General features: G+C 33.2%; 3 protein-coding genes and 1 non-coding gene across 4 annotated transcripts; 3 read left to right on the forward strand and 1 right to left on the reverse strand.

The window, feature by feature from the left end:
- Positions 1-4775: 4775 nt before the first annotated feature.
- Positions 4776-5529, forward strand: LOC115228004 (calpain-2 catalytic subunit-like). The gene is made up of 2 exons (XM_029798684.2): positions 4776-5037; positions 5184-5529. The coding sequence occupies exons 1-2, from the start codon at positions 4913-4915 to the stop codon at positions 5362-5364; spliced, it is 306 nt and encodes a 101-aa protein (XP_029654544.1). The 5' UTR covers positions 4776-4912; the 3' UTR covers positions 5365-5529.
- A 21417-nt stretch (positions 5530-26946) lies between these two features.
- On the forward strand, positions 26947-27621 carry LOC115228006 (RNA-binding protein with serine-rich domain 1-like). The gene has a single exon (XM_036498803.1). It carries the CDS (start codon positions 26962-26964, stop codon positions 27577-27579), a length of 618 nt encoding a protein of 205 aa, XP_036354696.1. The 5' UTR covers positions 26947-26961; the 3' UTR covers positions 27580-27621.
- Positions 27622-28463: 842 nt separating this feature from the next.
- On the forward strand, positions 28464-28535 carry Trnac-gca. The gene has a single exon. It is a non-coding gene; the product is annotated as a tRNA-Cys (tRNA).
- Positions 28536-62577: 34042 nt separating this feature from the next.
- Positions 62578-63102, reverse strand: LOC115228005 (tigger transposable element-derived protein 6-like). Its single transcript, XM_029798685.1, has one exon. It carries the CDS (start codon positions 63100-63102, stop codon positions 62578-62580), a length of 525 nt encoding a protein of 174 aa, XP_029654545.1.
- Positions 63103-72089: the final 8987 nt, after the last annotated feature.

Below are 72089 nucleotides of genomic sequence, written 5' to 3' on the forward strand. Positions count from 1 at the left end.
TTAATCAATTTTTAGCCAAGAAAAACGACGGGAAGTTGCCAAACTATTAAATAAACAGAAAGTTTGTCCCATATATTGCATTCATTATACCACTTCGACTAGACAAATTGTTAAAAAATTCCCAAAGGATACCCTCCAGTAGTTCATCATTCCGAATGTTTTTTTCCGGAGAAATTTCTGATAAATCTGGTGGTCATCACTTTGAGCTAGAAAATTACTGAATGAAGCCCTGAACTTTAAATTAATGTTTTTTCAAACATGCCGTTCTTCCTTAGGGACACATTTGTTATATAAAAGTTAATTTATTTCGGAAAATATTAAATGGTTATTTAAGCAGTGATTAAATCCCAAGACATAATAAAGTGGTAAAGTGTATCACCCATTAAATGAGGAGATCGATTATTTCTAAAAAAACAATTAAAAATAAAATTTTGGGATAGTTTTAGTACATTTTAACTCAAATATACTCGAAATAAAAATTATCTTACTTTGTACGCTGTGAATCATGTCTGTGAATGGTCAGGTGGGGGTCCCATCTTTTGGAGAGAGGTGTTAGTATCACTCAGGAATTTGTGCCATAAATATTTAATAATTCCCAAATATATTGTTGAAAGATATATCAACAAATATAATTAAATTAGTATTATAAATAAAGATGTTTATTTTGTAAAAAATAATAACTCCTTGGCAACACTAACCAAATCAATGTTCTCAGCCAGACGCGGCAACAAATACGACATTCCAGTGGAGCATTTGGACTTTACATACATAGAAAAGTGCTCAAATGTTGGAGAATTGGAAAAAATATATCTCGTCTTAAAGTAGTCAAATTTATAGCTAAAAAATAAGAAATGGAGAAGAAGGTTTTTATGAGGCGTTGGAACAGGCTTGTGTAAATAAAATACGCAAATTAAATCCAAAAAGGTTTTTATGATTACTTTAATTTATTTTTATTAATTAAAATTTATTATTTAGTAAAGTATTAATAAAGGATAACCCAATTGGTAATAAATTTTCACTCGAAAGACCAGAAAGAAACGAAATAGAGGCACAAATTAAGGTTCTAAGCATATATGACTGAAGGAATGGCAAAAAACCACAAATTCTACAACCAGACATGTCAGCAAAGACTACCCAATAAGAGAAAAAGTATAAAAATATACAAAATCCTCAAAAGAGAGATTTTCATGAAAAAAAGTACAACTTGTGTGCCAATTCGATCAAAATTCCAACCAAAACAGACCAACTGGGCCAACAGGAGGCAGTGGCCAGGTCAGAGGGACTCAGGGAGAAGGGCAACGAGGTACTGCCGACTGGAATGACTGCAGGCATTTCGTTGTGGGGAGTTTGTGGAGGCTCTTGAATATTACTCGGCCAGTTTATCCTATTTTGAGAACCATATGGCAGCCAATAACCGCGGATTGACATGTAAGCCCGCCAAAATTGATTCAAAATGGATAGATTTGAAAATATGTAGATTTAAGGAAGCTGTTGATGACTTTGATTTTGTCCTCTTAAAAGATCCTGACAACCTTCGAGCTCTGTTTAGGAAGGGAAAGTGCTTATTAGAGTTGAAAAACTATGAAAAAGCTCAAAAATGTGTTGAAAAATATCTAGAAAGGCAACCTGAGGACACCCAGGGTCAGGTACACCACAAGAATAACTTTATGTAGGATCTTTTGAATAAAATAAAAAATTCAAAAAATACTATCACAAAATCAACTGGAAAAAAACTAAAAATAATCGAAGTGGAGAATACTACTGACATTTCTAATTACAGCGAATTATACGACAGGGTTAATCAGGAAGAAACTGCAAATAACTACGAAGGTGCAGTGGAGATTTTGTCCTGGATTTTTGCCCTTGAAAAAGGGTCTTCGCCCTGCAGAGATCTCCTCTCACGACGGGCCACTTTCTACACTCTTTTGGACAACCATTGGGCTGCCTTGGCAGACCTTTCCTACCTCATCGAGCAAAATATTGAAGACAGTGAAATTTACACACAACGAGCAAAATGTTTTTATAAAATAGAAAAGTATTATTTATTATTAATTTATTTTTAGACATTGTCTAGCCTACAATGATATAAAAAAATCTTTAGAATTTAGTTCTGGTGATGATTTTGGCGGGAAAAGTTTGTTAAAAAATATTTCCCGCGAATTAAACACAATTTATGGCAAGGATTGGGAAAAGATTGCCAATTCAACGACTTTTGGTGAGGAATTGAAGAAAAAAATGCGGGAAAAATTATTCGTTCCAAATCACCCACCAAAAATAATCGAAAAAATTTATTCCGAAATAAAATCGGCGGGAAATGACCTAATTCGTCAAGTTAGGCATAAAACTAACTTCAGGGGAATCCATTAGGGTCAATTCCTCTGTACAAAAAGTGTCTAAACTTAAAAACAGAGGATTTATCAGCAGAACTTAACATTTCTTTAAGCTACCTCCAAACAAAGGAGGTCTGTGAGTCAACTGACTTGTCTAGTTCGAACTGGCAGCCCAGCACTGTTCGAATGTCCTCAGAAGAAGTCCCAGGAATGTGAAGGCTCTCTATCGAAGAGCATTGGCCCTCAAGGTTGTCTTTTTTCTAATCTTTTAGGAACTAAAAAGACCTTTAGAAGCTCTAAAGGACCTGAATATTCTCCTTGAAGTAGACCCACACAATGTTTGGGCCACAACTGAACGGAAGAACATTTTAGAACAATCGAATGTTCTAGAATGTTCTAGAAACAAAGATTGTATAAATGCTGTCTCAAATGGATTCAAAAAAATAGAAATTCGGGATGTTGAGGACTCCGAAGATGAACCCTGGACTTGATCCTTTCTAATTTTTCTTGATTTTTTAATTAGTAGATTAGGTACTTGTTTTTTTAGAAAAATGTTTTTTAATAAATAATTATAAGTTTTGTTTGTTGTGGTGTTAAATGGATTGTCCTTATGATTTACCTAATTTGTCTTCAATATTTGAAGACATCAGCCTACTAACACCTGGTGACATTTTATACAGGAATGGTTAAATATTTAAGTGATAAAAGACTAGCAGTGGAATTGGGATCTAAACATGGCATTAATTTGGTCGATGGTGGACTCACAAAGTTCGAATCTCTCAAATCAAGACTCCAAAAATTAACAAAAAACTCAGAATTTGACGAAATTGTTAGCGAAATAAATTCCAAACTTAGTCAATTTGAAGATAAATTGTCTTCAATTTAGTTCACATTAAATTATTGTTTAATAAATATCCGAATATAATTCCCCAAGTTGGGTTATCTTAACATAAAAAGATTTTACCATTGCCGTTGCTTTTTTGGCTTTTATATCGCTTTTGTAACGAAAATAAGATTTTCTTGGAATGTGTCCTATCCATAATATAGTCGTCTCTCAAACATTCGTATTATTAGTTAAAGACACCAGGCACTGCTTTTGTTGCCCACACTGTTGATTAAAATACGGTAAAATATCCGTTGATTTTTACTTTTTCCTTGTCCCAATTTTATTAAAAAAATAATTTTTTCTAAAAGATTCCAGAAATATTTTTTGCATTTTTGAAATTTTTGGGTTAAATTATTTTTTGATAAAACTTTTAAAACCAGGGAGGACAGTTACGAAAAATATTATTTTGCCATTTTTTTGTTTAAATTATTTTTTTGAGGATAGAAATCAATTTATCAATCAGGAATTTACGGAATTAGATTCTCTGTTTTAATTTTTTGGACAATAAAAGAATATTTCATTAAAAATTAAATAATTAATTATTTATCTATTTAAAATCAAATATCGGCAAACCTCAATGCATATCTCAATTTAAATTAAACAATATCATTCTTGGTTACACTTTAAAAATAAATGCCCAATGACGTATTACGAATCAATATCCTCAAAGGAAACAAAGAGAAGAGAACTTTCCGAGGACCTGCCAGATCAATTTCCTCAATAAAGGACACAGACCTTGCTCGGAAACAGCGTCCAAACTATGCTCAACTCGACCGAGAATATAAAACTGACAAAGAAAACAATTTTATTGAAATTCAAAAACATTGCTTAAAAACTAAAAGCATTTTTGTCGACTACGATTTTCCCGCGGGTCCTCGGTCTCTTGGGAACTTACACACTCAAAGAATTATTTGGAAAAGACCCCAAGTTAGGACTTTTAATTAAAATTAGAATTTTTGTAAAAATCCTGAATTTTTTGTCGACGGTTTTTCCAGATTTGATGTGACCCAAGGAGCAGTGGGTCAGAATTTAAATTCACGATTAGGCGACTGCTGGCTTTTAGCAGCAATCCAATCTCTGTCCCAAAACAAACTCCTTTTCCACCAAGTGGTCCCCGAACAACAAAATTACTACCAAGACTACTGCGGAGCATTTCATTTTAATTTTTGGAGATATGGAAAGTTTTTTTTAATTTAAAAAATATATTAAGATGGACTGAAGTCATCGTGGATGATCTGCTGCCAACAATCAACGACAAACCGGTTTTTATGCACAGCAAAACTCCTAACGAATTTTGGAGTGCTTTACTGGAAAAAGCCTACGCAAAGCATTTTTTGTGTTTTTTTAATTTAGACTGATGGGCGGATATGACTCACTTCAGGGCGGGAATACCATCGAGGCAATGACCGACATGACTGGAGGGATTAGCGAAAATATTCTCTTGAAGTCAGTCGGGAGTGATTTTTTCTATTTTTTGATGGTCGCCAAAGAACGTGGTTCGCTTTGTGGGTGTGCCGTTGATCCGGTTTTTTGTATTTTTTGAGAATAAGAATGTTTATAACTGTCCTGAAGAAAGGCTTCCAACTGGGTTGGTGACTGCCCACGCCTACAGTCTTACGGACGTGAAAGAGGTTGAGGGGTTGGGTAATGGAAGGTCAAAACTAAAAGCGGGAATGTTGTTCAGTTATTGAGGATTATGAATCCTTGGGGGTCTGTGGAGTGGAAGGGTCATTGGAGTGATCATTCGATGGATTGGAATCTTGTGGACAGTTCTGAGCGGAGAAAGCTTGGAATTGAGTTCTCAGAAGATGGAGAATTTTGGTTAGTTTTTTAATTAATTAACTTAATTGCCAATTAGTACATAAACACCACAAAAACAGTCACGTTGATAAATTATATTAATTAAAAATTAGTACATAAAAATCAAAAAAATAGTTATTTTTTAATTGTTAATTTATATTTTTAAGGATGTCTTACAAAGAATGGTTGGCCAATTTTACCCGTGTTCAAATATGCCACTTGGGCCCAGACTCACTGACCATGGAGGACTCGGCCAAGTTCTCGTGGAAGAGTTGGAATGCCACAATCGAACACTCTGCGTGGGTGAGGAGAGTGAATGCCGGAGGATGTCGAAATTATGCCAGTTGAGACACTTTTTTTAGTTTAGACACATTTTGGACAAATCCTCAATATTCTGTGTCTCTCACGGAATCGGACAATTCGTCGGGGGATACTTCCACCATGATAGTCTCCCTTCTTCAAAAACATGATCGGAGTAGCAAAAAATCACTTTTAAGCATCGGATATTCCATTTTTCGGGTAGAAGGTCGGGGAAATTGTAGATTCCTTCAAATATGCTCAACGAAATGCTCCCAAAAGAGTTTTTTGTAAGAAACAAGTCGGTCGGACAGTCGGCCTCTTTCGTCAACCGTCGCGAGATCTCCGAACGACACGTGTTACCCGTAGGTCATTACGTAATCATCCCATCCACTTTTGAGCCATACTATGAAAGTGAATTTGTACTTCGAATTTTTTCTGTCAAAAAAAGCTCGACTCGGTTTTTTAGAAATGTAGTTATTTAAGGGAATTGGACATATCTACGCAGATTAAACCAGAGGTTGGTTAAACACGGTTTTTCTAGCGGCCTCCGAGACCCTTGATTGGCCAGTCGGATGTGCTGAAGAAGGCTTTTTTGTCCTTTGCTGGATCCGATGGGGTGGTCGACGCCTTCGAATTGCAGCAAATAATAAACATTCTTTTTAAAGGTCGTTTATGTGCTGAGTGTAGATTTGAACACATGTGAGGTCAGTTTAGAGGCTGCTCGGGCCATTGTGGCTAGTTGTGATGTTTTATTTGTTTTATTATTTCTAGGAGAATTCGGACGGGACTTTGGGGTTTGAGGAATTTGTAGAAATGTGGACAAAATTGCAAGAATGGAGGGTTTCCAGTGTTAATCTGATTCAAGACTGTGTTTAAAAGACATGACAAGGATAACAGTTATTCTCTCGACAGTTCCGAATTCAGAATTGCTCTGAAAAGTGCTGGATTTAATTTGAGTAATGCACTCATTTCGAACATAATAATTCGCTATTCTAATCGGAATGGAGCCATTAATTTTAGTGATTTTCTTCTCTGCATGTGTCGAATTGTCCGTTTTTATAGTTATACTGAGGTGAGGTCACATTTAGATTTGTTTGAGAAGTTTTATAAAAATGGGGATGCCAGATTTTCGCTTGACGAGGTTTTCTGTTTTGCCAAATGGTCTAGTTCTTGTCACTCAGCACACTTTTCTAATATTCACTTTAATCATAATATTTAACAATCTTAAATAGGCAACAAATTATTTTATTGGATGTTTTTATCTCAAAATAATTTTGAGATTTGATTTTTCTGGTTTTTAAGTTTTAAATTTTTATTTATCACCGGGAAAACCAGCCAAATGGGCATGAAAGCATAAGTATACACACAGTAACGAATTTGGCCTGATTTCCACCATTAACTAACATTTTCCATAAATCAAAAATATGTCAAAAAATCTTCTGTATCCATAAAATCCTCTGTATTCAATTATGCACATTTAATGCTTTCAATTAAAAAATTTTTTTGCTCTTAATCTACCATATTACTTTGGGAAGTGCATTTTCTTTGTGGTTTTATAATTTTATTCCCCAATTGTGGATGGACTGAAAATTTGGCATTTAATGTCACTGGTAAAAGGCGGAACCACTCCAAAGTCGGAACCCGAGTTGTTAATATGAATAAACAATAATTTTTTGATTTAATTTTAATTGGAAAATCATAATTTGTTAATTATTTTGATTATAATTAAATTACACGTTACAATGGTTTTTTTGGACTATCAAAAGAAATGCTTTCAAAAATAAGATTTATAAAGATTCCGCCTGTTTAGACGAAGGACTGTCAAAGATAGAACGCCTTTTCATCAGAAGTTCCTCGAAGATTTTGCAATTTGACGAAGAAAAAGCTTTTATTTATAAAAAAAAGGGAAAATTTTGAGCTTTTTAAAACTGACGAAGCTGAATTAAAGGTGAAAACTATTGAGGTAAACGCATTGATTAGAATTTTAAGGCTGAGCACAATTCTAACCATTTTGGTATTAAAAAAGGATAAGCTTCTTACTTTATTAGCATCTAAAATATATAGAATAAAACGACCAGAAGTTTGTAAAGTAATCGGATTCAACCAATCAATAAAGATATGGATATCATCCACCAGCGAATGAAACAATCACTTCTGACATTATCTTAAAATACTGAAAAAATTAAATCAAGATTTAAATATTCGTTATCAATTAATATCGATTAATCAAAGGGAAGGCCACGTTCCCCTGTAAAAAATTGTTTATGACTATAACATGGCCGTACATGAGACAACTCGACATGTAAACTTTTGAAGTTTTTATGCGAGTTGGACATCATGATTTAAAAAGTCATGACGATGGTTCAAAAAAATCATTATAATTTTGTAGATAAAAACGTTTATAATCGAAAAAATGCAGAGTATGACAAATATTGCAAACCCTATCCTCACAAAACAGAAATTTTCTGCTACATTTAATGTTAATATAATTTTTAAAACGTTGATACGATTAGGGCGAGAATAAAATATTATAGAGGAAGACCATAGTTTCATCTGACTGTTTCGCATTTCTACAGTCTAAATTGGCAGGCCCAAATGAATAAGAATCCTCTTGATTCGAAAACATTTTAAATTATTGCGTTTATTTCTCGATGTCGCGCTGATTTGTTGAAACTCAAATCATTTAGCTTTTTTGGTCGACAAGATCGCCGTTGTGGTTAGGGATTTTAGTACCTTCTTAAAATTGGGGACTACAACTACCCAGTTTTACAGATGTTTCAATCCTCGACATTTCACCTCAAATCTGGCAATAAGTAAACGCATTCATGATCACGTTTTTCCCCAGACTATCAGATCTATTTCTCTTTTTTTCTCTGCAAAACAGATTAGTTTTCTTCACTTGTTTACTCTGGTGGCTGCCTACTTTTGTCAAATTGTGATGACGTGAATGTCTCCAGACAATATCGAATCAATCTTTCAACCTCTAAGCATTGACCTCTAAGCCGTCTCCTATCGTGGGTCTGCAACTTGTGAAGACTCTTCGTTTTAGTTGTTCGCTACCAAGTTCTTGTAAGGCCATTTATCACAAAAATAATGTGAGGTTTACATTTAAATACTCAGAAATGTGATATTGTATGATTAGTTTCTATTCTAGATTTCCGTAGTTTTATGATTTACCCTCCTAATTTAGCACGGAGTATTAAACTATGGAAAAGTATATTTAACTACCTAAAAGTACATAAATTCCACAATTAAAGTAGTACTGTCAATAAATCTCGAGTCGAGAGGTTCCATATGGCTAATGTTACATATATATGAGTGATTGATATACTACTACGACAAATGTTGTATATCTTTGCAGTAATGAGTGCTGTAATGCCTAAAAGTTGTATATTTAAACATATTTAATAAAGAGTGCTTTAATGGAAAGTGTTACACTTATTTCAACAAATTATTGAACTATCATAAAGCAGATGCTGATTGCAAAAAACGTGGTGGCGTATTGGCCGTGGTTGATTCGAAAATTACTTACAAATATATATATGGTAGACACTTCACTGTGATGCCAAGACAATTTTGTTAAAAAGGAAAAAGGACCTTTTTACATTGGACTTAATGACATCAAAAAAGAAGGGAACTATCGAGATTCCTACGGACGAAAACAGGTATTTCCACAACTTTGATCGAGTCATTGTTTTATTGGCTCAAAGGACAACCCAACAGTAAGCAAAATATTGAGGATTGTGTCGCGTGGATTTCATCATCATATTTTTGGAATGACATTGTGTGCCGTCGTCAACTCAAATATTTATGTGAAACAAAAAGTTTATTTATTTTTGTTATTTTCAAGTTCTTCCAACAATACCTCCCGTCTTTGGAAATATGACGAATGTGACAGCCAATGGGGAGAACAACAAAATGCAGTCAATGATTTATTTAGAAAATAGCATCGAATATAACTAATCCTGATTCTACTTCACTAACATCATTCGGTTATACTAATAAACTAATTTTGATTGTTTGAGTTAGGTTTATTGAATAAAGGAAGGAAAACTAGTTTATAGACAAATCGACAACAAGTCTGTCCATGTCTACAATTTCTGAGTACTGATTGAGTAGTGGGACACATCGAATTCCTAAAATTATAACATAAAATACCCTTTCGAATAGAACTAATTAAATATGTAGCTTGTCCCAACAGTTTTTTGGTGTTTGGTTGATGATGTAGTTCAAAGCGAAGAAATGACAGTTCGGGAAATTTAATTTCAAAACGGACAGGATTCCACATGACCACACTTATCAATTTTTCAGATACTTTTTGTGACAAAAAATGAAAACCCGGGAAGGGAATGACTACTTTTTTGCAATCACAGGGACATCCGATTGTCCGGATGACCAAATATATGACCTGACCTCCTCTGAGGAACGTCGGGAGTACTTTCATTGCAAACAGCACCTCAAAAATATCAAAAAATCATACCCTCACAAAAATAGTCATTTTTATATTCAAATTTTCAGTTTTTTGGTTGAGGGAAATTGGTTTGAGGAGATATCCACATCTGAAATAACCAGATACTCTACCTTCCGTTGTCTGAGAAGAGTGCCTGGTTGAGTTGCATGGGTAGGTCCCCGGTCTGGTAATTCAAAGCGACCATTTGGCATCCCAAAAGCCACGGACCGACCGGATCGTAGTTGGAAGAGTCGACTCTGATTCCGCCTGGGTAGACACGAATTAGAATTTTATTGGTCAGTCTACAAGTCAAGGAAAATATGGATTTTTGAAAAATATATTAAAAAAGGATATTCTTTTATTCTTTCTGGGAATTTGAATACTCGATTAGAGGTGAGGGAGTGCATTTCGTTATACTGGTGGTCCGCCTCTGCAGTTTATGACCAATTCACACTTTTTGGGTCGAAACGTTTGGATGAACAATAAATTATCAAATCAGAGAGTTCTTTTGCCAAATACTGAGTTCCTCTTTTTTCTTTTTCTTCAAAAATTTCATTTGAAGTAATTTTTTCCAACCAAAGTGAAGGACATGAATATAATTTTAATTTCAAATACTCTTTCTTCTCCGGTGGGCTGATATTAATAATACTCCCCTCCACTGCCTCATAAAACCCTTTATACTTTGCACATCAGATAGTCTTAAATCCTTCATATACAAATAACGAAATCCCTGCTCTTCGTGATAGAGAGCATCATGTGCTTCCGCTTTCGAATCGACGGGAACGGCATTTTGTCGAGGAAAGTACCCACAGTATTGGCCGAGAGTGTCCCCCAGTTGCCTATAATCTCCCACGTGATTTCTAACCAGCCCGGGAAGACTGTCGAATCCTGTACATTGAGAATATAGCTGTCCTTCCTTAAGTACAACTCCTTAGATTTGCCCCTTGGGTGGTCTTGATTACTTTAAATGCCCTTATCTGAGATTAACCATCTCAAATACTTTTTCGAGTTGATTTATGAATTTTGGGGTCAGGGGGTGGGTTAAACACGTGTTTAAATAAATCGGGGTTCGTTCGAACCTTTTGATGACCATCATCATATTTGGGTACGACCTGGTCCCCACTTTATACACGTGTTTATCCATGGTCACAGACACGTGTTTGAGTGCATTATTAGCCCTGGTCATATAAGTTTTGTAAAACTACCAAAAACTCAATATTAATTTTTTTGGTGTCTTTCCATTACGTAATAAATATGATCCTTCTTTTCGAGTATTTTCAAAAATGAGGACCATTTCGTCCTTGTCCATATAGGGGTAATACCATCTAGAATATAGCCCTGTCCTTACTTGTAGTCAATGTGGTTCTCCACTTGGGGTACTGGCTGAGTCAATTTTATTTGACTGCACTCAAAAGTGGAAATTTTTATTGCATTTTTGGTGTAATATTCGATTAGGAAATACAAATTTGAGAATATTTGGTCATGTTTTTCAAGTTTATATGTAATAGAATCTGTGTTGTGAAGTTGGCTAATTTTTATGTCCTCAACTCGATTGCTCATCCTACGAATGAAAAGAGACGTGGTACAGAACTGACAAATGGAGAGAGTCTTCAAATATGTAAATCAGAAATGCCCCCGTCCCCAAAAAAATATACGACAGCACAATTTCCATTGCAGTCGGGGGACTCAGGACTCCATGAAACCACATTTCCTGTTCGTAAAATTGATATAACTCATCTTCTTGTAGATTGTGAGGACCTTCTAGTTTGGAGTGGAGCCAAATGAGTTTTTGGCGGGAAAGAAAAAAACAGCAGTTCACCCAATCCTTAAATGTTACAAAATCCGAGACCTTGTGTCCTGGGTATCTGATCATGCCACGTGAATCGAGGAGGAGGTTGGACAACTCGTCATCGTCGAGTCCTTCTGAGTGCTGTGTGGTTTGAATTTTTTTATTTTTGATGATTATTTTGCGGTAGAGAGAGTTGGGGGATGGGAGAGTGGACTCCCCCATTTGAATAGGTTTTTTCAGTAGTTTATCTTTAAAAACATCTCTAAACTGTCGAGCCACTACTTTCTGCTGCTCCAAATTGAGATGACACTCAATTGACAAAATAAGCGGAAAATTTGAGTGAATAAATGCATGTTGATCGATTGCTTCAAGTACTTCCAAACACGTGCATTTGGAGGTCAGTGTATGTCCGTGGTATATCAAAGGAAGATTGTCGGGACCATTCCAGAGGTCGACTAACATAAAAAATATATTCAACGTTCAAGACATCGACAGCCCAGTTGAAGACAGCGGACATATGACTCGGCAGTAGATTCGGAGGTCAGTTGGTCCCCAGTTAAATATCTACATTTGCTTACTGAAGGGTCACGTGTTGTGAGATGAAGCAATCCAGTATTCGTTGAGAGGACGATTCATGTTGTGATGGAGAGTTTTTCTTTTGGGATCCATTAATCCATTTTTGTCAGAAAAAAGTGGAATAAGTCCCCCTCCTGAAGAATTCGAGGATTTTTGGACAAGTTTTGATATTTCTTCATTTTGTTCTGAACTGAGATTGCTCTAAAAAATAAGTTGATTTTTTACAAGCAAAGAAAATGACAGATTTTGAATCGAGGACAGGAATTGACTCATTTCGACCTGATTGGTCGGTAAATTTAAAAGAGTCATGAGATTACGTAATTGAAATGTTGCCTCAAACGTGGAACATCGAATACAGTCTCTACTATTAGACCTCATTTTTACATCGGGGATTGCTTAGTAGCTGAGACTATTTGATTGTACAACCACCTTCCGATCATTCTTTTTCCGCAAATATTAATTCGATGTGAGTGTTTTAGACTTGTAGATTTTGCTGTAAGTGTTTCTAGAGCACTCGTAAGTTGGTATAAGTCATATTTTTGACCAGTCAACCAAATATATTTTGTGAGGAAACAGTCCCCGAATATGATGGTCAGTCCATTCTCTTTGGGGACCCCCACCATCTCGTACTTCCGGCCACTAATCCCTCTACGTATTTCCTTGATTTTATTCAACTGAACTACACATAAAATAATCAAATAAACGACTTGTTTGATTTATTGCTAACGAAACATGATCTTTGAATACAACCAGTGCTCCTTTTGGGTCGAAAAACACGACCACATCGACACATGAGGGGACCATTCTAAGTGTAAATCCCTTTAATATAAAAGTAGATATTCTCTATTTTTTGATTTTCATAAAAATACAGTTTTTGTATCTATACAGCGATTTTTTGAAACAAACATTTCTCTATGCAATTAGATTGATTTTGGATAATTTAATTTTAGTAATTTTCATAGCAACATTATCATTACAGTTTTTATAAATTAATCCTGATTGTAAATCGAGCACATCGGAGTACATTAAGGTCGTATAGAAAATCCTAATTTTCTTTAAAAAAAGGAAATGACTCCTCTTTTGATATGTAGTAATCTATTTTATAAATATTATACTTAAAATAAAAATTTTGCGGGTTTTTACGCTGGAAAAGGAAAGGTATAAATACAGAACAATAAAAATGAAAAAATAAATACAAACTTCTATTGCTCGCCACTCCGTGAATTTCTCAAAGAATTTTACGATTTTTAACTTAATTTGATAAAAATATAATAAGCAAATAGAAAACTAGCAATAAAATAACTAATTATTTTTCTTAAATTGATTTTTGATGTTTGAAAATTACTGTTTTATAACCCTTTTTTTGGAGTGCCTTATTCAGGGGTCGGTATTAGAAATACACAGTAAAACTTCGATTGCTCGCTACATTTTAGTAAGTATCTATAAATGGAAATTATAACCTGAATTTACTATTAAACAGGGCAAGGAATGTAATTATACACAAATCTCATAACCCAAGGCCGTGAAATTAATTCTAAAAAATTATTCAGTTTTATAGGATCAAACATTTGGCAAAAGGATAAAAAAGACCACTAACTACCGTTCATAAAATCAGTCAGCTTACTACGTGATAGTCGTTATTAATGAGGAGAAATTGATATATATATATTGAGGAGAAATTGACCATAGAAAATAATAAAAAAGATATAATGGCGTGATTTCTTATCTGTTACTTATGTAGCGTTGTTTTGTAAGAGGAATGGAAAAGTATCGCTTGCTGGAAAAAGTTTTAAATGTACACAATATCGAAAATTACAATTCATAGATATCGGTCGATTAAAGGATCGATCAACATAACTTTCGAAAATGACACTGAGATAAAAAGTGACAATTCGGATGGTTAGTTAATATTCGCAATTGCTTTAATTTTCCGCTCACTGATGTGAAATCTTCATATTTCAAAAAATGAACAGGAAAATGTATTTTGATCAATCAAAACATTCATTTAAAATTGTATAACTGAAATCCTTTCGCATAGTATGGCCAAAGTTCAGATGGACGATAAAACCACGAAGAAGACACTTATAAAAAAAATTTTAAAAATCAAATAACATAAATTGTCTAGATTGTTTGTTAATAAAAAATACCTAATAAACAGAAAAGAATTTATAACTCAGCCATACTATAATTATTTGATGTTTAAAACAATAATGTTGCAGTGAACTTTAAATTTATTTCCAAAATGTACAGATAAACATTCAAGCTGACAGAATTTGCAAAAAATACATTTCTGCCTACAAATTCACGTAAATTTCTGCGTTTTAATGATTGGTGAAGTATTTTGAATTTTCGGTAACGGCCTAGTAACAATGAAACATATAGCCACTGCTTTTTTAATTTTAAGATAAAAAATTTCGTAAAAATCAATCAATAATGCCAGGCTTGAAATTTTATTATCAAAATGAAAATCTGATTAAATAAGATTAGCTAAAAAATAGATAATTAATGAACACAAAACCGACTAAAAAAACTTTAAAAAACACCAAAAAATCTAATATTAAGCATCAGTCACATTAAGAAAGCTACTAACACGGGAAATAATTCCCTTTCCCATCTTCCCCATGCCCCCAATCTTGTTCAACCCAACAGAAGTAAGCGTTAAATTTGCCATTCGATCACGGAATGCCGCCAATCCCCCTCCCAACACGGCGGTCGACTCAGAACTCCTCAATCCCCCCTTCACCACTCCTCTCCGCCTTACCATTGGCCTACAACTCAACGGAGCCTTCAAATCTCCAAAAAACTCATCATAAAATTTGGCAGGAAAATTATTTTCCAAAAAACTAAACTTTGGGTACCCCTCAAGTGCGCGGGGAATCCGAAAATAAATCTCATTTCGGAAATATACGAAGGAAAAGGGACTCCTTCTGACACGCTCTTCCTCCTCACTGAGGAACTGGGAAAAGGACTCGTCGGACATGATCACTTGGAGACACCGGGAGAGACATTTTTCGGTCAATAAAATAATTTTTATTTCCGAAGATGGGTTTATTAGACATTCTTTTATTTTTGAGGTCATTTGAGTGTCGAGGGGGATTGGAATTATTTCAATCTGAGTATGAGTGGTTTATGGTACTTTTATAGTGTTTTGAGTGTTAGAGAGAGTTGTTAGCTTAGTTTTGATTTGCTGGGCTAGGGTGGTGTCCCCTTGGAGGCACATTAGTGATATTATGTGCTGGATTGGCTTCATTTTTAAAGGTTCAAAGTTCTCGGTGGACGAATCCTGCATTCTTGAAGACCACTAGAACAGATTGTAATTAATTATTTAATAAAAAAATTTATTTATAAAACAAGTTATTAAAATATTTAATTCTATTAATAAACGAGAGATTCTCTATTTTAAGCACTAAATTTTTCATTGTATTCTATATTACAGTCCGTCCTATAAAGGAGGCACAGTATCACTCAATAGAAGCTCAGACTGAAGTTTTAGCTATGAATAATAAATCGGACAGTCCTGGGTTCGAATCCGGGGAGGCTAGTTTTTCAGCTGGAGTCAATTATATCGTTCCCCTGCCAGAGAGGCAAGTCCTTCTGGCACGACACAGTTGAAAATGAGGATCTCTTACCCTACGGTCTGTTGGAACTACTAATCGGATATGGAAATGCTCAGAAGTCACTTAATGCCTACCGAAAAAGGACTTCAAGAACTCTGATCGTCGTCCCAGACCGATCACTGTGGGCAGGATTAAACCTTTCAGAAGGATCTCCGTCGCTTGAGGAAGTGAATCGGGGATTATAATAGACTGATTTACTTTGGCCCTTTGGTCAATAAACGTCTAAATATCCTCGAATTGCGGCCAAAATTCGAGGTTTTCCTAAAAATTGAAACATCCGATTATTAATGGTTCTAATTTTTTAATGCTTTTTTGTGCTATATTTACTTATTTGTGAAATAAATGTGCCATTTTTGCATAGGGAAAAATAGAGAATATAACAAATATATGCTCCCTATTAATAATCTTTCCCGTGTGAGGGAGCTCCCGATTTGATCTCCGACTTAAATTGGGAATCACCAAAGAGGAGACGCCTCAAATCAGTCAAAAAACAAAAATCATTCAATCGAAGGAGACCCCCGACTATGTCGCCTTTTCTGATGAGTTTCACTTATTTGGTCAAATTCACATTAATAAAAGAAAATTTTAATGTTTTATTGGAAAGATTTTGCATAAAAATCAATTCATGTTTTCATACCCGGTGAGGACATGTAGTTCCAAGTTGTTCGACTTGTCCCGAGTTTTTATTACCATAAAACTAAAAGATGACAAAAAAACACAACCCCTTTGATCCTAACAACCTAAATTGCCTTGATGGGTCATAAATTCTTTGTATGACTTGATTTTTATAATTTTTTCCAATCACTCCGTGTCTATGCACTGCCAAAATTCCGTTCGAAATGAGCACTAAAATGGTCATTTTTTCAAACCATAGTCATCCACCTCCACTTCGAATGTTAAAATGGTCGAACTAACTCTTAATCCATTAAAGTCATACACAACCCCCCATTCTTGTGATAAAATAACCAAAAAACCTCTAAAACCAACAAAAATCGTGTTATTTGACAACTGCCCCACAAAAATTGCTTCCATTTTGTTATAAATTCCTATTTTTACCACAAAAACGTGACCTGTGACGTCACTTGTCTTATCATGGACGACTCCCCAGCCAGTATGGAGGTTCATGTCGACATAATCAAATTCAACACTCAACTTATCGTCCCTGCTTTGTTAAGAATGAGGCTACTTATTGGTGGGACTGACTCCAAAGCAGAAGAAGGGGTAGGTGGCAGTAGAGGACATCAGAGGTTCCCCAATACGGTTGAGGGACCGGGGGATGGAGGCACAAATGAGCTTGAAATAAGGCCAGGTCCCCACTTTTATGAGCATGTATTTTCGGTATGGAAGATACCACTGCATGAGGACGATTCTGTCGGGCATGGAACACATTAAATAGTCCTCGTTGTTGTTGGGACTTCGGAAGGCTCGGCATATCTCAACGTCCTTCGTTCCCTCTACTTTGGTGTAGACTCGGCTGTGTCTGGATTGATGAGGAGTAATGACCTGATTTTTGATAGGTTAAAAATGTCGCCGCGTTTTGAAGGTTTTGTACGTTCGCGGACTAGTCGAGCCAGGTCTGCCATGTCGATAGTATAAAGTTGGGATCCTGTGGCTAAAAGATTAGTGACATTTCATTATTAACTCGGCGACGTCATAACAAGAATGACATCATACATATTAATATGTAGCCATAGACATGGTTTGTTTAATATCTGGTTATAAGTGATAGTAATACTTTTCGTGGTGTGAATTCGCCCAATATGCTCAGACTGGCTAAATATAGCCCGTCTTGTGTGCCCATTAATAGATTTTGTTCTGTTTATAAAAAAGACACCAACCATGTGTTTCGCAAGTTACCCACAATTCTGTACATAAAATACACAACGAAAGATTCTCGCATATTTTGATGAGTCCAGCCCCCATTTCCACAGGAGGTGTCGTAGGGATCCCCACAGACTTGACCAGCTTGCCAATCATAATAAATATTACTTTAATCTGCTTTCTCCAGTCCCAAAAGTAACAAATCCCACTATCTTTAAGTGGTGGAGGATCCTCAGAGTTGTGCTATCTATTACTACCAATATTTACAATCTGGACAAAGTCAGTATTCCTGATAGTATCAAAAAACTCAGATCGATCCTGTAAATAAAAATACGTGACTTACTGAGATGTTAGGAGACTTGATTGTAGTCGGCTTTGGCATGTCCTTGACAAGTTCCTCTAAAGATAAGCTCATAATATTCTTACTGAGGGCGTCCTATAATCCAAAAGAGTTAGATTAGTAGGGAAAGGATACCTTCTTGAGGAGATCCACTAAAATTAGTCAATAAATGAGTACATAGTCCTTCCTCTTGTTCGCCCATTGTCTACAGGAATCACCACAAATATAAACGTGACGATTCCTTAATTGTCGAGAAAGTTGTGCTTTATAAAGTGCTGCCCCACATTGGATAGACAAGGCAGGGTTTTTTAGGAAGGGATACTTTGATTATATTACGTAATACTTACATTGAGACAGTCCGAGGCTGTTGGGCGGAAACGGACGCTTTTATTGAGTGCTTTTTTGATAAAGGAGTTCATTTCCTGAGACCTAAGAGATCTCTCAATCCTTCGACCATTTTGAAGGTTCGCGGACAGTAGGAGACCTGTAGGAATTCTTAGAGATGAGATGGAGAGCCGCGAAAGGGTGAAGGTCATAATTAGGGGGAACACGGTCTGCCAATTCGATAGTAGTGATCCCCACACTCCAAATATCACATGATTTGCCATATCCCCCCTGTCGGTCTGCCGCGATCACTTCAGGGGCCATCCTGTAGATTTACTCCAAGGACTCACCAATAAGGGGTACCGAGGACTGTCCTTCTCTTGGCTGCAATACTCGATATTCTGGCCGAGACCCCAAAGTCGGCTTTCTTTGATCTACGTAGGCAAACCTAATTTAATTTCCCCAGTACTCGTGAGGAGAATATTTGCTCCCTTGTGTAATAAAAATGACACAACCTTGATGTCCCGATGGATTTGATTGCAGGAGTGCATATATTCCAGTCCCCGAACAGCTTCTCGAATGACATAAGCAATCATCAATTCTGGGAGTGACCCGATGGCTGGAATAGTGAGGACATTCAACCGTAAATGACATCTTCCATGGACCCTCCTTCGCCCAATTCGAGACAAATCCACAGCACAGATCGACTGGAATTAAACAAGGATAATACCACAGAAATGCTTCATAAATACAAATTATGTTTTTATGCTTGCATTTGTCGAGAATATCAATTTCGTTTTTTACTATTTCAAAATCGTCTTCTTTTTCTATTTTTATTGACTTTAAGGCGTATGTTTTTCCTGTATAGTTGTGTCTCACCTACGAATTTGTCGATTTGAAAACTTTGAAGACTTCTCCGAATGTTCCACAGCCTATTTGGCAAATTATGTCGTATTTGGATGTCGGATTAAGATTCTTTATATCCATATTAAAGTGTAACACCAAATTAATAATTTATTTATTATTCGGTCTTCCGGGTTGGAATTTATAATTATTTACTGAAACTATAATTTTTAATTAATATATTATTTTTGTGCTACTTTCTAAGATTCATTGCCAAATATTGTATTAAAAATTAACATTAATTTATTAATATAAAAACTGCAAAATCTATTTTTTATGTTCGTTATCAAAATTTAGAGTTATTTGCTTCTTCAATGGATAACTTATTCATATGACTTTTAAGAAACTTTGAAACAACTCCATCTCATGTCAACACAATTAAAATAATCTTTACTTTTGCGGAATTTATAAAACAGAATTGTTTTATTTCTTTTTTAAACTATCTTGTGAATTTTAAATGATTTAAAATAACCGAAAAAGCATTGCATGCTAGCTATGCTGTAGACGAGACCGCTACCAAAAAGATGAAATAAAACACTCTCAAACTGTTATTTTGGCTCTACGCAAAGTAGTGAAGATAGTGTTTGAAATTGCTGCCGCTTAGTTCGATTGAATTTCTATTTCAAATACTTTTATGAGCAGACGGATCAAGGATTCCAGTTTGGTTCGGCGAATAAAAAACTCTGAATTTTTTGCACTTCAAATGCATGAAAGCTCATGGGAGAAACGCAGGTCTTTTACTATTTGTAGAATATGCGTTCTGTAAGCCAAATAAAATGTCGTTAGGGTGCCGCGCTCTCTAAAAAGTTGGGAACTACGGTTGTAAAGTAATTCCTACTCGGATTAAATTTATTTTTTAATCTTATCATACACAAAAATGTCAGGTTTATTGAATTGGACTTTTGTTTCATTCATGATTGACGTGTCGACTCCGATTTCGACATTTTGAGTCGACATTATTGACATATTCGAATGTCCTTTTAATTTCCTGCTTCGTTTAATTCCATAAATTAGACATAAGTCAAGATGGATACACTTAACCACTTAATTATGTCTTTGAAAATAATCACTTTTACCATCCTATCAAACCGCTAGATAGTCAACAGTCTGCTTGCTTTTTTAGCAATGGATGCAAAGTGATCCCGCGTATGCAAAAACAAATTCTTGCAAAAGACAGTACAATGCTTCGCTCCGTAGACCATTGTTCTTTTTCGATAGCCATTGCGAAGAAGTAGATAGGCCGATATTTGCTTCCTTCATATATTAAACTTCACCAAATGTAGTGATTTGCAGCTGATTCGGCAAAGCAAAAGTTTTCTTTGAGCGTCCTTAAGTGAATCAATGTTTTGATTTCCTCCGCCGACAGCTGTATATTTGGAGGCAAGAAATTCTGCGATTGTGGCTAAGTTCTATTTTTTTGTTTTAATTACTTGCAGAATACCCGACCTCCTCAGACAGATAGTCGACTGTTTTTCTAAACTTTTTAGAAACTTGAAGAGTATTAATTAGCTTTTGAACGAAATTGAGGCAAGTACTCTTCTCTCCTTATTTACAGGCTGGAGATGTAACTTGAAAGTCGTAAGTAATCGCCTTATCTGTTGATCAATTTCATTAAATTCGTGTGGTTCGAGATTATGTCTCGATCCGAGCGGTTACCGATCAATCAAAATCACTCAATGTCAAATTAACTTATTTTATTAATAAATCAAGAACAATTATTATTTCTAACTGTTATCTAACTTCTTGAGTCGTTTTCCATGTAGTTTCATTAGTGATCTATCACTATTTTCCACATTGACAAAATTGTTAAACAATTTTACAACATCGTAAAAAATCGTAAATACCCCTTACAGAATGAAAACGCCGTTATAAGGGGAACAGTTTGGCGATCCGCCAGGCTTTTTGCTAATATTCTATTTTGAAAATCAACATTCTTTTTGAATAAAACTCTTATCGCAAAGAAAAAGAACATGTTACCAAGGAACTAACTAATCTAAACGAAGTCATGTTTCTCTTTTTTTTTAAAGGCAGGTTTTATAATATAAGATAAATACTATGCCTCCAGTGTTTAATTCATATTTTTACACATTCACTCCCATCTTCCTGTTTATTCTCTTATAATACGAAGAATCCAAGTTAACTTTTTGAAGTTGAATTCATCTTTGTGAAATCATTATTTTGTTTCAATAGAACTGAAAATTTATAAATATTGCATTCTTTAACAACTTGGCGAATGATCTCTCTTTTCAATATAAAAAATCTTCGCCTACATATGGGTTTCAAAGCATTATGTCCACAATGATTGGCTTCATTAATTTTATTTCTTCTAAGCTCTTAGAAGCAATTACGAGCTTGTGTAGGCCGTTTACATCATTAAGATATATTTTCCCCTTTTTAATTAGGAAATTTTCTGCTTTCTTGAGTTTGGCAATCCGTCAGGCTGTTTGCTAATATTCTATTTTTAAAATAATCAACCTAATTATTGAGTATAGATCTCAAAAAATTATATTCATCTTGATCTTTTACAAACAAACGCTGAGTCGACATGAAAACTAAAGACAAAGTTATGCTAGCGTGGATAATATTTTATCTCGGTAAGTATGATATGCCTGCAAAAAATTATTTACATTTTTTGAAATAAACAAAATAAATGATAAATGCAAATAACGGCAAGAATAATTCAAATTAAAAAAAAATATGATGCTTTTTGTAGAATATTTATGAATTTGACGTAACTGTTAATTATATTAATAAATTAAAGGGTTGATGCTTTACTGGGCAAGAGACTGACGATATCGAGAAAGAGTTCGAGCGTACGATTGCGAGGGATATCTCGATTCGCGGGCGTCGCCTGTGAGTGTCGACACCCGAGACCCGATCTCCTAAACGAAACTGATAGACAGGTACACTGACAGGTAAATGACAGGTAGATGACAGGTACACAGGTGTCAAAGTCGCTTGCTGGCCTCGGACGCGCGCTCGGCTCGCGACATATTGATTAGTCCGATATAATAACTATAGGGATAATGCATATTTATTATTAAGTCATTCTAAAAAATATGACAACTGTCGACAGTGAAGCTTTTTGCTTAATACATATAAGTCAATTATTTGAGAGAAATGACAATTTAAAATGTCAAATCACGGAAGTCCTATTTTTGAACGAATAGTAATTTTTCGTAACTTTAAGCAGCTAAGTAAATCAACACTTTCGGTACCCCCAACATCATCTGGCCTGCCTTCTCATTGACACTAACAAGTGCCACTTGGCTCTTTAACAGTGTCATTCTACAGGAACTGTATTAATACGGGCCACATATAAGGACATTAACAAGTGCCACTTGGTCTTTAACGATGTCACTTTACTGGAACTGTACTAATACGGGCCACATATAGGGACACCAACAAGTGGCACTTGGCTTATTAACAGTGTCACAGTATTGAAACTGTACTAATACGGGCCGCATATAGGGACTACAAACTCTTCTATGCCAACAGTATACACAACCATGTGTTGTGAACATACATTGGTCTGGATGGTACTACAAACTCCCAAAACTGTGACTTTCTCAAACATAAAGCCTATATCCGTAACCCGGTTCAGCGACTAGTAATAACAGACATAATCGACCAATATCGATCATTACGTAATAAACACGTGAAAATAAATATAAATTGGCCAAATAAAACAATATAAAATGTCTCTATACTTACTACTGCTACATATCACACTGGAACAAGAGATATCTGACTGTAGTCTTAGCTGTAGTAGCACATTATTAAAATGTCGAATGTTGGGGGTTTGTGAATGTTACTATAATGACAAAGTCCCCAGTAAAAAATGCAACATTGAATGCAAAAAATGTCTAGATATGAGATTTGATGACTGTTGTGGTTGTTTGGGTATAAAAATCGAATAAATATAAACTTTAGGAATATGTGAACACACTTTAAAAGACGGGGAAGAGCAGTCGAGGTCAGGATCTTGTATAAATCCATCTCGGGATAGATTTGACGTGTTCTCAATGATGCAAGACAGTCGTTTTATTACAGAATCCTACGACAAATTGTTGGATCTTGACTACTCTCCTGAAATAATCGAAAAAATAAAAAATTCTATGAATATTCCAGTAGAAAAAAGAACATGTAAAGTCATTTATTGGACAAAATGTGTCACTTTTCAAGAGTGTGTTGAACTTTGTCAAAACATTGGGGCCTTCGGGTTTATGGGGTGTTTTTATTGGCAGGTATCGACTCTTCCGGAATGGTTGTTGTGAGTGTTCGGGGAGGTACTGTATTGGGTATGGATCGAAAGTTGTGAGATGTATTGAATGCACAATAAAAAAAGATTCATTTAGTGAACTTTAGTTTTTTTAATAAATTATATATTAAAATATATTTTAAATAATATATTGTTTATTAAATAAGTACATTTGTTTCTTGTGGTACAGATGTATGGAAGAGAATCCAATTTATTTGATTATGACTTTTTAAACGAATTTGAAGATATAAACTCATCAAAAAACAATCCAAAAACTCAAACCCAACCTCCTACAGACCCTGAAATGGACGATTTTCTACTTCCTTACTGCGACTCATATGAACCACCACCAGAAATACCATTTCCCGCCAAAAAATCGTCCCCCACTGTCGAGGTCCCCCCTGAAGAGACCTCAAATCTTATCCCCAAACCAACAGAAGCCCCAATTTTATTTCCAATGGAGGAAAACAAGGGCACTTTCTGTTCAGATGCCTTTGGAGAACGCAAGAAAAAGGGGAGACTTCGAGCCACGGCAATCCCACCAAAAATTTTCCAAAATAGGCGGGAAAATATCGACTTTTCCCGCCAAAATATATTATCGAATGATCGATATTATAGTGTGCCTGTAAAATTGGCAGTTGCCTGTCCAAAGGAGAACACGCCTGACTGTTTTGAAAGGTCATTTGCTGATTACGTAATGTCTCGGGACAGGAAGGGACCGTTTGTGAGATATCCGAGGATATTTCCTAGGACTACTCACCGCATTTGGGGGGTCGAGGATCAGGGGAGGAAGGTCATTAGACTCACTACAAGGATGCCACGTCGTACAATATAGTTGATTATTGTTTTTATTGAATATATGTTGGGTTATTTTTTAGTTTTTTTTTACTTTTTTAATTTATTATATTAAATAAGTATTTAAATTAATCACAGGTTGGATTATTATTTTTGGATTAAAGGAAAATCAGGCTGGTTAAAATACGTCACCACCTCAACTAAAAGATATCACGTTGAATGGTGGATGAATATTTTAATTCTAAAAGTTTATTTAAAATTAATTTTTAAAATAATTTAATTCATTTTGAAATAAATAATAAAATAGTTAAAATATGTATTTATAAGTAAAATTAATAACCAGAATAGTCACTTTTGATTTTATTAAAATAATTCAACTATAAAATTATAAAAAATAATTATCACAAAAATGCGGGAAATTTTTTAATTTGGTTGATCAACCATGCTGTTGTGTGGACATAATTATCTAATTGCAAAATATTAATTTTACGGTTAATAAATAAATTATTTAAATTGAAAATAACGAAAGTTCATGAAATGATGAATTATTTACTAATAATAAGTTAAATTATCCCATAATCTTGTAGTTTTTTCAAATTCTGCCCTTTCTTCAAGCTCTTGTAGTCCCATCCCTAAAACCCTCCAGATTTAGGAAAGATCTACAACTACGAGGGCCATTCCTACCACCTATCAAAAACCCCCGAAAACAGCGACCTAATAAACTGTATTTGTACCTCTGCTGGCTTCTATTGGATCGACATATCCACCAAAGAGGAAAACCAGGCCATATCAAGTACTCTCAGCCTCTATCTCTTAGGCATCCTCACCAACGATATGGGACTTGGTCTCTACCTCTCTAACCCTACAAAAGTCGCCTATCAAACCTACCAGTACGGAAATGACATGGTTAACCAGCCTTTATAATTTTTAGAAATATTCAAATTGGGGTACCAATGAGCCACGTGGAGAGGAACAGGTGGTTATCCAACGAAGATCAGGTCATTGGATTACTGTGGATTATTTAAATAAAAAATATTTCATTTGTGAGTCTGGTGGGTTTATTTTTATTAAAAAATAGATTCAATTTCTTCAATGGGTATAAATATTACAACAAACAAAATTCTTAATCGTATTTTATATAAAATGATTTAAAAATAGTGCCTAGTGATCATATATTATCATTTCGGAAACATACATATTATATATTCTCCTATTTTCGGTCATTTAATACAATAAAACAAATTTGTTCACAACTAAATGGATATCCATTTATACCCAACGACGCTGAGGAAAATTGTGCTATAAATGGTTAACCATTTTTTATAATAAATTATAGATTATATTGGCGGGAAAAGTTTTGTTGGATTAATAAAAAATAAAAATAAATTTGTGAGTGTTAAGAATTATATTACGGATTATTTACCGTGGGAAAATTACGGAAATAACGGAAAGGATTGTGTGGTGGTTAGCCGTGAATATTTCCTCAACCGGGACTGTGGGGAGGAGGCCTTTGTGGTATGTGAAACTGGTTTTTTGGCGGTTAAAAATATTTCAGACCGAATCGAGTCAGGAGCCAACCCCACAGAATGTTCTCGAACAAATAAAATAAGTAAATTTATTTATATATAAATAGATTTTTTTGACCAACAATTAAGACGGGGACCACTAACTTACCACGTGTTTAATTATGGGAGTCAAAGTACTGAGGCGATTGACATTTGTCGACTCAGAAATGAGGAATTGTACTCCCCAGAGAACAGAGATGAGGATTGTGCAATTATGGGTTTATTAATTTATATATATTAAATTAGAAAATGTTAATTTTCCTGTTTTTTTAAACATTAATGGAAATTTGAATAATTTGGTTGGTTCTTGTGGGTATTTTAGGTGTATACAAACTGGGAGGCGGGGTACCCGAATAGTGACCCCTCTTTTGGCTGTTCCTACAGCCATTTTGACCTACAAAAATGGCAAAATTCAAAATGTGGATATTCCAGTTTTATTTGTGTGGGAAAAAATCTAAACCGCGGGAAATATATTCAGTGTAGCAACAGGCTCACCAGGATCCATAATTCCGGGACTTTTGCGGTTTCCGTGAACAACGTGACGTTATATGAGGCCAACTTGGGGTACTATGATTCACGGAGACTTTGTTCTTCCCGCGGAAAAACGTTATTTAATATTTCTTCACCAGAATTCCTCACCAAATTTAGTTCAAGTAAATTTTCCCTCCATTTTTTAAAGTAATGAATAAAAGCGCGAATATTTTGAATCAATTTATGTGGAATGGGAGTGTGTTGACGTGGGTCGATGTGGCCCCCGAGGGAGTCCCAAATTGGGGACCAGGTGAGCCCAGGGTGTTGGACGACAAAATCACGTGTGTGGTCATCGATGCCAATGGAGAGTGGAGGACCGACTACTGCACTGCGGACTACACAACAACGTGTATATACGAGGATATGTCACTGAGGAGGGAGAACAAAAAGACTGTAAAAACGTACTTTTTTGGACTTTTGGGATTGTTGCTGGCATTGTTGGCCATAATGCTCTTTATTATTAAGAGTGGGAATTTATTTTTATATTTTAGAAAAAAATCAGACTAAAAAATATGTCCCGTTCAAAAAAGATTCCAAAAAATCTCGCTATTTAACCGTTAGACTTTAGATATTAATTTATTAATCTAATCTATTATTAATTAAATAAATATAATATTAATTAAATAAATTTATAAAGCAGTTGTTTTCTTGTGGTACCTAGTGGTCGTTTTTTATGGTCGTTAAAAATTCACAAAGACGTGACAGTTCAAGCAGATCATGTTCTCGAAGCTCATCTCCTAGTTCTGGGAGTTCTATCTCTTCATCTTCTGGTTCAAGTCGCAGTAGTTCTCCAGGAGCTAAGGCGGCAATTGCTGCTGTTAAAAACTCTCCCAGACAACCCACTAAAACCGAGAGAAAAGCCCGCCAATCTCCAATCAAGAGGGAAAGGACCCCTCCAATGAGACCCTTGAAGGTCTACGTCTCAGGACTGACCCAAAATGTGAACAAACTACATATTGGGGAGATATTTGGAACATGTGGAGCCATATTGAGCACAGTAATGCCAGTGGATCCAATTCACCCTGAATTTTCCCGCGGATATGCATATGTGACATTCGAGACCCCTGAGAGTGCAGAGGCAGCTGTAAAGATGCTGAACAGAGGACAAATTGATGGGCAGAACATAAGTGTGTCCCTCATGCAGAATACGAGGACTGCTAGGAGGTCTCCTGTCCATTATAGAAGGCCAATGTCCCCTGTGAGGAGGTATCGGTCTCCTGCAAGAAGGCGTTATTCTCCCCATAGGAGAAATAGGGCTCGTGTTGGTGGAAGTCGTTCTTCTTCTCGATGATTTGGTATTAATTAATTTTTGTTCCTTGTTTCTATTTTTTGAATTTTGTTTGACCCACTAGAATTTTATTTTTAAATGTATTTATTTAATTTATTTTGTTGTGGTGATAACTGTTGGGGTCATTAGTCAGGTCGTTTAATTTGATTAAACTTTTCGCGCTTAATTAATTTTGTTTAGCACGTGGTTTTTTAATTGACGTTATTGATGACGTTCTGACTCCAATTATTAAAAAGTTTTTTTATTTTTAATAAATAAAATAAATAAATGCCAGTGTAGGTCTTTGAGTAAGGCTCCATAAGGATTGAAGAGAGGGAGGAAGGAATGCTGTGTGGTGGGAAATATTAGATTTTATTATTTAAAAAATTGATACGGAGTTTAAGTAGGGCTATTGGGGAAACCTGAGGGTGGTAATGAGACTGTTGAATAAATTAGGAACCGACCATATAAAACTATTGAGAAGAAGTTCTATAACTTCAAACAATAATAAATTAATAGTTAATCAGAAACTAAGCAGATCTCACTCCAGCTCGCTGATATCCACTCTCATTCTCTTGGAAGAAGAGTCTACTTCCAGCTCCCTCTTACTCCCCATTAGCACATCTGATTCAACCATTGCAACTTCTTTAGCATTCATTGGGTCGTCTTCATCTTTGCATGCCATCTCCACATATCGGTTGGAAGCAGAAGCGTATTCTTCACCAGATACCTTCATTCCGTGCTTCAGCGTAAACTATCGAGAATAACTAGTCTTTAATTTTGACATAAAGTGAGAGGCCTTAATAAGTTTTGCTTTTGAAATTGATTGTTTTCTTCTGTAGGTTTTAATTTGTTTTGTAGCTCTTTAGTTATTCTTACTACTCTCAATATTATAAAGTTCTATAAAAGGGCATTTAGCTCAGTGGTAGAGCGTTCGACTGCAGATCGAATGGTCGGGGGTTCGATTCCCTCTGTGCCCTTTTTGTTTTTTAAGAAATAATGAATTTCATAGTTTTTTTATTTAAAAAGGAAAAACAGTAAAATAGATATTAATTTCTTTTACTGGGTTATTAAACATAATTTTTTAATAACAAATATGGATTTAATCAAAAAGGCTAATTCTTTACTGGGCGAGAGGCTGACCCGATAGAGAGAGTTAGAGCTTACTATCGCGACATATATCCACTCAAAAAACCATCTCGATTTGCAGGTGTCGCCTGTGAGTGTGGAAATCCAAGACCCGATCTCCTGAACAAAGCTGATTGTCTTTCCCCCAATGAACCGGACGTTTCAACTACAAATAAAAGGACTTGGTACATCTCCACAAATGAAGAGTACTTCCGTATCTTTTTGATTCAGCAGTTGTGACGATTGATCCAGGGGCGGATGCCGACATCATCAGGTTCTTTTTCTTGTAAGTATTTGTTATTCGAAAATAACAAGCTCTTGAGACACTTTGGTGCATGGTAGGTCCTCTTCCAGACAGAACCCATTTAGCACGTAACTAATCTCCTAGAATGTTTAACAGATATTCGAATTAATGATTAGTTTAAAACTAAATTAATTAGTCAATACTGACAATTCTAAGCATGTCTTATTCTATGTCGATGTTTGTTTTTACGCCGATATTTTTACGAATCTGACAAATTGTGCATTAAGTTTTTAATTTTTATATTCAATTATTAACCTATTCATTATTTTGTCGCACTTTGTGCCTTTCTTTACTTCATTTTAAGATTAGAGTAAAATTAAAAAAAATAAACTTGTAAAAATCATTATTTCATCAGAAAATAATAAAAAGAAGAATTCTAATTTTACGAGTTTTTTCAAGCAATCAAAACAAATCGTTCAATACCTCATGTAAACCAATTCTGACATTTTTGATAGTTTACTAATAAAAAGAGTCCACAGCAGTCGATAACAGCTGTGAGTACATAAGATAACCCTTAAATGCCAGGATAATATGCTCAGCCGTTTTCAAGTCGCCGAATTGCGGCATGCTATATTAACTGGGGAAATCTTACAAAGCAGTTTTGCAATATAAATTTATTCAAATCATTAAATTTCCGAAGAGTTAAAGCAGACGGAATACCTTTGTATTTCGGACTCTTTCGAGTTTGCCCAAAATACCAATCTTCTTCTAAGCACAATCAAACTATTTGTATATGTAATTTCTATTCCTGTTTTGTATGAGTCAGTATTCTTTTCCATTATTTATACCTTTTCCAACGAGACATGCCCCATGTAAACTTTTACATTCAGCATCATCCAAGATTCCTATTTTGCGACACACTTATACCACCTTTTTACAAATATTTTGGTATACAAAATTCAATCCCAAAAAGACCAATTTGTAGTAATGTTTTTAATATCATTAATTAAGAAAAGTGAGTAAAAACATATTTGTGATTTGTACTGAATTTTTCTTTCTCTGTATTTTTCTTTCCACTAAAAAGTAGTTTCATAAATTTTTCAAGGATAAAAGTACTGTTCAGTCGTGCTGACGCCCTCATTTTTAATGACATATTCATAAACATAATAAACGAGCCTGCCTCCACATCCACAATGCTCACAGCAATCAAACACGTTTTGTTAACTAAAACTAGCCTTGCTTGATTGCATGTTGACTTTCCAGACCTTTTAATCCAAAAGTTCGAAATTATTGTAATTCGCAAAATCATTTTATTAGGACTGAAAGTTGCATCTACAATCTTACTTCAAAATTTTGAAACTTCAAACCAGGGTTGTTTGATTTAAATCAGTGATTCTCAAGTGCAAAATATTTTATTTTTTAATTTATATTATTAAATTTTATAAATAAAAAATTATCGGTTTTTTATATGTTGTGGTGATGTCGAATTCAAAACGTTTTCGAAAAATTTCCGAGGAAAATAGGATTTTTCAACACATCTAGGAAGAAAAATATTTCTTTATTGAGGTCAATGGAAAGGCTCTTTGCCTAATATGCAATTCTATTATTGTAACTTTAAAAACGTATACCATCGAACGGCACTATTCTTTATGGCTATTTAAAGCGGTCATCTACTTTCAAAAGTGGCACATATTCGTCTAATATTAACCTGACATAATACAAAATTAGTTACCTATTAGCTAAAAATATGAAGCTTTATTCTGATGGCAAATTATATAAAACGGCAAACTGGTTTTTGTGGACTTATGAATAAATGGAGGTGTGATAGTAACTGGACTCCAGTATTATGGCATCATTGCATTATTCATCAGGAAAACCTAATTTTCAAAAATATTAAAATGCAAAATGTTTCTCAAGTAGTGATAAAAATTGTCAATTGAATTCGGGCGAACGCTTTGAATCACCGAAAATTTAAAACATTTTTAACTGAAATTTTTTCAAAATTATTTGCGCCCCCTGTAATTTTTTTAATTTGCGGCCACTGAGTAAAGAAGCTTGAGAATCACTGATTTAAATCATAAAAAATCAAAAAATCATATAAAATTGTTTAAAGTGATTAAATGTCTAATAGAAAGCATAATTTCTTGTTGGTTCACTTCGATAAACATTATTCCTGAAAGACTGCCAGTCGAGCCAGATGCCGTAATTGCGGGAAGGAGGTATAAGCTCTTGTATTTCGGATGAGGAAGTATTATTTGTTATTCCGAACTAATTTTGATATCTTTGAAAATTCGTCGAAAGTTGAAAGTTTTTTAATCCGCGATTTGTCTCTGAGAATGAGGGACTAATCATTAATCAATTTCATTACTACGATGACGTTATCGAAAAAAAATTAATAGATATTAAACTCGCTAAATACTTATATTCTACTAACACTCCTTTTGCTGTAGAACATCTCGAATTTGTTCAATTTATCAAAATGCTTCTTCTTGGCTATCTTTAACCTTCTTGTCATCAAATTGGTGGTTTATTGCTTGATCGAGTGTACGACCAACTACATGAAAACTGTCGACAAAGACTCCAGGAGAAAACACTGTTTATGATCCTGGATATGTGGAGAAACATTCATAAAGAACCTGTTATTTGTGTTTCGGTTGTAACATCGGATGGAGAGAACCATCTAATTTACACTGTGGATACCTCTGGACATAGATTAGATTCTGCCAAGTCTGCAGAGCAACGGTTTGGATGTAAAATCGGGAGTCTTGTGCTGCCAATATGCTAAAATGAGGCGGATAATGATGAAAATTATTATATATGGTAGCTCGCCACATTATCTCAACCTTCTTGCTAAAGATGTAGACATAGCTGACGTTAAAGAAACCATCTTAAAAATAAATAATTTCGAAATGTTTATCTTTCAGCAGCCCGATACACATCTGCTGGAGAAAAAAAACTTGTTCTTTCGATTTATGTTCGCTGGAATACTATCAGATTGTTTTGGACCTTATCTGGATGATAGGTCTATAATTTTGAAAATTTTTTGAAGAATACAGATCCGATATTGATAGAGATATTGCTCTTAAAGTTCAAAATATTTGCCTAAAACGCCGTATGGGAGAATATTTGCGGCTGATTAAACCAATTGCTGTCGCTTTAGACAAAATGCAAAATGATTTTACGAAAATTAGTCATACTGTAGAAATTTGGAAAGAACTTGAACAGACTTATTTGGTCTATAAATGTACGGCTATTTTAGAAAAGGTGAAATTTTGAGTTGATCAAGCATTAACACCTTTCAACTTACTTGTGATTCTTAGACCAGCCACTTCAACAGGTGCAATAGAACGAATTTTTTCGACTTTTAGATTCATACATTCAAATGTTCGAAATAGCCTTAGAATTAAATTAAATCAAAAAATCCTGTTTAAATCAAAAAATCATAATTTTTAACAACCTTGTTTTAAACGGATGGTTACAAAATTTTCCAAAAATGCATGGATGACTGAAGATGCGTTTAGATATTGGCTTCATATGATTAATGATTATTTTTATCACAAAATTGGAAAATTATTCTCTACTAGACAATGCTAGGCGTCATAATAATCTGGAATTTTAAACATAGAATTATTTTTTCTACCTAAAAATACAACTCCTATACTAAAGCAACTGGATTGTGGAATTATCAAATCTTTCAAAGACCATTATTCCACATCTTTAATAAATTTTATGTTTCACTGACAATCAAGAATTTTTTATTGAGTCTTGAAGAATATAAATTTACGTCAAGTTGTATTAGTGATTTCTGATTCATAGACGGAGGTTCCATCAGAAACTACTGTTGGGATAAAGTTTCTGTAAACACAAATCCGAGGATTTTAATGGTCATTTCATTAATGAAAAAAATGAAAAGCTATCTTTTTGATACTGAACTGATGCAACTATAAGAACAGCCATTGATAACAAAACAAAGTTAAGTAATAACTTTAACTTTGTCTCCGGATTGTTTCAAAAATTTTTGTAATTTTATAAAATAATTAATGTGCAATTTAGTGGGTGTTTTAGTAGCCAAGAACTGCAAAAACAATGTATTTTAAGGCAAAAAAATTGTTATTGAATATCCGCTGGAGTTTTTATTCCGAGAGAATGGCGAGTTGCAATGTCAACTTTGCTTATGCACAGTCAGGTGTGAGAAAAGCATTTTGTGAATTCTCACCGAGAATCGAAGAAGCACTCAAATTTATTAAGTTTTTACAAATTAATATATTTTTTTAGAGAATAATTTCTATCACAGCCTTGTTTGGACGAGTTACCCAATGATGACTGGTCAATGCAAGTCACTAAAGCATTTATTCAATGCGATATACCCTTGCATAAATTGACTATGCCTCCTCTAAAGAATTATTCAAGAATACTTCTTTGCCTCTTCCTTCCCCAATACAAAGCAAGAATGTGCGTTAAACAATTGAAAACTGAATATATTGTATTATTTCAAGAAAGTTTAGGTTCATGAAAATATTAATTTTTTAGAAATCAACTTGTATTCGCCATAAGTGACGAGGTCACTATTCGTAGTCAAAAATTTGTTGCAGTTTTAATGGGGATACTTAAAAATCCCGATAAAACTTATTTGATTTCTTTCGTAAAATTGATAAAACTTCTACCAAAGAAACAATTATTCAAATTGTTGACGATACGATTAAATGCGTTTTAATTGAAAGACAAAATTTCCTTCTCCTAATAACAGATTCCGCTAAATATGCTAGCAGGTTTTAATTTAACATATAATTATAGCTGGAAAAGTTCTTAAGCTTTTATATCCAAGGTTATTTCACGTAACTTGTGCTGCTCATCTGATGCATAATTGTTCAATGAAAATCAGGACTATTTATCCTGAAATTGATTCTCTTATTGCATCAATTCAAGCGGCAATAACAAAAAATAACAAGAGAAAACGACTATTTAATGAAATTGGAATTCCCCCTCATGTAGTTTTAACTAGATGGGGTACTTGGCTAACTGCTGCATTTTATTATGCAAAAAATTTAATACATGTGATAAACATTTCAAAACAATTCCTGATGATGGAATCATTGTTCAGGCTGCAAAATAGCCTAAGAGATGAATCTCTAGTAAAAGCTTAAGTTCTATTGTTAGAAATTATTCGACAATTCCAGGTAAACTAGTTTAATAATAGCAGAATTATTGTGCAAATTTGAAAGTTCTCACCCTCAATAGAGTTAGCTTACAAGAGCTAAAGAATTTAAAATTTGACGACGAATCAGATATAATTGAAAAATATTTGAATGAACGATTACAAAAAAATGATTTATGTCAAATTATAAGAATGACAAATTCATCAATTTCTCCTGAAGAATATTGTATGCTTTTAAAGTGTCAGCCTTCATCCTCTTCCATAGAACGATGCTTCTCTCAAATTAAAAACTTTATGAGGGATAACAGAAATTTTAATATTGAAAATATAGAGAATTATGTTATATGTTTGTATAATAAGATTCTTAAGTTAAAATTTGTTAGGTTAAAATTTTTGTTTTATAGGTTAAAATTTGGTTATTTTTAGGTTAAAAAGTTAAAATTTTTAGGTTAAAAAAATCGAAGTTTTTAGGTTAAAAAAAAATTGCCCTATTTATAATCAACAAAGATAGTTTTATGTCACGAGCCTAGGTCGTTACCGAGCCTAGGTCGTTACACTTATGGACTTAGAAAAAATTCAAAAAAATAAAAAAAAATTTGAATCAATTTCAAAATCGACTTTGTCAAAATAAATATTATAAAATGACAATACTTAAAAATGGATTGGATGCCAATTTTTCGATGATAGAATTTAAAAATAATGCCAACTAGACCGTGCTTTAAAAAACGATTCCCGAACTAAAAATAAATTTTAATTATGAATTGCTATTTTTTTCAAATAAGAAAAATTTCAAAATGCTTTAAATTAGAAAAATACGCAGAAATGTATTTTTATTCGAAAATTTGTCTATTGAATGTTCGGTCATGAATGTTTCTCTGCTAATTAGGTTTTGAATTTTTTTATTAACAAAACAATCAATTATGTTATTTAAATTTTTTTATTCTTTTCATGAATGTCTTCTTAGTAGTTCCATCATCCATTTGAACTCTGACCATATTATGCGGCAGGATTTCAGTTTTGTACAAACTTCTCCGTATGGACTTTCCAATTTTTTGAGTGCAGTGAAGGATTGGTACCATAATCCTTTTGAATCCTTATCTACAATTTAAATAATTTGAGTTTACCTTATCTCCAATTTTAAATGAATATTTTGACCGATGAACACCCATTCTCCTGTTCATTTTTGGAAATATGGAGATGTCACATCGGTGGCGGAAAGTTGAAAGAAAATTCTATGTTTTTCGAATCTATTCTATATATTGCGAATTTTTAACTAACCATCTGAATTGTCACTCTTCATCTCAGTGTCTTTTCAGGAATAAGTTGTTCGATCCTCTAATCCCACGATATCTATGAAATGGGAATCCTCCTAAAAATGAATAATTTTAAGAAAACCAGTAGAAGAATGTTTACTTAAATTATAAAAATAAACAGCTTCATCTATATACTTCGTCGTCCAACACTTATCTTCATCATTAGCCATCATTTAGATAGCGACCTTGTAACCGTTTGGTTAAAACGCTCGATGATCCCTTGACTTCTGGGATTTTTGGCCTACTGTGTATCTGTTGAATGTTGAAGATTCACACAAGGCAGCACATGTGGATTTTTGAATTCAGTTCCATTATCCGATTGCAAATATTGACACGGTCCAAAACGTAGAAAAATTTTTTTGAGATTTTCAGCAACGTCAATTCCGCTTTTTATGTTTTAGGTTTCGAGTGAATGCGAACTTCGAGTAGACGTCAAAACCGTTAAAAGCCATGCTATAGTTTCATTTGTTTGTTTAAATCTTTAATTATATAATACAAAAAATTGATACCTCTTCAGATCAATAAGTCCATCTGGAATTTTTCATTGGGACGATTGGCAATCACATGATTTTCTTCATCCCCTACTTTCAAGGGAGTTGAAAATTGCAAATTTCACAATCGGCAACAATTTTTCGGATTATTTGGTCGTTTTAACAGTGAAATATTTTCATGGCACATGTTCTCAAGAGTGTTATTTCCACAATGCGAAACGAGATGAATTTGGCTAGCCACCAATTTCATAGAAAAATAAGCGAAATGTCACGACCTAGGCTCGGTAACGACCTAGGCTCTGACAAGTTATGTACACAATAATAGCAAATTTTTATACGATTTTTGGGACAACCTCTATTTTTAGAACAGCCACTTGATGTTCCAAACGGAGATTCGACTCTAAATGGGATAACAAAGAAAATTCTTTTTTTAATATTTAATGTCACAGTCCAGACATGAGCCACGCCGGACATGAGTCACTTTTCAAAAATTTATAAAAATAAATAAATAATTATTAAATAGATATACCTTACTCCAACTATACCATATTAGTGTTTTTTATGTCTTTTTTGGATTAAAGTTCATATTATTTACCCCCAAATAACAAACATAACGCATTTTTGACCCGACATAACGTTTTATCGGTACTGTTGCATTTCATCCTGCACGAAAATAGCCTCTAAATGAATTAATGCAAATTTTTATGAATACTAGATCGAAAATTTAAAAAATTGAACTATGCCGAATTTGTAAATTTTATTCTAATTTTTTTGAAAAAAATTTGAATTTTTTACCGGCTTGTGGAGATGAATGATACAGTTGTCATGCGAAAATTTGCAAAACTGAAGGACTAAGAACTTCCCCGTTCTGAAATGGAGTCAGTTGCTTTTCTTCAAGAGGTTGGAATCTTTCCCAAAGAAAACAAATGTCAAAAACAGAATTTATGACTCTTCTCCAACAGCAGGAAAAACAACATGGGTGTGCTATAAAATGGGTGTCGAACATATATAGTTCTATTAGAAACAGTAAAGAGAACCTTACAGTTAATCACAAGTTGCCATAATTCGTTATAAATTGCAGGACGAAAATTTTGTAGATCGAGCACAGGTGCACATACACAGAATGTTGAGAGGTTCAGATAATAATTATATATGAAAAATAAGACTGTTGGGGTGCGCAAAATGACGCAAAAGAGACAAAGTGGGACCCCGCGTCACTTCATGGGTGATATTTTGCAGGTATCAAACTCCTAATACATTTATAGAATTTTATGGAGAAGGCAAGGAGCCATTTAGAAACTCCTTCGATGAGCTAATAGATGCCTCGTCAAATGTTTATCGATTAACTTGAATTTTTTTATTAGAAACAATTTTAAAATATTAAAAATTATTTTTTTTAATTTCCTTAGCCGACTAAAATTTCCCCCTCTTCATTTTCTAAATATAATGTGCCTCTGTCCTGTTTTATCACTCTGTATGCATATGTATCTATCTGGTCATACAGAGGATATTTTCTTGTGTTTTCATTTATATCTTGATCCATCCGTAAAAGTGCGTAATCTCCAACTGATATTCCCTTTTCATCAAATCTCCATCTTCTCCTTTTTTTCATTTTTTCCCCGCACTTTCAAAATTGTTAAGTACGTCTTCTTGCATTTTATTTACTTTTTCGCTTTCTTGATACCCAAAATCTACTTCTTCGTATTCATTTTCTCCTTATCGTAAAATAATTTCATAATTACCAGTTCCTTGTCCCCAAGTTCCCGATGGAAGGGAGAGGAAGAGCCTTTAACCAGACACCGCTGCCTTCACAGCGATCTTCACGGAGGCAAGCGACACAGTGTTGATTGGAGACATGAAGGAGGCCTTCGAAAATTGCCTGACAAGAGATTTCGTCCCATTGACGCTGGACAGATTAAGAATTGGGCAGCTTCGAGGCAAACCGAGCCTCCACCGACCACAGGCGGCAGAGTAATTTTCAGACAATTTCCGTTCGGAGAGGTTTCTAAGAACGATGTCTGAGAGAGTACGAGAAGCATAGTGAGCGGATAGGAATGCAGGGAGGGCAAGATCGGAATAGGGATGCAGTCAAAGCCATCAGATGATCACGAAGGTTTCTTTTTCCGTAAACTTTACGTATTTGAGATTTAAGAAGCATCTACAAGAGAAGCACCGTCCTTGCAAAAATTGGAAAAGTGGCAAGTTTTGAAGTCTTTTAACAGAAGCAAAATTTGTATCACATTTCATATATTCCCATAAACAGCTGTCGGAATGTTTTTATTTGAATATTGTAATATTTCTAAAATCCTATTCGTTTGAAGTTTTTGGACTATATTCACTAATTTTGCAAGGATCTGAATTGAAACGAATGCGTATTTTTTGATTTCAGCTTTTTTAAGGATTTCAAAAAATTAGAAAGAAAATTTTAAACATAGAAAGAATTTTTTATTGAAAAATTCTTTTTTTTATTTACAAGGACAGTTTTTGTTTGAAATTGTCTACTTGAGTTTAAAAGGACTTTTCTAAGTTTATTTGAGAATTTCGCAACAATTAATATTAGCCACAACCACAATAAATTATAATTTGAGAACATTCTTCCCCCTTCAAGAGTATATGACAGTTGTACAAGACAGAATGAGACGGAAAGAAAACCTGGTCAACCCCAGGAATGTCTCTAAAATTGAATTCCAGAAATCATCAAACGACTGTTTGCCAAGTTTCGATAAGATTCTGTTTAATGAGAACAGAAATAAATAACTTTTCCAAATGAATAACTAATTCTCTGATTTATTAGACGAATTCTTTTATTTTTTAATTTTTGGTATTTTTTGAGAACCAGTGTTTCTTAATTAATTTATCTTAAATTAACTATGGATGGTTTTGAAGTAATAAAGAACATAAGTCCTGATAATGTTAGGTTTTATTCTAGAGTTTTGCAGGGACAACTTTACTGTGGTTGCTGCTGATACTAAAGTGGACGCCGAGTTCAGTTTATTAAATATGGCAAGTCCTCTTCTCACAATTACTACAGATAATCTGAAAATAATAAATCTGAGTAACTACTTGTTTTTAGCTGAAAATGGCCAGACTGAGGACGTCAGTTACTTTTGTGACCATATCTTAAAGAATATTTTTTAATGGACACTAATTCTTTTAATATTACTGTCCAGGGACTGAGATGAGTGTTTACTTTACAGTCAACTTTATCAGAAGAAAGATTGCGGACACACTTTTCGTATTTGCGTTTATAAAGTAAAAAAAGAATAATAAACACGTTTTTAGTAACAAAAATTTGTTCAGTCTTATATAAGTTTAAATAAAAAATAGCACAAATTTTGACGTCTAGTTACCCTAATAATGATAAATTCAGAAATCAATGATGAAAAAATTATTGAAATTGTAGATTTGAAACAGTTTTATTTATGAGTCAAATATTACCAATAAATTCTTCAATCCGCCATTTTCTCAAAATTTTTCGAATCGGACAAATTCTCGAATCTGCCAGATTTTTGTTAGCGAATCCACCATATTTCTCAATTTTAAATAATTTTTTAAATTAATTTTACAGGTAAATAATTAATTTTTTAACACGTTTTCATTGTTTATTGCTGTTTTCATGAAACGTAACTGTACACGATTAAAAAATAAACAAAAAATTGTCATTTTCAAGTTCATTGAATCGAATATTGAATTACCTTCCATAAAAATTTCTGAAATTTTTCTGAAATATATAATGTACTTATTTCTGTAGATCTATTGATGATCTGAGAGAGCAAATGTGTTGAATAACTTAAGATCTGAAATTTATCGTAAAGAATATTTAAAGTTTAGTGAAATTAACAATAATACAAATTTTTGGATTAATTCAATGGATGCTAAAGTAGCCATTTTGATCGATGAAATTATTACTGAGAATTAAACTTTAAAGATGCAATATTATATATATTGATTCGAAAAATTATATTGGTTCGAAAAATTATTATATGATTCGAAAAGTTATTATATTGGTTCGAAAAATTATTATATTGATCCGAAAACCCTATATTCAAACATTATGATGCATGGAACAAGATTGATTGTTTTTTAAAATTCAAATGCTTTACATATGCAAACTGGATTCAAGACATTAAAGTATAAATTATGAAAACCCTGCTGTAATTGAAAAAGACTAATATATTCTAGAAAAATGAACATAAGTGATCCTTTAGAAGAAAGGCTTTATATTGAAATTGACTACAATGAAAATTAAGAATTTGATTTGAATGATTTTGAGACAATAGAACAAGAAATTGATGGTGAAAAACACCTTGTAGAAAGTCAGAAAGGAGTAGTTTTCACGTGGCTTTTTAAGCTTTAAATAAATCAAAAAATTCTATAATCAGTAAGAAATAAAAAAAAGTAAAAATTCTTCGATGTCGAAAATCCCGAATCCATTGAAAAGCTTGGATCATCAATGATCCGAACTCTAAAAAATCAAAAATTACTGATTTTTTTGTTATAAATAATTTTTTGCTTTACATTATCAATAGACGAATGAATCAATAAGTCTCTCGAATCCCCCAGATTTTGCCGATCCCCGAAATTGGCAGATTTGAGAGAGCTTACTGTATTTTTAATTTATTGGTTATTATTGTGATTATATTCGTTGTTAGATCTAAACAAATGAAGGCCAAAATGTGCATTTAGTCACTTCAAACTATAATTTCGACTTGTTCCGTAAATAGTTGATTCTTATCTCATCTGCCATGTCTGTAATTGATAAATGTCTTATTTTTTTCAAAAAAACTATTTAATAAACGAAAATAATTAAAAGAAAATAGACTAAAGTAGTTTAGGTCTAAAACTGTTACTGATCGAGAAGACGTTGCCCCTCAGGATCGCAATGGAAATTCTTTGAAACAACCATTGCTTCACCCGAGGCTCTCGTTGTCTTCTGGCAATCAGTTGTCCGATTTTTCCAACGAGATCCTGGGGTTTGTTGGTCATTGCTCCGGACGTTTCAAAGAAGATCGGATCAGTGGCTAACTTTAGAGAAGAATCGAGCGATTGAAGCATGCCAGATTTTATGGAGCAGTTTGATGTTCGCAGCAAATATAGAATTCTTGGAAACATAAGGTTTATTCTGAGCATGAAAAATCCAAAGTAAGTATCAAGCAGGATGAGTTTATTTGTAAAATCAGTGACCCATTTGGATTTCTCATATAGCCTTCTTGAGTTGGCTTTGGCCATCTTCTTTTTTATATCTCGTAATGATTTTAACTTATGATATACAAAAAAATAAAGTCAGCAATTAATAGAAATATTATTTATTTAATAAAGAGTTTTTTAATTATTTTTTCAACAAATAACGAATAACTTTAATGGTTTTAGCGTGTTGTTCTTGTTGTCTTTGTATGTGGCTATCCTTTTTTTGTTGCTTTCGTATAAAATATATTTTGTAAATTTTTTTATTGATATTCCTTTGATCTTACAAGTTTTGTAATTTACTGATTTTGAATAGCGATGTGATTTTTTAAATCCTGTTATTTTAAATTTATTAATCTTGTATAACTACAAAATTTGTATTTATCGTTTGGAAGTATTGTTTTTACACTTATTGTATTATTTTTATTCACATCGAAGCGATTTCTACATTTTTTCAATTTATATTATGTCACGAGCTGGACGCGTTACCGAGCCGGACGCGTTACACTTGTGGACTTAGAAAAAAAAATTTTTTTAATTGTTTTAATTTATTGTAAAAAAGAAAACAAAGAGAAACGAGAGTTAACAAGAGGACTTCTGATTGAGAAACAGTAAACAGATATTGGTGTACTTTGAAATCTTTAATTCTTCTGCTCTGCGAGAAGCAGGGCCAGCTGCGACAGCTGAAGGAGGAAGATTTTGTTCGGAAAAGTGTCTGAGCAAGTTGCATCCCATATCAGCGATTTTCTAAACTCGAATGGGAAGGTGGATAGAAAAAAATTGAACATAAAATTCAACTTTAATTTCTCAGGTGATTTTGTCAATAAAAAATTAATAAATTGACAAATACCGAAGACATAGCAAATCTTCTGGTCTTTTCCAACTTTTTCACAAAAATGCTACTTTCTTTGGACCTATACCATCCTTGATAGCCATATATCAAGAATGGCTCAATACATGTAGAATACACAAAAAGGAAAGTTCGAGTCTTTAATTATGTCTTCGAGTCTAGAGTTCATCTGTGGTCCTAAATTTACTGATTTATTTCTTAACCAGGCATTGTGTTCCTGTTTTGTCCTGTTACACAGATACTTGTTGATCGCATTGTAGTATGAAGGACTAATTTCCTCTATCGGATATAAATAAGTATATCTATCATATATTATATTTCGTTCGAACCAGTCTTTGAAGTGTTCGATTTCATTCCCGATCGGTTTTCCTCGGTACCGGACAATTGATCTATCAAAACAATTGAGGGCAGCGTCTCCTTTATTAATTTCGTCTTTCTCGTCAATTGTATGTGTTTGCCGGTAAAGACGAGTCATGTCATCTTGATAAGAACTATCCTTCGGATTAAAGACTACAGTCATGTCGCTGTAGTCTGCTTCTTCAAACAAATATTGGACAGCATTTCCATATTGTTTAGACAATATAGAAGTAGCCCTGCCAATAATGTAGTTGTCCTTTCCCTTGGCAATTTCTTTTCAAAATTTCTCTTTTCTCTTGATCACTCAAGTTGGCATGAAGAACTTTTTTTGAAGAGCTTGTTTAGCGCGTTGATCGCTTTGATCTGCTCAATGGATTTTTCTTCTATTTGTATTTCGTTTTTATCTTTATTTCTCTCATTTTATCGTCAGATGAAAATAAAAATCTTATGTATCGTATTTACCTCTTTAAACAAATACCGAATTGAATTGTTTATTTTCTATGTAACAAACTCGTCACTAGATTAAAAGGGGGAGAGAAGAGCCAAACGAAACCAAGGAGACGGAAGAACCAAGTTTGTCTGCTGATTGGGGTCAACTCTAATGGGACACCAGATGTCCCTTCTATAAAAATAACGACCCCTGCACCACTATTTATTTAAGTGATGCAACAGTTTTTCAATGGATCGTACCGATCCCTCCAGCTCTGGGGTTAGTTTGGATTTTAAGTTAAGCCATGTGCCAGTTTAATGGCATAATCTCCGCGTTTTCTCCAAACTTCGCAGCTTCCGAACCATCCTTGAGATCCATAGATCAGGAAGGGTTCTATACACGCAGAGTATACGTATAAACGTTTCCGGTTTCAGCTGGAATCGCATCAGAGCTTTCAACATTTGGGTAGCCTTGTTCTTTATCTTCCTTATATACATCTTGAATGAACCAGTTGCATCCACAACTATCCGAGGTATTTAAGATCATCAACAAATACCGAACGAACGAACAGATTTTATTAACTTAGCAACCAAAGAGAAGAGTTATATGAAAAGGTTTTATTAAAATCGAGACACCGAAAGCCTCCTCCTTGCTTTCCTTTTCACTTCTCATGCCCTTTGCAATGAGCAGAGGACTTGCCGAATGTTTTGAGTTTGTTCGTCTAGCTCTCTGGGGCGATCCTGATCAAGCCGTAGCTTATATGCCAGTTTAATCGCAAAGCGCCTTGTTTTCTCCAGTTTGGTGATTATGCGATTTCTCTCGTCTGTAGGGTACCAACCTTCATGTCCATAGATAAGGACTGGTTCTACTATGAAATGGAATATCACCTAAACAGTTTGAAAATGTGACAATTTAACCTGTAGAAGAATGTTTGGTTAAATTGTAGAAATATACTGCCTCTTTAATATGCTTTGTCCAACATTTTTCTGAAGATTCCGACATCATTTTAGATAAGCTTCTCGTAATTGTTTGATTTAACCGTTCAACAATTTCCTGACTCCTGGGGTTATTTGGCCGGCTATGTATTTGCTGAATTTGGAATTTTTGACAAATCTCCTGTATGTAAGAATTTTTAAACTCTGGTCCGTTTTCAAAAAATAAATCTTAAGTTGTTCCGCAACTTCTTTCCCACTCTATTCCGCAAATTCCTGGTGTAGGCATACTTAGAATAAACGTCGATAATTGTGAGTAACCATGAATATAACTCATTACTTTGTTTGAATCTGATAAAAATAAATTTTAAAATTTTCTACCTCCTTAGATCTATCAAATCTATCTGATATCTTTCATTTGGAAGATTTGTAACAATATGATTTTGCTCATCGCCAACTTTTAATGGTGTGGAAAAACGGCACACTTCACAATCTGACACTACTTTCCGAATAATTTCCCTTTTTATTCCGAAGTAACTGCGCATGCAATGGTATTCCAAGCTATTGTGTCCACAATGGATCTGCTTCGCGACCAAATCCATCTCTTGAGTGTTGTCTGTGGAAATAACCAGCTTATGATCTCCACACGGTTGTCTCAGTAAAGTCGTCCATTAATAAGAATAAATTTTTCCGCCTTCTTTCTCAACCGGTAAATACGATGTCTAGATTTATGAGAACAGGTTTCAGAATCCAAAATTCGACACAAAATGTCGTATTCTTCGGAATTTTTGATGAATGAACGAGACATTAACAAGATAAATATTAACTGCCAAATTTATTCTCTGAAGCAGTTGTTGATGAAATCCACCTTTTTATTGATTGATTGAATCTTAATGTCAAATTACCTTGTATCTACCTTTCAACTTGACCTTGTATCCAAGGGGCACGAGGTCTACCAAATATCTGTTTAGTGCCGAACTCGAGGCACGTCGCATGCATTTTAGAATTTTTAAATTCTCTACCATTGTCGGTATGCAGAATTGTTGGTGGTTGATATGAATAAAAAATTTTCCGAAACAATTCAGTAATCTCTTCTCCATTTTTTGTCTTTGCAATATCAACAATTCCAAATTTGGAGAATGAGTCAATGACCACAAGAATCTATTCATTAATTTATTGATTCTTACCCAAGAATAACCATCATTTTTTGAAGAATACCGCCTAAGATCTATTAGATCCGCGATATATCTATCGCGCGGATTTTTAGCAATGATTGGAGTGACTGTAGGTTTAGTAGCCATTGTTTTTTTGAAAAACAATAGCTACACCGACGAATGATTGCAGAAATTTGGTCTCTAGTGCAATTGTAAAAAGTTCTTCTTAAAATACTGAATAGTCGGTTTCGTCCAAAATGATATTTGTTATGTTCAGCCTAAAAATAATGATGTAGACACGTTTTTTTATTAAATTTATTTAATAAATAAAAATATTAATTATTTATAAAAATTATATAGATTTTTCATTTAATCTTCATAACTTTATGATTTGTATATTTTTCTGACATGTATTAAAAAAATTAACGCGTCAATTAAAAAAATATAAAAAAAAGATGTTTTTCTTTTTTGATAAATAGTCTATATTTTCAGTTTGGCTTGATTTGGTTAGAGTCGATCCACTCCTGTCGCCCAGGCTCACGTACCGACCGTGACATATTATTTTATTTAACCCAGGAATCACCAACAGTCAATTAGAGTAATTAATTAGGTGATTTCAACAATCCTCAAGATCTTTCTCAGTGTTTCCCGATGTTGGATTCTGGACCCAACGCAAGTGCGGAACGGACGAAGAACAGTTCTCGTAACGAATTGAATCGGGGTAATGTTCTTCTGATTGCTAATTGACATATAATGGTTTTTTGACAGTTGGTCCTGTTTAATGGTCAAGAAGCCCTTTTCATCTTTCTTGATTAGGAGGTCAAGCGGACTTGGAAAAATATTGTTCAAATTGGAAATTTGCATTATGCTATTTTGTATTACACGTACAAGAAAATAGATTTCACTTTTTGTTTTTATTTTCTTTCACAAAATTTATCAACGATTTGTATTTTGTGATATATGTGTGGCCAGGTCGCCATGGGCAGGAACTTTAAAAATTAATTAATTGACATTTATTGTCATTTTTTGGACGAGACTTCAACACCGACATTTATGAGTGAATCGGACGAAATTGTAACTATTTCTTGTCAAAAAATAAAATAATCAATTTTTTCAAATCAAGGATTATTTTTAATTTCAAAGGAAGGCCGCATATTCGTTATTCTTATTTATTTTTTTTAAAAGAAGGAATCAAGAAAATGAGAAGTTAACTAAATTAGATGAGTCGCCGAGCGGATGGACAGGCAATTTCCACGTGACGATATCCGCTGAAAAAGTCAGCTCGTTTCACAACTGTCGTGACTCCTCCTCGAGATGATTAAACCAATCTCTGAGAGGAGTTTGAGAGCTTTTTGGCCAATTACCCCACTGGTTTTGAAAGCCAGGGGGACGAAGCAACAAGGCGAATATCTTCAGTTATGTGCGAACAATATAATATTATCTCAGTTCCTTTGAGCAGATGGAATGTCCGGGACTTTAAGCCTCCGAGAAATCCACACGTTGACACCAGCCGTATATTCCAACAACTCGCACTGTTCAGAAGAGGGAAAAAGAACAGAGTTGACGAAATTAGTGGAAGCGGACAACGAAGATAGGTAACACGGAAGAGATAAATCACGGCAAGAGCGAATACCGATGCCCTCATAACGAATGGGCAAATTAACACGCAGCGTATCACCGGATTTGAATTTTATGTTTACCAGTAGCTCAAGGGCTTTTGAAACCAGATTATCGAGGCGAGATAAGTATTCTTGTTCGAGGGATTTGAATAATCTTATTTATTATCTATGAATTTGAATAATTTTATATTTTTGACAATTTTTTGATATGATGTTTTTATAAGGCTAATGATCCATAAAGTTTTTTTTCTAATTTTCTGACCTTTTTTTCCCTACTTTTGTGCAGTGGTTTCATATTTTGAATATATGTTTACTACACACAATTATTATTAATAGCACTTTTACGGACCAAAGATGTTGTGCTGATCAAGGTCGTTTGTACCAGTCATAAAATTTTTTTAACATGAGAAAGAGAACAAATAAGTGATAGGAAAATACACATACTGCAACTTCGGCTGCCGGGGCTGATAAGGGATATTTATAAGCTCACACTTGCTGGCGTTTACTTCCAGTCCAATTTCAAAAAGGGTGGGAATTATGTTGAAAATATTTTCAATCACAGTATCAGCAGTTGCATGATCGAGATACCACAGTTTGAAAGTAGAATCGTTTGGCGTACGGCAGAGTCAATACTGAGGCTAAAAACTGCTTTACCCTTACGGAAGACGTAACTCGTCGATATACATCGTGCGTACTCTCCTCTTTTACTTTTACATACAACCTGGGACGTAAATTGTATCACCACGTCGAATCTTCTTGCGCTGTTATTCGCAAAGTAATTTTCATTACTATATTATTTACAAGTCAATTTTGCAGCTGAGAACATCATTAGTACGACGGTAGTCTCGATAGTGTCAATTCTATCATTCCTTGGAATTGTATGGTTATCACTACACAAAAACGCTTTATGTAGGGTAGATCTAAAATTCGGGAGATTAGTTGTTGATTCATCCCAAAAGAATTCGTTGAAAGCACAACTGTGATTTGAGGGAATTTCGTCTGTATATAAACGTCATGAGCTCGGTCTTCATACTGTCCAAGACCTTCTTTCCAATCAATAAATTGATCAGGAATCGGAAGGCTGTGTATTTCAAGCGACTCATATGCGTTTATGAGATACGAGATTCCGCCACTGTTATCCCAATTGAAAGAATAAATGCATGCGAGGATCTCCTTTATAAGTACTTTCACATCCAGTAAGGATTTTATGAAGTGGAATGGCCGCATATTCGTCGAGGCCGGCAGGTGCTCGCGCTTGAGTAGATCCAAGATCTCAGGTGTCGTAGGCAGTATTGTGCCGTTGTTGGAAATAGCGCAGAAAACTCCCATTATTTTTTTAATTTGACATGTTTTATAGTAATTATTTTTTGATAGTTTTATAACTTTTATAATAAAATCGTGTGTTTTTTTACCAATTTTCTATGAATTATATTTATGAATTTCAAATAAATATGATTGAAAATGGTCTTTGATTAAAAATGTCAAATTTGATATGGAAAAAAGTGATGAGACTATCAAAAAATATGAATTTTTTTCTGCAATAGATATAAATAATTATCTTCTGGTAGCTTTTTTTGAACTGGTTGATTAGTCTTGATTTTAATAAAATTGATTAATAAATTCTGATTAGTATCATTAAAATTATCAGGTCGTTAAGAATATAATCAGGCGTATAACACTAGGGAGAAGTATCATAATGAGATGCTGTTTTTCATCAAAAGGCTTCGGTGAACTATTTGTAATAGATATAATTCGCACAAATATTGCGAAATCCTGAAAAAATGTCTGTTACGTTCGGCACTAAATTAAATTTGACACAAAAATGGACATTCAACAATGGAAAAAAACTAATTATTCTAACTAATTCAGAATTGGAACGTCCATTATCTTCTTTTGTTTTATAATTTTTCTTTTTATTGTAATGCAGATGATTAAACCGCTAAAAGCTAGACATCTCATTCGAAAATCAAAGGCCAGGCTATACAATTAGGAAAAACGTTATGTCACATTCAGGGAGGAATATAACTAGTGATTACTGTCTTAAAATCGGATTAAAATTGATAAGTCTATTCATAACACGTCCCTATTGTACTAGAAAAGTTTAAAAATGCCCCTTAGTAATATAACTGGACATGAATAGCTTTGCTTAAGGACTAGACTAGTCCACAACTGGTTTGTGTGGTGAAAGAGAAAATTTTCGAATATTTTTGATAATTTTACTAATTATAAGTAGAATATAATTAAGAAATGTATTTGGCAAGAACTACGGCATGAGGAAACATACCGCGTAGAAACCAAAATTTTTTGTCTCCGTTTTATAACATCATTTAAGAAAACGATACAAAAACGGAACATGTAACAAGAAAAACAATCACGTGAAACATTTATAAATTTTATTTATTTAATTAATACAAATTGTAGTAAAAATATATAATAATTAAATGAAAAATATTATTTATCTAGATAATTCTTTTGTTTTCATTTATAAATAAGATTATCTCATAATCAAAATTACTAAATATAAATTAGATTTATTTAAAAATAATTAAAAATAATAATAAAATATTAATAAAATTAATTTCGTAATAAACATTACATAATTTAAATGATAACAGTAAATTCAGTGAGTTTTGGCAACAATGAAAGGTACCCGAAACTAGTCCCCTAATCACTCCCAGTGTACTCTCATTGGGGACAACCTTCGGATACAGGACATTCACCTTCAAAAGTCATCGTCCCCTCGTCCAATTCCACTCAGAAACAATTAATGACATTGTTTTATTTGAACAAATTACTTCACAAAATTTCGCGCTCTTTGTTGCTCAAAATAATCGGCGCCTTGTGGTATGTTTATCACTCGAGACCCACATGATCCTCAACTCATTTATTTTCCCCACAACCGTCCATTCAATTCGCGCCAATTCTACTGTACCTTTTATTTAAATATTTAGATTTTCGCGGTTAAATTTGGAGCAAAAATCGATATTTTTTCAACAAAAAAAATATGTCAAATCACATCTTTTTCTGTCGATCCTGAATCAGGTGAGGATGCCGTGGCGATTTGTTCTTCTTGGATTGCCTTTTCGGGGACCAAGGGTCACCTCACTGTCCTCCAAGTGGGCAAGAATGACCCCCAAGAACTCGTCTGTTTTGAAGAAAGTATTGGAATTGTCAATTTTTCCCACTCCCGTGATTATTTGGCAGTTTCTACCACCACGGTGATTTCTCCGTGATTGACCCGACAGGGGGTTGTTATCAAAGTTTATGATCCGGCCAAGAATACACTTCTTTTTCAGTTTGTAAGAGGACTATTCAGGCATGGCGGGAAAATTTAAGTAATAGAAATGTAAAAATGACTTCTTTGACATTTTGCGGAAAATATTTGGTAGCGTCGTCCGAAACGGAGTCCGTTCATGTTTTTGACTTGTCGGAAGAGAAGAGAGATGAGTCTGTCTGGTGGACATTGGCAAAGACTTCTTTGAGTTTTCTCCCCTTCGAGACAGCCAAAATGGTCACATGGACTCGAGCTGTGGCCACAATTCACCTTCCCTGTGAGGCAGGACGGGTTACAAGGACTCGTGCTTTTGAGTTGTTTTTGTGTGGTTTGTATGTGTAGACATAATGGGGAAATGTTTTTGTATGTTTTTTCTGGATTGGGGTGGTTTTATTGCTTTGTTGTGGATGATTGTTATTCGGTTAGACAAATTGAGTCACATTTTTTGTTGTATCACATTTTTGATTATTTTTTTTGTAGAAATAAAAAATACTGGGTTAGTGGGGGAGACACCTTGTGATTTTTTTGACCATATTCTCATATCTTTTTGTAAACTTCATAAATTTTTGTATTTGAGTAATAATCTATTTTTTATAAACTCTTTTTATGAAATTAGTTAGTTTAAGGATGTGCCTGAATATTGTGTATTTTTACTTAAGGTTGAACATTCACTAATAATAGAAATCCGGAATAAAAATATTTTTTAGTAATAAGTTTTATTCATTACAAATACCAAATATGTCAGCCAGATAATATACTTTAAGCATGAAAATATCGCTATTAAATAAATTGGCAAATTCGGTCGACCTAATATTTCGTAAAAATAAACTAATATCATTTCACAGCTCGGAAACCCGTGATAGTTCTTTACTTCTTTATAACCAGCGTACTTCAGTATCAAATAAAACCACTAGTAAAGCAAATATGTTTTAAATTCTTTGCAGAGTATTTAAAAAGTCTAATTTGTAGCCTTACCTTGAATTAAATTCACAATTTTGACTGTTGAATCAAATACAATTTTTTAGCTTAAATGGGAAAGTTTTGTAGCAACTGAATATTTTCAAATGATGCAGTGTTTCATAATTACATGTGGTGCTATTTCTTTCACCAATCTGACAAAACTAAAACGCTATTTTATCATAGCTGGTGACCAATCTCTACAAATATATTCAACTTTATCCCAGTGAATACAATTGTTACGTAAAAAGCCAAAAAAATCAAGAATATCATTAGCCGTTGATCTCGCAGTTAATTCCAAACAAAATAAAGTCGTCATGAATTAATTCTCTGTCGACAAAACGAACAAATGCAACAAAATCATTTTTAAATGTTATATCAATAGATTTATCCAATTTTATACTAATTATTCATGTGCTGCCATTTATTTTCATAAAAAGTTGTTCCAAAAAATTACAAAACATGTCTCGTTTTCGATTCGTAATCATATTATTAGATAAAAGTACATTTTTACATTTTTGTAAAACATTTTAATACGGTAGGTTTATTAAATTTTTTCTGGAAGAGTGAGATACTTTGTTTTTGGCAATAATTAAGGATATCTAAAATGGTTATCTATTGGTCCAAATCAAAAATTACTAAGTTTCCAAATTTATATTTAGTTTTCTGCAATAAAACTTTTGGCAGTGTCAAAATTTGTGTGAGTTTTTTTATTATATCTAAGCAACCAAAAGTTGAGCTAAAAAATCAATAATTGACCTCCACAAAGTCAACAAAATTGATCCAAAAAGAGAGGAAAATTGACCAGAATGTAGGCCTAAAAAGAAGTTCTCGAAATGACAAAAAATTCTATCTTCGTTAAAAAGTTTTAGAATTTCATTCGAGTTCAATCTCTTTGATATATTCATTTATTTTACTTTTATCATCGTTTTCATCGAGTTTTTACAAAAAATTCAAAGGTTTTTGGATTTAAAAGTTCCTCGATTCTAAAAACATCAACGATTGGGGAATATCTCAACATTTGCACATCAAATCGTATCATCCACAATCTGACAAATTTATGTTGATATTTGAATTCTGAAGATAACTTGAATCCGATAATATTGAAAAAAATGATTAAGGCAGGATTCCTTAGTTTATCTAAATATATTTAAAGTCTCTAGAAGTAATTTTGATAAATTAATTTATAATTAAGTCAATTTAAATTTTATTTATTAAAATTGTTTATTATTTTATTTACAATAAAATATTATCTTTGTTCTAGTGGTGATTCCAAAAATGAGAAAAGAAAGAGCGACATGTTACATCTGCAAGACCACTGGTTACAAAGAAAAGATGTTGGCATGTAAAGACTGTCGCCATTGCTGTTTTGTCACAATCTAACCCATCAGACCACTCCCAATGTCTCAATTACTCCCCAGAACTAACTCAAAATGCAAAATCCTCTCCATGGCAATGTTTTAGCTGTAAAACATGTGTCATTTGTCTTGATGTTACCTATGAAGAGGATCTATTAGTTTGTGATCGATGTGACTTGGGGTACCACACAACCTGTCACGTGCCTCCCCTGGATGGGCCACCAAATGGTCCTTGGGTGTGCCAAAGGTGCTGTCAGGGAGACTCAGACTGTTCAGAATGGTCAGTTCAGGAGGTAATAAACCCGTCTAACCTACAGGTAGCAGATTGGATAAAGAAAAATGGATTTCCAGGTGAGGCAGAGCAGTTTATTCACAATGTTTGTAAATATGGCTAGATTTGTAGGAGATTGATGGAATGGCTTTGATCTTTCTGAAGAGATCGGATGTTTTAAAAGGAATGGGACTCTTGTTAGGGCCAGCCTTGTTGATTTATGAGTGTATTGAGGCACTACAAAGAAGGCGTTTTCTTACTGATAGTCTTAGAAAAACTATTACCGATTCGGCTTGAATGATTTTTTTAATTTTTTTGGATTTAAGTTTTATTTTAAAGATCGTAAAAGTATTTGATTAAAGCTTGTATTTTAATTACTTTTTACTTTATAAACAACTAAGATAAGATTCGAACCTACGATATTATGGTTTGTAATAACAACGTACAGTAAATTATTTCAAATTTGACATTTTTGGTTTTGTCAAATTTTCGGCAAATTTTGGATTTAATCAATACTTTAAAAAATTTTAGAAACTTTTCGTTGATAAAAACTACCAGATTATTGAATTTTAATGAAATAATATTCAATTTTCATTTTTTGATAGTTTGGATTTTTTCTTTAAATCTATTAATTGCTTTAATAAAGACAATATCCTCTTCGTTTTCAATATTTTCATGAAGATACTTATCAATTTTTATTAAGTTAAATGCTATTTTATTCTTGTTTAAAATTTTCATTTCAGTAGCTTCTTCATGGATGAGTATCTCACTTTCATAATGGTGTTATTTCTTTATTATCTATCGCATTTTTTCAGAATAATTTATTCACATAAATTCTTGAATTTCAATCGGAATGTAAATATCCGTCTTGTATAATGTTACTTTGACAATCCTCAGATTTACTAACGGTGTGGTTGTATCCGATGTTTATATAATTCAGATACCTACATGTGTCAATACAATATCCGCCGTAGACCTCCCTCTTCTGAACCCACTTTGTCCCACAGACAAAAATTTGTCCACGGTAGGAGATATTGTATAAAGGACAATTAACCACAGTAGTTTTCGTAGAGATGTTAAGAGAATTATAGGTCAGAAATTTTCTCAACCACATACTGGGAGTAGACCTATCCAGGGCGTTTGACTCTGTTCGCAAGGGAAAATTTATACAGCTATTGGAAACATTGTTAGATGAGGACAGCTTGAGAATGATACGTGTCCTAGTTGCGAATACTGATCTGGAAGTGTGGGTTGGCTCGGAGCACTCTTGTAAATTCAAAACACACATTGGCATTCCACAAGGTGATCTCCTCTCCGATCCTATTTTTCATCTATCTGGAAGCTGCTCTTCGTGATCTGAGAGCTAAAATTGGCCCAAACACCATCATGGAATTAATATATGCGGACGACATAGATTTTGTTTCAGAAGAGATGAATGATATCAAAATTCCACTTGAATACGCTCCTGAAGTATTTGGAGAGTGGTTCTTGAGAATGAATGAACAAAAGACTGAGTTCATTACAGTCACACGAGAAAGTAAATTTTCCTGAAAGATATGGAGGAGATCAAGAAAAGTCGGGTCACTGCTTGGTGACTGGGAAGATGTCCAACGAAAAAAGATATTGTCAACATTAGCATTGAAGAGGCTCAAATCGACATGGCTAAGTTACGCGCATCTCTCAAATCCCGTAAAAGTACGTTTGTAAAATGCTTTCATCCTGCCCATTTTACTATAAATCACAGGAACATGGGGACTGAATCAGAAATGTATAGAAAGTCTCAATGCTTTTCACAAAAAACAACTCAGGTCATTACTGAAAATACACTATCCAATAAAGATCAAGAACCAAGACTTATACTCAGCTTTCAAAACAGAACAATTAGATGCAACTATCACTAAAAGCCGATGGGGACTCTTTGGCCACATACCTCAGTTCCTGCTAATGACATCATGGAAACATACTTTCAATGATAATAAATATTAATGCATCGTTCAATAATGCGCTTAAAAATTTAAAAACATTAGAAAATACCTTTTGCTTTTATTGAATCCATACAATCAACAAGTTTTTCACCAAGTTGAAGTAATTTAACTTTTTAATTGTTTTTGTAGATGAATTTTTAGTTCCGAATTGTTCTAGAATTGACTCACAACTCTTTAAAATAACGTTAACTGTATAATATACAATTTATACAAAAAAAATATATCGGCAATTTTTTTGGGATAATAATCTTATAATTCAATATTTGCACTTTTTGTTGGATAGTGAGTCTGTATATCAGTGGTTCCCAACCTGGGGTCCGCGGAGCCAGTTTTGGGGTTCCGCGAAATTTATTATATTTATTTAATAATAGTTTTTAATTATTAAAATATATTAAACATCCACGCTTATATCTTGTTTCTCTTTTGAGTTAGTTGGTCAATTTTATAAAATTTTTAATGAGAAACAATAATTGCATAAGAGATTCCAAAAAATATTCAAAAAAGGTTTTTTTATAATTATAATTTCAGAAAAGAAAATGTGATGAAAGCTACCTCTCATATGGGTTTTCTCAGAATGGATCTGATTTACCACATACGGCAGAATGTGTAATATGTCATCATATAATGCCTAACACATCTCTTGTTCCTGCCAAACTATCAAGACATTTATTGATGAAGCATTCTCATTTAAAGGATAAAGATATTTCCTTTTTTCAAAACAAATTAAATGCATCTACAAGGTGCAAGTTGGAAACGTCCAATTTTGCGAAAGACGACAATTTAAAATCTTATGAAGTATATAATTATTTTAATCAAACAGGTGAGTTATCTTGTAGCACGTTGTGGAGAGGCACATACAATTGCCGAAAATCTTATAAAGCCATGTTAAAAAAAATCATCGAGTGTATTTATGGCGAACAAATGTCTAAGAAACTGGATCTTGTTCCTTTGTCAAATAATACTATTTCAAGGCGAATTCAGGAACTTTCGGAAAATATTGAAACACAGTTACTAATTCGTTTGAATAATTCGAATGGTTTCGCTATTTAAATTGATGAATCAAAGTTAAAGTAATACCAGCAAATCTAACATCAATTGAATATGAACATCTTATTGATTTGACATCAGAATCAGCGTCACATCAGTTCAATAAAAATGAATCCCTTTTTAATTTTTGGAGGGGATACATTTCAAAATATCCAGATATCTCAGAAAAGGCTATACGTAAACTATTACCTTTTCCAACGACTTACTTATGTGAGTCTGGGTTTTCAATATATACATCCACCAAAACAAAATATAGAAATAAACTTAATGCTTCCGCTGATATGAGGATACAGTTGTCAACAATAACTCCTAACGTTACACAACTATGCTATGATAAAAAATTAGCTCAATGTTCACATTAAAATTGTTTTTTGTTATTACTATTGTGTTTTAAGTGAAATTATAATAATTGAATTGAAAGGGGTTCTGCAAAAAATAAATTAGCTCAAAAGGGTTCCGCGAGCACCTTAAGGTTGGGAACCACTGCTGTATATCAACCACATGAATCACAACAAAGAATAATGATTTTTTCAAGAATTAAAAGATAGTGACAAATTTCCACTACAAATTAAAAAATTTCTTCAAAAATTGGCAAAATTAGTAAATTTAAGAGATTTTAATGATTCAAAAAATGACCAAATGAAGAACAAATTAAATGTTAAAGAAATTAGAATTAAGATAATTAGAATTGATTAGGCTAAGTCGATTCAGTATTTACGCCTGTATGATTGGAATATTCGAATTCCTTTTGATGACCGTTTTCATTTCCTCATCTTCTTCTCCTTCTTCTATATTGTCGTCACCTTCCTCATTCTCATCTAGAAGACATATCCACCACATTCTACCTTCTTCTAAATCTTCCGATTCCTCTTCTTTAATAGTCAATTCATTTTATTTATAACCTTCATCGGACTCTTCCTCTTCATTCTCTTCTCCTTCTGAGTCTTCAACCTCTTCTGTCTCCTCTGAATCTTCGACTTGGTTTGAGTCGTCGATTTCGTCTTCTTGCGCATGAAGAGAATTAGTTGAATTATTGGTGACTTCTGGAGGGGCTTTATTTTATTAAATGTAATTTAACTTGAATTATTATTTGAAATATTTGCGGGTGGTCTTGAGGCACAAAGGACCTTTATTTGTATTATTATAAACTAATATACTATTAACAATACATGAATAAGCAAATATTTCATTTTAGATATGAATTACAATAAAATAGTTTATATACCACTTTTACTGCCATATGTTATATAAATGCTCTTTGAGTGTAACACGTGTAATCAAGTAGAACCTATTTTTGCTATGGGAATTTATGTCAAAAGCTCTCGATATATCAATCTGGAGTTTATAAAATCTTGAACAACTTAATAACATGATTATATTATTTTTACCTTAGTTCGCTTGACTTTTTCTTTTTAATACTTAAACATTGGCTTTTCTAATAGTAATAAATAAAAAATGATTCTATTGTCAAATCACATAGCGATACAAAATTCTGTGATTGTGGTCATATGGATTTTTCTTTTTTGTTCAGCCTACAAAATTGCTACTTTTCACAAGGAAATTAACTTTTGCCTATTGAAATCCAAAATAAATATGTGAAACCGAAAAAAGGGTGAAGCCATCACAGGTGTCAACAATGATAATTGCCATAAGTCGCCATAAAATAATAATCCACATTAAAATAAGTACGTCAACCCAATGTCCAATATCAGGATGTTTGTTAAAGATGATGCAGATTACAACATACTGAAATCTATCCTTAACAGGAAAGACGTGGAAGTTAGAAAGTTTCGACTAAAAAAAGCTGAAAATTTCATTCTTATTGACAGAAATACTAATCGACTCCACAAAATTGTTACTAATCGACTCGAAATACTAATTGACTGATTTAACAAACACAGAAGAAATGAAAATCATTCCTGAAAAAATTTACAAAACAAACCATTGTGAGAATAATGCCCTATATGTACTTTTCAGAAAAGATTTTTCGTAATCACGCGAAACACATGAAGGAATGGATCGATCAAGATATGAATTTAAAATTGGAGACAGTACATTCAATTTATAATTACTTAAAAGATTTGTATTCAGATAAACCAGGGGTCGGCAGAATTTCCGACTTCACGAGCTGGATTGTAAAAAATTATTGGTCTGTGGGCCGGATAATTTTTTTTACTTATTTAAGACTAATATTAATAAAAAATCGTTTTAAGAACATAATCAGACTGCAAATCTATAAGTTCCAATTGATAGATTTCTGATTTCTACATCGGAAGGTATAGAAAACATGTTAAATTCGTCTGAATGAGCTTTAAATTCCAAAAATCGAGATGAAAATTGTGATTTCAATTTGATAAGGACATCTAAAAAATCGATCATTTGATTTTGGTTCTTTTTAAATTTGGGAAATGAATGAAGTTTCGATTTTCGAATTGACAAATCCATAAATTAATCTTATTTTCAAATGCAATAATGTGAGAATATATGTGACATGTATCAGCAGATTTTTTCCTTATACAGTGACTCCTCTGAAATTGGCCATTTTTGGTTCCACGTGTTTTTGTGGTCAATTCGAGAAATGGCCAATTTGAGAAATAAAATCAATCTTTTGTGTAAATTAAATTTTGAATAAGAACAACTTTTATCCAGAAAATTTTAAGTAATTAAGCATTATTAATGTTCTTAAAGTAGAATTGGATGCCCATCTGCTTTTTTTGAGTTTTAATGACATTTTCCTTATAGCGCCTTATGGATGTAATCAATTGAACTTCATGTTCGTTCTCAATGTTTTTTAGGAGGTCGTTTTTAATTTTAGTTAACTTAACCACAATGTCTTATTTGTCAATTGAATCATTGGATTCTACTTCATTGGATTCTACTTCAGCTTCTACTTCTTCTTCATCTTAATAATAAAATGGTATGGTGTGTGTCTGTCTGTCTGTCTGTCTGTCTGTCTGTGTGTGCACACCAACTTCAAATTGGCAATACGATGTCCTCGACTTACATGATGAGGTCCTTAAAACCTTCCCCCCAAAAAAAATTAAAAAAAAATTTTCTGCATTTTGGTTAAAATGAACAACTACGATGTCCTCGACTTACATGATGAGGTACTTAAAACCTTCCCCCCAAAAAAAATTAAAAAAAAATTTTCTGCATTTTGGTTAAAATGAACAACTACGATGTCCTCGACTTACATGATGAGGTCCTTGAAACCTTCCCCCCAAAAAAATCAAAAAAAATTTTCTGCATTTTGGTTAAAATGAACAACTACGATGTCCTCGACTTACATGATGAGGTCCTTAAAACCTTCCCCCAAAAAAAATTAAAAAAAAATTTTCTGCATTTTGGTTAAAATGAACAACTACGATGTCCTCGACTTACATGATGAGGTCCTTAAAACCTTCCCCCCAAAAAAAATTAAAAAAAAATTTTCTGCATTTTGGTTAAAATGAACAACTACGATGTCCTCGACTTACATGATGAGGTACTTAAAACCTTCCCCCCAAAAAAAATTAAAAAAAAATTTTCTGCATTTTGGTTAAAATGAACAACTACGATGTCCTCGAATTACATGATGAGGTCCTTAAAACCTTCCCCCCCAAAAAAAATCAAAAAAAAATTTTCTGCATTTTGGTTAAAATGAACAACTACGATGTCCTCGACTTACATGATGAGGTCCTTAAAACCTTCCCCCCAAAAAAAATTAAAAAAAAATTTTCTGCATTTTGGTTAAAATGAACAACTACGATGTCCTCGACTTACATGATGAGGTCCTTAAAACCTTCCCCCCAAAAAAATCAAAAAAAATTTTCTGCATTTTGGTTAAAATGAACAACTACGATGTCCTCGACTTACATGATGAGGTCCTTAAAACCTTCCCCCCAAAAAAAATTAAAAAAAATTTTTTTGCATTTTGGTTAAAATGAACAACTACGATGTCCTCGACTTACATGATGAGGTCCTTAAAACCTTTCCGCCAAAAAATCAAAAATTATTTTCTGCATTTGATTAAAATGAACAACGTTAATGTCCTCGACATTCATGATGAGGTCCATTAAAAATCTCACGTATTAAGAATATCCTTGATGAAAACGACAGCGAGAATATTAACATGATGAACTCCCATTATTCGCGATAAAGAAATTCAATTCATCTTATGATTTTCTCTTTTAAAATAATGCATACAGTCCGACCCCCAAATGGGGCACCAAGTGCCCCAAAATGCGGGGGTGCCCCAAAAACAGGGGTTTGTTATTTTTTTAAAAATTAAACCATTAATAAACATCAAAAAACATTTTTACTAAAATATTCAGTTATTTTCTTTTTATTTGTAGAGTTTTGTCTGATATTGTTCGTCAATTTCAGCCGAAAATCAAAAAATCTCGGAGCATACTTGGTGCAACATTAGAAATTTTTTCTTCTAAATTGTTAAGCAGATCTTTTGTTTTTGCTACGACATTTTCACTATTTTCGGTTTCTGAATATGTATCATAAACATTATTGTTCATGTCTTCGCATTCTCCATCAATTGTTTCGTTAACAACTTGATCTAAATGTTCATCTGTTAGACAGTTTTTTGTTGCATAAGAATCACGGTTCCTGTCGATTTTCTTCCAACAATTAACAATACTTTTAGCATCTATTTTCTCCCATCCTTTTGAAATTAGCATCATAACCTGACGCAAATTTAATTTACCAATAGAATGTGTAAAATCGTTTTCGAAATCTTGAAAACATAAAAATTCCATTAAGAAAGAGGAATAATAATCTTTAAAAATCTTGATTATTCCCATATCCAAAGGTTGTAAATAGGGCGTTGTATTTTTCGGCAAAAATAAAAATTCGATGTTCGAACATTCGGCAGTTTTATGGCATCCCGCATTGTCAAGTATTAATAATATTTTTCTGTTGTTTTTGCAAAACGATTCATTTATAAGTGTAAGCCAACTCATAAAAGTCTTTCCAGTCATCCATGCATTTTGAGAAGATGAATACAATAACCCAAAATCTTGAACATCAAAATTTTTTAGACACCGAGGTTTTTTATATTTTCCAATAATCAATGGATTAAGTTTTTCCCCGATTAAACTGCAGCATAGAAGAACAGTGAGTCTTTCTTTCCCTTGTTTATAACCAAAACACGGTTCGCCTTGTTCAACAAATGATTTTTGAGGAGTTCTTTTTATAAAAAGCGCAGTTTCATCACAATTAAATATATTCTCAGGTCCATATTTTAATACTTTCTGGTCATATTTTTCAAAATAATTTTTCACATAAGATAAATCACATGAAGCTTTTTCACCACATATTGACTTGAATTGAAGTTCATGCCGCAATTTAAATCTATCAAGCCACCCATTGGAAGCTTTAAAAGAAGTAAATCCAATTTTTGAAGCTGTAACTAAGGCAATTTTTTTCAAAATAGGGCCTGAAATCGGAATTTTATCTACGCGTAGTCTTTGAAATATTTCAAAGACTTGATCATCAAATTTATCTTTATCGGCTTTAAATGTGTCATATTCCTCAGAAATAGTATTGCCGTGTTGCAAGAAAGGTACAATATTTCGTTTTATTCTTGATATTGTTCCTTTACTTGTGTTGTACTTTTTCATTAGTTGCCTCTCAGATAAATTTTTCTTCAAAATTTCTTTAGCAATCTTCAATTTAGTTTCGTAATCCATAACCACAACAATAAATATAAATTGAAAATAAAACAAAAAATAATTAATTTATTATAATTTTATTTTATTTTTAATTCCTTATAAATGATTTTATGGTGCCCCAAAAATTCCATAATTTTTTATCGATTTTTATTTTTTTTCTGCCAAAATGTACTTTTGGAATAAAGTGCCCCAAATTGCGGGGGTGCCCCAAAATCCGAGGGTGCCCCACCCCTGGGGTCTGCCCCATTTTGGGGTCGGACTGTATACCATTCAAAATTAAACCTATTATCATATTTGACTTTGACAGAATGTGCAATTACAGATTGCACGACCTTGAATAGAGTGTGCAATTAACAGATTTTGAAAAACACTTTGATAGTTGAAACCACATTAGCAAAATCATTAACACAATTTACCACCAATTGACAGCGCAATCAGAAGAATTTGCGTAAAAATATTAACTATTTAGTTAAGTTTTTCGTAAAGATAGAATTTATTTTCGGTATGCCTCATTTCCTAAACTTTTTTATTATTCAAAAATAATTTTTTCAATAGATAACTGAAGGAGGGAAGACGACCTTAAGAAAAGAAGTTTTTCGTAAAGATAGAATTTATTTTCTGTATGCCTCTTTTTTCCTAATATTTTTTATTATTCAAAAATAATTTTTTAAATAGATAACCGAAGGAGGAAAAACGAAGCTGAAGAAAAAACGGTCAGCTTAAGGTAATTAAATCTTATTTGTGTGTCGCTTTTTTGGCTGCTGCTACTCTGCCTGCCGCATCTCCGGCTGCCCCATTTCCGCCAGTGGTTTGTCTAATCAAGGTCACTAAGCTAAATCTCCGGACTATAAAGGCTCTTAAGCATTATCTTAACTGGCTGTTAAAAAAATTAGACAGGTTGTTGCCGTGGCGGCAGAGATTTTTTTTGTTTATACTTTTTTACAAATTTTTAAAGTTTTTTCATTTCTTTTGTTTTTAAATTATTTATTTTTATTTGTTTTTTTTTATTTTTTTGTTATTTTCTACAAATTCAACCGGATTGAATTTTTAAACTCCTTAGATCCCTCTGGAATGCCGAATCATCTTTTAAAGTTAAAGATAGGCGTTCCAGTGGTTTTATTACGAAATCTTGCGCCACCTAAATTATGCAACGGAACGAGGTTAGTTATCAAAAATTTGATGGCTAACGTAATAGAGGCGACGATATTCACAGGTAAGTATAGAGGTGAGGATGTTTATATTCCACGAATTCCGATAATTTCTGATGAATTACCATTTAGATTTAAAAGGCTGCAATTTCCTTTGAGGATGAGTTTTGCAATGACAATAAACAAGGCCCAGGGACAGTCATTAAAGGTAGTTGGGTTATTTTTAGAGAGTGAGTGCTTTTCACATGGACAGCTGTATGTGGGATGCTCGAGGGTAGGCAGAAGAGAAAATTATTCATATATGCCAAGGAAGGACGGACGACAAACATCGTTTATCAACAGGCGATAGAATAGGGTTACATTAAACCAGGTAGTTTTATACATCTACATAAACTTATAGTTGTTTGATGAAACAGGCCCTCCGCAGGAGCTAGGTCGCGGTGAGCGAGGCGAGCTGCCGAGCTAGTTTTTTATATTTTCAATATCCTCAACGTCTTGAAATGTATCATTTTCAGAATATTCAAAATTAAGAAATTCTTCGACTTCTAAGGGATCAAAAATGTCAGTTTTTTCTACTGCAATATCTTGAACTTCAACTACATGATTCTTTTTGAATGGGTTGCTTAATATTCCGAAACAATTTGCAATCGTTTTTTCAGACACATCTTCCCAAGCCATTTTTACGAAAATTACAGTATCCTTTAGAGTTAACTTTTTGTAGGAACTGTATACTGAAATATTTTGCTGTTCCAACAAATCAGTCAAATACATTAACTTGTGTCGAGTAAAATGTGTTTTAAATGTTTTTATTATACCCAAATCCACAGGTTGAATAAGACCAGTACTATTTGGAGGAAAAAACAATATTTTTATGTTATCCAAATTTGATGGAACACAATGTGAAGGACAATTGTCCATGAGAAATAAAATTTGCTTTTTTTCATTTTTGAGATGGTAATCAAAGTTAGTAAAAATTGTTCCTGTCATCCAAGCTCGTTTTGAGCTATAATAATCAATGAAACATTTATAGTCAAGATTTAAAGCATCTTGGCATTTTAGGTTTCGAGATCATCACAGGTTTCAATTTATGATTTCCACTCATATTTGAACATAGCATAATAGAAACAAGATCTTTGAAATTTTTATATCCTTGAAATCTGTTTCTACAAATACTCTTCGAAGGAATCAGCTTGTAATGCAATCCCGTTTCGTCCAAGTTATAAATTTGATCGGCATTATAACTCTTTGATATTTCTATGAATTTTTCGATAAATAAGTCGACATCTACTGGATCATTAGTTCTCATTTCTCCATGTAACTTGGTCATTCGAAAACCATGCCTCTTTTTGAATTTATGAAGGTATCCATTTGAGTTTTTAAAATTATCCAGTTTTAATTCAGCTGCGAATCTATCAGCCAAATACTGACATGAAACATCTTTATTTTGATTTTTATAAGTTAAAATCTGTATTTTTTGATAAAAAGTGAGACGAGTATAATTACCACGAGAATTGTTCGAAGACATAAAATAACTGAAATTTTATTAATTTGCAAATTATATAAAATATGTTTTAAAATTTATGGTCAATTTGAGAATTGGCCACTTTCAATGGAAATTCGAATTTTTCTTAAGATAATTTTATAAGTGTGGTCAATTTCAGAGGTGGCCAATTTCAGAGGAGTCACTGTAAATTCAAATTCAGAGCATTAAAATGAGAAGTAATGTCAACCAGAAATGCAAATTATGCAAGCTATTCAGGATCACAAAAGTATGAAGCATCAAAATTTTTTACTTTCAGAAAATAATCGTACTTCATTATGCGAAGAAAACAATCGCTTCAACATCTATCCCCTGCTTAGCCATCTAACATTAGTGTGAAAGTATTATTGGCTTGTAACATACAGTCAACCCTCGTTAATTTGAAAAGTTCAATAATCCCAATTTTTTAATTGAAATTATAAATTTTCTAACTTTTTCCTGCCAAATTTGATTCAAGGCTCCTAAAATTCAATAATCCGCGATCCGAATGCTAGTGTTAATATAATTTCGGATTAATTTTGTTTATTTTTATTAAAAAATAATTCTGTTGATTAATTTTTTTTGTTAATTTTATCAAATTTAATTAACAGTACGCTTTTCGTAATTCTATGGTTAGAAAAAAGACTGAAATTAATATTCATCTAAAAGAACAGATTTTTAAAATTAAGGATTCGAGGAAAATGTCGCTGAATGAATTATCTCAAATTATCAGAAGAGAATTAAACCTGGATCTAGGAAATTCTACTTTATCTGAAATTTTGAAAATAAAGAACAATAGACAAATAGTGAGAGCTCAAACCCTTACTATAGACAAGCTTCTAAAATCATTATCTGCTTGAGAATTCATATATAGAATGGATATCTCGAATGGATGTTATTAACGGTTACCTGACTGATGAAATAGGGCTCTAAAAATTGGCAAATTGCATAGAATACATTCTTGCCTATGACAGATTATGCAACTTGCTCTCCAGCAAATTCATAAAATCAAAACATTACTCCCAATAATGAAATATTAGCAAATGTATTTTAATTTTTTATGTTAAAAGATCAATCAAAAAATGCTCACATTAGGACTGGGCTCCATACAACATCCGCTGTAGATCTCCCTTGTCTGAATCACTATGACTGGCAGAGAGGTATTCTTGTTTAGTTTCTTTATTTGCCATTTCAAAGAATTACAATCTGTTTTTAAAATTTGTTTTTTGGTCGCGTAGATAGTATTTTGTAATTTAAGCCTGACATTTTTTTGCCTTAAGGATATAATTGGAACTTCAGGATGCCAGGCTTTCATAAATTTTCCTCCAGTTTCAATCTTCTTTCCGATATATTTATCCGCTGTCGTATGTATCCCTTCAATTAGGCTATTCCAAATGTCTTGATTCGACTGAGCCATGTCCAGGTTTATCAACCGACATTCAATGTGTTATTTATAAGCTTCTTGAATAAGTAGATTGAAGCTTAGCTTTCCGATCATATATCCGGCTTCTCTAAAATTTTTGAGTATAGTCTTCTTTAAGCGCACGAGATACATTTTAATGCTGGTTCTAGCCATAACGATTTTGTGATCACTGTCGACAGTTGATCCTCCATAAGAGCGTGAGTCAAGCAAAAAGCTTTTGTTTTTCATCCGACAGAGAATATAATTAATTTGATTGTATATAGATTGATTCTCCTGTGCTATTCATCCTTCTAAATAAGTCATATAGTTTTATTATATAATACTAAAAAATATACTCTAGTTTTATTATATAATAATAAATAAATTGGGAAATAAAATTAGTTTGTAAGGTGCTCATGTGTGACGATTTCGATGACCATTTATTAAGTCTAATTAGAGCTGAAAAAGAGAATAAAGAATTACTGAAAGTTATTTCTTACCACACAAAAATTTACTAGAAAAAACTAGACGAATCAAATTCGTCCTTACCTTCATTATACAAAAATATCCTACATTTTAATAGACACGGTAAAAACATTAATTTATTCCATAAAGCTCAAAATCTACAAATAATTGCGAATAAATTCGACTTAATCACCAAAAAAAAGTTCAAAGAAGAATCTCAAGTCCCTACGCTACGGATTGATGGATTATTGCCGGCAGATGTGTCCGCATTTCTTGAAAATGTAAATAAATTGTCGAATTTCAGAAATTGTCTTCAAAATTCGACGGTTTATAAATAATAGTCAAAAATAGGCCATGGAAGATTTTGGTAAAATTGTTCAACTTTTGGAGACTGTTCGTCGATCCTTATATAATTACAATATTTGATTGCCTGATTTTAAAATATTTTGTGTTTTAGAATATTTGTGTAGCTCATTCCTACGGTAGAAATTCTTTTCTAAAGTCAAAAATGAACTTTCGAAAACAACCGGGGCACAACGTAACTGCCAGAATTATTTTGTATTTTTTGATGATGGACGAGCACGCAAACGTGTCCCTGCAAGTCTCAATCATCAGGTCTTTCTTCCAAACTTGATGATTGAACTTAATTTTTCTTTGAGCTTTTACTCATCTTCCTTTTCATCTTCTTGTAAATATTTATATAGTCTAATTTTTTATTTTTCAATTAAATGAATATATTTGCAATGAGAAATATTAGGAAAGTACATTTTTTGGTTATAGGCCTTCCACTGTCCTTTCTTGCATTTCGAATCGGTTTTTTACATGCCCACAGTGTTCAGCTTAAAAATCGCGTTACATATTTCAGGGTTTGGAATAGGATTAGTGCGTTTATGTCGTATATATTGAATAAACATGACACTAAGTTCTTATATATTTTCTAACACATGCATCGCTAGGCAGCTATATTATAAAGAGTCTAATCTATTTTGCACGTGTGGCAATAATTAAATTTTATTAATCAGAGATACAAGATTGCAATCGACATGTAAATTAAAAGAGTGAATATTGTCGACCGTATCGAAAAAAGTGTAATTAGTTTCCTAAAAGTTATTAAAATTTGTGTGTTATTTACAAGAACGCTATACATTGGTGATTCATATTAAATGAAACAATAAAAAATATTTTAAAATAATTTAAAACACATTTGTCACCCACGGTTAAACTGCATTTAATGATCACTATTCTTATAAAAATGATTTTGTTTACAAACCATTCAAAATTATTTAATTTTAACGCTCTGAAGGAATGACGACGTTACTTCTCATGCTTTGATACCTTTTTTTAATTATGAAAGGTGAGAAGTACGCTGAGATTATATTTTTAAAATTTTTATATAATAATGTTTATCTTAGTGGCGTGAATTTATTTGTGACTTGATTATAATTGAATTTTTTGTTCAAATTTGATTTACTTAGTCAAAATACATAAGACAGAAAAGTTTAGATAACATTATCAAATAAACTCTGTCGTTTACATTTATTGTGAATATTGCAATTACTCTGGAGGAAGAAGAATTTTTAGTTCTAATAAGTAATCTAAAGCACATTAATATGACTGATACTTTTAATTGACTATCTAATAAAGATTTACTAACGAAAACTCTGCCAATCAGTATAAAAATGAAATACTAAACGAACCTTGCCGACAAACGCAAATGAACAGTCATTACCGGAAACCTAGGGTTTTACGTCACTTTTGAACTTTCTTGTTCTTCCTAAAAAATTTAATTTTAGCAAAAATTAGAAATATTGAATTCATGATATTTTCGAAGAAATAATATCAGAAGAAGTGGACAGTTATAAAAATGATGGCTTCTATCACTTAGAAATTCGTATAGATAATATATCCAACAAATTATTAGACCCATTATGGAAGAATAGCTCAATCTTATTTCGCGACGCGAGAGAAATTATATTTTTTAAAAGAATGTTGGGTTTCGTCTATTACTAAAAATATTTGACTCCCTTTGAAATATTCTTTAAGTTTTTCAACCTGTTTCACGAAAATAATGGAAACAAGATTTCTGGAATGTGTCTCACTAGGCAGTTTAAATCCCAAAGTTTCAAAAAAGTTTGAAAATAGACATCTCTTAATTTGAACAGCGGAATATTTGTTTTGGTCATCATTTCGACCAAACTAATCGCGAAAGACTCTTCGGAAACCACATCTTTAGAAATTAACTTCATTGGGAAATTAGATTTTCCTGATTCTTATCTCTTTTTGTGTTTCAACCTTTGGCAATGTTGTTCAACGTTAAAACTTTTTCCATATTTAACAGGAACACAACATTTTGAACAATAAAGTCTCCCGTTCGTTAGGAAGTCTCTCTTCGAATTCGTTAGGAAATTTGTTAATTATATTATATATTTTCTTTTTATTTGATTTTTTAGGTTTAGGCATCACAACAAATATATTTGCCCTAGTTATAACCAAAACTTTTATTTCGTGAAATTTTTGCATAACCAGCAATTCCCCAGGATCGATCCCAACTGTTTTTTATGTTTAAATCTGGCACCTGTTCTTAATGATCCAATATTCTTTGCCTTTCTCTACCCCATATCCGACAAGAGTAACTACATGATTTAATTCTGTGGCACAATGAAGATTATCATAACTCCTATTGAGCTGTACAAATGTTAATAACCTTCACGATAAAATTGAAAACTATTAGCTGATGAGTCGAGAGAAACTGTGAGGGGACCAATTTTGATTAACATTTTTAATAATGTTGATTCAGAAACATTCTGTCGATTGACATATTTAAAGAAATTAATTTGATTTTTCTTGATATTACATGATTTTTTCTACAATAAATATGAATTCTGTCACCTTTCCTTTGTATGGGTAGGGGTACTGATAAGTCTCAGCTATCCCATCATTGTGAATGATGTAATCATAAACATCTGTAATTTTTCCTAGCCCATTTTACTGGTTTATTCTTGATGACTAGCCCATTTTACTGGTTTATTTCAAAGTATGTCAATTTTTAGGAAACATGTATTCTTGAGATAAATTCTTCGCTTTGTAGAATAATGGAAATAACCAAACAATAGTGCATATTCCAACTGCTGGAATCCTACACTGAATCCCTTTAGTTTCTTTGCTTTTAGTATTGATATTCATACTACCATATATAGGGTTTCATGATCTATTTCGGATTTTTAGTGATATAAAACAGAATTGTTGCAACCTTTGCCCATAATTAACTTCCACCTTTGCCCGGAAACATTTTTATATGTTTATAAAACGTGCGTCGAACCATTGCTTACCTACGGGTTCAAGGGATGGTACCCTACTGCTGAGAGGGATGGCATTATCGCTAAGCTCGAAAAGACGAGACGATATGCCATCAAATTGGCAAATGGACTTCAGCTGGACCAACCCATCCCTCAAGAGATGGAAGACGCGACGGAAACGGTTGGAAGTGTTCTTGAGAGAGCCTTTTCCTCTCGAATCTCAAATTAAATAAAAAAATAGGGAAACAACGGAGAAGAGGCATACGTTGTCTCATTAACTTTCTCTCTCTTTTTCGACTTTTCCATTTTAATAAAAAATTCATTCATTCATTGTCGCAACCAAAATCAGAATTGTAACAATCAATGTCAGAATTGTCGCGAATAAAATCAGAATTGTTGCAATCAGAAAGGGCGAATATGGGGGAAGAAAAATCAAATTCCTCGTTTGGAACTAATCGATGGTCCTTGTCAGATTCTATAATCAGACAATAGGACAGGATTTAAAAATACTGACATCTGGGTTCTCCGCAAATCCTACATCACAGATAATTTTAAGGAATAAAATAGTTGTGCGCTTTAATCAAAAAATCACAAGATCACTGTCAAAGTTAAAATATCCAGTTAAAAATAAATTTCAATTCTTTAATATTCAGTTTATTTCTACAATACAACAATTTACTTATTTTTAAATGAGACCCAATTTACGCGATATCGAAAATTCTATGAACAAATCAGCTACTAATAGACTTTAAACAATTGATTTTCTGAGTCCCGATATTTCTCTTTCCGTATGCAGTAAGAAAGTTGACTCTACTGACAAATCAACTTACCTCGATAAAGAAACAGAGTATTTCAGCAACTGTAATTTCTTATTGTGACAGAGAGATCCGGGTTCGACTCCCGTCGCCGACATTATTAAATTACAAATTTAATTAACTTTTTGGCCATTAAATCATATAAGAGCACTGCTATCTTCCTTATCTTAAATTTAACACTACTGATAAGCACACAATTCAATTTTCTTATTGATTGGACATACTCTACAACAAACAAACCCCACAAAAAACTTTCAAAAATTGAATCAAAAATAAGAAACCAAAAATAACTATGCTTAAGAAACGTTAGATATCGTCGTCGGAAAGTACCATATCCTCAGGCACGAACGAATATTCAGACTGGTCCAGAGGCTGCCATTTAACATATTCTGAAATGGATTCGTCATATTCCATGTAATCCAAAAAATCATCCTCCATGACAATTGAGTTTTGGTTATCCATGAATTCAATTGAATCATCTACTAAAATTGATAGATCAGGTCTTGGGGCGATTGGAGAAGTGGGAGGCTCAACAGTCTCTTTTTTGTTAATTTTCTCGTTCTTAAATAAGGAATTGAATATACCTCTGCGATTAACTCGTTTTCTTTGTTAGATAACTTCTTATCCATGAACAGATAACAACAATTAATTCAAATTGCGCAATTTATTTTATTTATTAATTTACAAATTCTGTGGTTAATATAATCGTAAATAAAAATTATTAATATTATCCCTGTAAATATTAAAAAAATATTTAAATAATTTTAATTATTCCTAGTCTGTATTTTTAATCTTTATTCCATAATTATAATTTTTTTATTTAATCAGTTTAATTAATAATAATTGTAATTTCAAATATATATTATTTTACAAAACTAATGAATCAAATCCCTAAAATAGTCACCTTTCCTTGTGGTCCCCTCAAAAACTTACTTTCCAAAAAGTCAATTATTCTCAAACAAAAACTATAAATATTTAAATAATACAAAAAGTGTATTTATTAAAGAAAATGATATAGAAATAAAGTAATTTAATTGTCGTAAGAAGACGACGAAGGCTCAACATCCTCAGTAGGTAAATTTAGGACAATCTTCCTCTGTTCAGAAATGTCTTCTTTAACCTGAGTAGAGGACAAAGAGTGTGAATCATCATCATATTGGGAAATAGTGGCATGGACAGACCCAATTCTACACTCAAAAATAACCAACACCTCAAAACATGGCATTCCTTAGGCACAAGAATACATTGCTTGTTGGGAATATCCACTATAAACACATGCAAGCCCCCACAGTAGGAGGCCACACACAACCAACATATTCCTTCATGTCTCCACAAAAATGACTTTGTCGGAAATCCGTGAGATGGTATTTTCGCAGCAATACTACTTCTTTGCATAGTCAAAGAAGAAGTACATGGAAGATACGACAAATAATTGCTGGCCATCCCCAAAATTGAGCTCGAAATTGACGGATTTAACTCAAAAATATGCACACTGTCCGAATCGGAACTGCAAACGAGGAAATTGTCTTCCACAAAGAGCAACGACGTTATTAATACATTCCTAGTTAAAGCCCGTCTGAATTGGTGCACTATTTGGCCTGTTATGACACTGTGGACTTGAAGCACAATTCCTTCCACAGATGCCGCAACAATGAGATCTCCACTTGAATTGAATTCTAAAAGAGCAATATTTTTATCCGACACTTTAAAAGTATTCACACAATCCTAAATATATATATTATATATATAAACTAGTGTGGATTCATCAACGACGTTAGAAATTGTTATATAACCGATATAAGGGACTGAAGGGAAGGCAAAATATGTCGGAAGGGTTGAAGGACAGATAGCCAGAGCAGTAGAATCGATCATTACATTAGTCAATGTGTGTAGCCAATTCAATCCTGAAGTGTCAAACACTTGAAGTGAGTGGACAAGCCTGACAATAATAATCTAAAATGTGATAATTCATTACATCAGAATTGATTCTGAAATTGATTATATTTTCGGTGAAATCTAATCGTTTTATTTCAGATGAGGTCTCGTAGTTGAACAAGATGAGTTGACGAGGGGATCGGAATTGTACAAAGGCGAGTAGAGTCCCTGTACAGTCTGCACAGTAGACGTCGCTGTAGCCTTTGGAGGATTCGAAGACTAGTTCAAAGGTGGCTGCTCCAGTAAATGTAAAAACGCGGATTCCTCCGGTATATCCCACAGTCAAAGTTCTGAATTGTTTTTTAGGTTTATACCGGGAATAAGTCCCAAAACTCATGCAGTGAATTTTTCTGTTCGACATTTTTAAATTATTTAGGATTTACTATATAAGAACAACAGGAAGCAATTTGAATTCAAACAGATATAAATAAATTGATAAATAATTATATTAATATAACTAGGACAAAAACAAATATATAAATAAGACAAAAACAAAAATGGGAGCTCATGCTGACAGGCATTCATATCGGAAAGCGCTGAGT

This window comes from Octopus sinensis, unplaced genomic scaffold (genome assembly GCF_006345805.1).
Source record: "Octopus sinensis unplaced genomic scaffold, ASM634580v1 Contig08757, whole genome shotgun sequence".
In the NCBI taxonomy this organism is placed as follows: domain Eukaryota; kingdom Metazoa; phylum Mollusca; class Cephalopoda; order Octopoda; family Octopodidae; genus Octopus; species Octopus sinensis.

Bases quoted from the DNA above. Each gene is read 5' to 3' on its own strand.
- LOC115228004 (XM_029798684.2), top strand. From the start codon at position 4,913: ATGAATCCTTGGGGGTCTGTGGAGTGGAAGGGTCATTGGAGTGATCAT. The intron at 5,038-5,183 runs GTTAGTTTTTTA...TATATTTTTAAG, and splicing joins TCAGAAGATGGAGAATTTTG to GATGTCTTACAAAGAATGGT.
- LOC115228006 (XM_036498803.1), top strand. From the start codon at position 26,962: ATGGTCGTTAAAAATTCACAAAGACGTGACAGTTCAAGCAGATCATGT.
- LOC115228005 (XM_029798685.1), bottom strand. From the start codon at position 63,102: ATGACAGGAACAATTTTTACTAACTTTGATTACCATCTCAAAAATGAA.